Here is a 72089-nt window from a genome sequence, read left to right as displayed (position 1 = left end):
ACCAACAGACACATGAAAAGATGCTCAATGTCACTCCTCACCAGGAAAATGCAAATCAGATCCACACTGGGATACCACCTCACACTGGTCAGAGTGGCTAAAATGAACAAATCAGGAGACTATAGATGCTGGCGAGGATGTGGAGAAACGGGAACCCTCTTGCACTGTTGGTGGGAATGCAAACTGGGGCAGCCGCTCTGGAAAACAGTGTGGAGGTTCCTCAAAAAATTAAAAATAGATCTACCGTATGACCCAGCAATAGCACTGCTAGGAATTTACCCAAGGGATACAGGAGTGCTGATGCATAGGGGCACTTGTACCCCAATATTTATAGCAGCACTCTCAACAATAGCCAAATTATGGAAAGAGCCTAAATGTCCATCAACTGACAAAATGGGTAAAGAAGATGTGGTTTATACATACAATTGAATACTACCTGGCCACAAGAAAGAATGAAATCTGGCCATTTGCAGAACGGGGATGGAACTGGAAGCTATCATGCTAAGTGAAATAAGTCAGTCAGAGAAAGGTAACATATGTTGTCACCCATATGTGGATCTTGAGAAACCTAACAGAAGACCATGGGGGAGGGGAAGGGGAAAAAAAAGTTACAGGGAGGGAGGAAGGCAAACCATAAGAGACTCTTAAATACAGAGAAGAAACTGAGGGTTGATGGGGGTGGGAGGGAGGGGAAAGTGAGTTGTGGGCATTGAGGAGGGCACTTGCTGGGATGAGCACTGGGTGTTGTATGGAAGCCAGTTTGACAATAAATTATATTTTTAAAAAAGGAAAAAAAAATAAAGAAAAGAAAGATGCAAGAGAATGCCTCTGAACTCCACCACCCAATTGTTTCCCATCAGCTGGCCCAGCCTCACCCACCCAGCCCCCAGCCCAAAGGATGCCCTTTTCCTGCCAGTCCCCAAAACAAACAGGGTTCCACTCTGCTGTGCTGAGCTGTGTTTCCCCCAAAAAAGACACTGGAGTCCTAACCCCCAGTAACTGTGAAAGTGACCTTATTTAAAAATAAGGTCACTACAGAGGTAATCGAGTTAAAACGAGGTTATTACGGTGGGCCCGATGCATCCTTACGAAAATGGGGAAATTTGGACACAGAAACAGACATGCGCACAGGGAAGGCGGACGTGGGGGGATACATCTACCAGCCAAGGAATGGCAAACAAGGATTGCCAGCAACCTCAGGAGCTCCTGGAGGGGTGTGGATGAGATTCTCCCCCCTAGCTCACAGAAGGAACCAAGAGTGGTGGCCCTTTGGTCTCAGACTTCCGGCCTCCGGAGCTGCGGGACAATATACTTCTGTTGCGCTAGCCACCTAACTCGTACCTAGCTCGTACTTTGTTAAGGCAGTGCTAGCACACTCCTTCCCTCCTGTGGTTCACAGGCCGAGAGAGGCGGGACTGTTCTGTGCGTCTCTCTCCTCCCCCCCCCCCCCGCTCACTCACTGTGGGGGAAGCCCTGTGGGGGGAGCGGCCCCACGGAGAGGTCCTGCCAACAGCCCCGGGAGTGAGCTCGGAAGCCGAACCTCCAGCCCCAGTTGGCATGACCCGCATGACCACAGCCCTGGCCAACAACTTGACTGCCACCTTGGGTGCCTGACCCAGAAACCCCCAGCCAGGTCACGCCTGTGTGTGGTCTTAGAGTCATTTCTTACACAGCAATAATTAATATAGATGGCTTTTAGGATTCCAGAGACTGAGATGTTTTCACACATATTCCGCATCAACAGGCTTGGTGGGAAGGCAGCACAGGATTAAGCCATTTTTATCGGGAACACAGCTGTTGACTGTGTTAAAGTTAATGTGCCTGAGCACTGGTGAATGAACTTTTTAAAAAAAAATTTTTACATTTATTTATTTTTGAGAGACAGAGTGAGACAAAGTGAGAGTCGGGGAGGGGCAGAGAGAGAGGGAGACACAGGATCAGAAGCAGGCTCCAAGCTCTGAGCTGTCAGCACAGAGCCCCCCACACGGGACTCAAACCCACAGACCGTGAGATCATGACCTGGGCTGAAGTCGGACGCTCAACCAACTGAGCCACCCAGGTGCCCCTGAACTTATAACACAAAGATGATCACACAGGATGTGCCACTCCACGCAGAGGCCCCCTGCAGAACCACTGCATTCGGACCCCGATGCTGGGAGTGTGGGCCAAGGGCTCACAGCTGCACGTGTCGCTGGAACCGCCCTCAGCCACATGGAGCTGCCTTGCCCGAGGTCACGACCTGTCAGTGACTTGTTCATGCAGGTCCAAAGGGTGAGCCCCCTTACCTCAAACGGGGGGTAATCTGAAGATCTATCCTTGCCTCCCTCCCAGAATTTCAACTGTTAGTTCCCCTTGGCATCTATTTTGTACTTTTGTGCTTTCTTTTTTTTCCAGCCAAGTTAGCTAGTGCTTTGCGTATTTAGTAACTTTGCAAGACAGGAGGGCTTCAATTGATTTGGTATAGAGTTTTCTACATCATTAGTCTCTGCCTTTTTTTTTAATTTGTTTTTAATGTTTATTTATTTTTGAGACAGGGAGAGACAGAGCATGAGTCAGGGAGGGACAGAGAGAGAGGGAGACACAAAATCTGAAGCAGGCTCCAGGCTGAGCTGTCAGCACAGAGCCCGACGTGGGGCTCGAACTCGTCAACCTCAAGAGCATGATCTGAGCCGAAGTCGGATGCTCAACCGACTGAGCCATCCAAGTGCCCCATTAGTCTCTGCTTTTATCTTTACCATTCCCCTCCATGTGCTCACTTTTGGTTGACTCTACTATTTCCCCGGTTTTTCAAACTGACTCTGCTATTTTCCTGGTTGTACTTTCCCTCTTCCATTTTTATTGATAACGTTTAGAGCGACGGATTTCCTTCTGGTCACTGCTCGACATATACCATGCAGATTCTGATACGCAGTTTTTATCATCAGCGTTTACAAATTTCTGCAATGGTAATTTTCATTTTCTCTTTCACCCAAGAGTTAATAACATGGTTCCAGGAGGAAGGACCTTTATTCTTTTTGGATTTTGTTAACAATCTCTAGTTTTATTCTACCGTAGTCAAAGAAATTTGTAGTATCTCACTTTGGGGGACTCACAGGTGTTTCTTCACATTTACTGATATACAGGTAAGGTTGTAAGTGGGCCGCATCAGCTTGACACGAAGGCACATTCTCTATTATCAGAATGTCTCGTTCAATATGGACCGCAAGATTTCCCTTGTCCTACTGTTTTGGTGTTCTGTGTCCTTACTGATTTTGTCAGGGTGATCCTTCCTATGCTTGCGTGCTACCGTGTTTCTGTACAGATCTTACATGTCCCATAATTCTGCTGCACAACAGCGACGGGGTTGGGGGCTCATTGCTGCACACACATTCAGCACTGATACATCTCTATCACACACTGTGCTTTCACATTCTAAAATATCCTTGTCTGTCATACTTAATGTGCTCAGTAATCAGTTCTTCATAGCCAATGTTAGTATCAGATTGCAACCTTGTCTCTCTTACTGCCCCCACTGGCCTGGTATCCCTCCACCCATCTCTTTATTTTTATCCTTCTGAATCACTTTATTTTAGGTCATCTCTTGTTAGGTAATTGTTGTGTCCTGCCTCATGGAACAACCTACAAATCTTCATATTTTAATAGTTAATTCCATTCCTAATTATTGTGTGACTGATATGTCAAATATCAACTTGGTCATAACATCTTATAAATTATGTGTTTTATGTTATTTTGCTATGTTCCTTTTCAGTATCACAGGTATGCTTTCCTTCTTTTTTAATATTTATTTATTTTTAAGAGAGAGAGAGAGAGTGGGAGAGGGGCATAGAGAGAGAGGGGGGGGCACAGAGGATCTGCACTGTCAGCACAGAGCCCAACGTGGGGCTTAAACTCACAAACCATGAGATCATGACCTGAGCCAAAGTGGGATGCTCAATCGACTGAGCCACCCAGATGCCTTTATTTTTAAAATCTTCATTCCTTTGTATTTAGGAATATTTGCATTTTTGCTATAGTTTTTACCATTGTACCTGTGTCCTTTTTGGTATCCTTAGTTTTCTTTGTTTTGTGAATTCCTTACCATCTGATGTATCAATACTAATGACATATGTCCACTCCCACCTATTTCCCAACAGACAATATATTAGTTTACTTTTCTTTCCTTTTTCCTTCTACTTTTTCCTGTTGGTGTTCAGTCACATTATGTCTGTTCTTCATAAAGTATAACAATTGCGTACCAGTCTTTCCGCCTTGTCTCCACCCTCGTGTTAGCCTTTTATACACTCGGATAGGCTACCCTGCATATTATTGTCATTTTCTTGGAGTTTTTCTAGTCCAGATCTCTTGTCCAGAGGAAACTCACCCTCTCTGATTCCTCAAGAAAGGGCCATGGGCACACAACCCCCCAAGTTGTCGAGAGTCTATAGCCTTGATGCTTCACAGCTGGATTGAAAATCAAGTTTCTTTTCACTCTTTCTTTCATTGGGTTTTTTGAAATTCTGTCCCATTGTTGCTTTGCTTTTTATGTTGGTTTTGAGAATTCTAATTACAGATTCTTTTGCTCTTGTAAATTATTTAATCTTTTAAAATTTGAACACCTTGGAAGATTTTTATCTTTCAAGTCCAATAGTGTTATTAGGATACATCACAAAGTTGATATTCCCTCTTGTTTCCCCAGGTACTCAGTGGCCCCTTCAAACGTGTGAATTCAGGTCTTCCTTTATGTCCCTGAAATTTTCTTGGACCACAATTTACATATTAGTTCCCTTCCACTGTTTGATTTTCTACATCTGTGACTTCGATTATATGTATATTGTTTCCTCTTTGCTCATCTCCCCATTCAACCTCTTTCTCTTTGATCCTTTTGACTTATTCTTTTATCTTATTTTCATGTGTTGATTGCATTCTTGCATTTCTTCAATGCCCCCCCACAACTGCATTTCATTGGAGTCGTCCTCCCTTCTGAGAGGATTTTGTCTTTTTCCTTCATTTCTTTCCCAAGCTCAATCAACTCTTTCATTATTTTTTTTGGTTTTTCTATCCATTTTTGTTTTTAATTTCTGACTTCTGATTCAAGGTGGTTCTTATAAATGTCTATTTTTGACATATTTAATTCCCTTGGACCACACCTGCTGGTTTTCTTCTGCTTTTGCTTGGTGGTTATCTTAACAGGAGGGGTTTCAACAGCTGACGTGTGTCGATTCCCTTTTTTCTCATTGTTGCTATAACTTCCTATAGATTTGTTCAGTTTCACACTGTTCATTTTGCATACTTGTGGTGGTTTTAAGATTTCTACTCTAGGGTCACGGCGTCCTCCTTTTCTGTATAGCATTGTCCAGATTCTTTGGAGGGTGAGTCCTTCTTCATGCATGGAGTGGCTGTGAACCCTCTTTTGTCTTTCAAGACCTTAACTTTTCCTTTTTCTTCCTTTTTTTTTTAAACTAACCAGTCACCAAAAGTGCCTGTCCCTTATTTTTTTGTCTTTTTCTCCCAACAAGCTATTTTTTTCTTTGAAGACTTCCACCTGCAATCACATATTTTTTAAGTCTGTTTCCTAAAATCAGTGCTGCAGTGGACTAACACAATTTCTTCAATATTTTCACAATTAGGAGAACTCTATCCTTCTAGCGGTGACTTTAGAATGTTTGTACCTGCTGCCCCCTTCCCTCTGTGCAGGATTTGGGGTTTATAAATCAGACTGCCTTTGCCCACAACAAAGCTTTGCCAAAGAAAAGGCTGAGCGGTGTGGTTGAATAAGATTTCTTTTTCTTTTTAAATTTAAAAGCAACTTGAAGTTTGCACATTAACTGTGTTCTAATTATGCCAGCATCCTGGATTTATGTTGTTTTATGGGTTGTTTTGTAGTGTCTTTTGTATGTGGTGATATGTGGATTTAGACAGCTGCCATTCTCCCCAGCTACCTGGAAGAAAATGACACGTAGTTCTTGAGAGATGTCTATCGTCTTGACTTAAGCTCTGAATGTGCAACATAAATGAAGATGGCATATTTGGTATAAAGCAGTGAATTTAAAAAGACAGTAAGGAACCAAATTCCCAAACTAGCCTGATCAAACCTTCACAGGGATTTGGTAAGGATTTTTTGTGAGACAAGGGACAGCATAGCGGTTAAGAGGGAAGGCTCTGAAGTCAGACGGAAGCGAATCTGAGTCATAGACCTGCTACATACCAGCTGTGTGGCCTCGGGTGAGGATTCTGTGCTAATTTTACAGATCAGGAAGCCGAGGTCTAGAAGAACTGATCATATACCCGTCCTCAGAGGACACTAACAGCTGAGTGAAATAACGCACGACAACAGCTTTAGCCAGAGTTTATGGTGCGTAACAAAGGTTCATGAAGTGTTAGCCATTGTTATTAACAGAATAATGGCAGAAATTAAGCAAGATTTCATAGATGATAAGTACTTAATTTGTACACTAAACTGTAAGCAACAATGGTGGAGAGAGGTTCCTGGGAGAATTATAACGTGAGCAAAGATAGGAACGATCCTTCGGCCTGATACACTGAGGCATGGTAGCAGGTGGAGCTCCAGAAAAACGAGACAGCCCTCCCTTCCCATCTGAAGACATGTGTGGGAAGGCAGCAGTGGACAGGATGGGATGGATTCGTGGGCCTGATCCTGGAGGTTCACCTAATCCAAGGTTTCCGGAGAGTCCCATCCCGATAGTATCAGTAACCTGCCCTGATCAAAACATGTTCTGTGTCTGTGTACATTTGGAAATATCAGATTGACTAAAGCTAAGGTCGTTTCTTTACATCAGAAACACGCTCTGGACTTTAATATACTGGCTGGCGTTACGGATCTTCAACATGGGGATACAGTATTCAACAAGCTCTCTCAGATTTGAGAACTGTTTGTGACCCTTTCAGTGTAAAAGTCAAACGAAACACTCAGAGCCCAGTTTGAGGAAGGCAGAAACAGAACTCAGGCCAGCCTGAAATCTGGGCCCGCTAAAGGATGCTGCTGGGAAGCGGGCCATTGCTGCTTCCCCCCCGAAGAGAATGGAAACACTCAGAGGATGCGAGGCCTCGTTGCAAAGGCTGAGGTGTTAGGGGCCTCTGTCACAGAAGGGGCGCTAGCTGTCCCTCTGCAGAGTGCTTTGCAGAGCCCCCTGTGGTTTGGCTTTGCGTTTCCGTGATGAGGTTGAGCACCTTTTCAAGTATTTAATAGCCACTGGTGTGTTTTCTTTGGAGAAATATCAATTCTTGTCCTTTGCCCATTTTAAAATTAGGTTATTTATGTTTTGCTGCTGAGTTGTAGAAGTTCTGTATATATTTTGGATACTAACTCCTCATCAGATCTGCTTCCAATTTTTATTTGGGCAGAAAAGGAAGAAAATACTTTAAAAAAAATAACTGGGGCACCTGGGTGGCTCAATCGGTTAAGCATCTGACTTCAGCTCAGGTTATGATGTCATAGGTCGTGAGTTCTAGCCCCATGTCAGGCTCTGTGCTGACAGCTCAGAGCCTGGAGCCTGCTTTGGATTCTGTGTCTCCCTGTCTCTCTGTCCCTCCCCCAGTTGTGCTCTGTATGTCTGTCTGTCTCTCTCTCTCAAAAATAAAAGAAACATTAAAAAATTTGTTTAAATAACTAACACCATATCACTCACTTCCATAAGCCCCCCGTGATCTTTCGCCAGCACAGAATATCCCAGCTCTGTCTAAGACGAACCAAGCTGTTCTGATCTTCTGTAATTAGCAGCTGAAAATTTACAAGGAAGGCCTACACTTGCTCACTAAACTCCACAAGCTAAGCTTCTAAGCAATGTTTATACCTAGTAGCTAATTACATTTACACTAGCAAGGAAGCTTTTGGCTAAAACCTGGCAAGGCTGGTTTAAAAAATTTTTTAAGACACAGCACAGCTTTGAAGCAAAGATGTAAGGTAGAGTCTTCCCATTAAATATAACACCTGAACACAGATAACCTCACACCTAACATCTTGTAGTAGTTGTGTAAGTCGGAAAGAAGAGTGTGGCTAAAAGAGTAACAGTCTCTTCTTTAACATGCTTGGATTTATAGTTCTGCTGTGTTTCCAGCAAAACTCTGAGCAGAAGATGTTTATCGCAGGGGAAGGAAGACTTGGAAGGGTTTACCTTGCTTGTTGTCTACCTGAGTTAGGAACAGCATAAGTTCCCATTACGTGTGACTCTCTCAGCTACAGCCTAGAAGTGAATTTAGCACTTTGGGAAATCATATTTACTTTTGCAAGCAACTAAGGCACTATTTAGTCTATCGCTAACCCAAAGCAATAATAAAGATACCTCGCGATAGTTTTCAAAATTCATTAGAACGGCAAAATTCTACCCAAGCTGAAATTTGCTTTCATGCATCTCACATTTCTTACGGCAAATATCTCTTCACTCCCATCACCATGCGATGGTTCCTATTTCTAGACTAAGAGAGAAACAATTCTCAGCATCTAACATCCACATTCCCAGTGCTTAACACAGAGCCTGGTATGTAAGTAGGTGCTCAATAAATAAAGTCTTAAATGAATTAGTGCAAGATACTGTCCTAGAGACAAAGGCAGGTGGTTGGAGGCAAAGGTGGAGATGTTGAAGGTATGGGGCATAAAATCGGGTCCCCGCTCTCAAGGGCTGGGGCTATGATTGATGAAATAAGGCAGCATATACACGACGATTGATGAGTGTCCTATTTCCTCTAGAATTCTCTAGGCCCAGGGAAGAAGAACCTAGCATATTTAAGAACCACGGAGCCTAGCTGCAACACTAGCCCAGCTAGTGCAGAATTTGAGAGTCTGAGATAGGCAGGTGATGGAGGTCGTGGGGGGCGTGGGAAAGAGCTTTATTTTGTTCTAACAGGAAGCCTCAGCATGCTTTAGAAGGTGAACGCTGTATTGCCAGACGTGTTTATGAAAAGTCACTGTGGTTGCTGGCAGAAGCGTGGTTGGGAGGTGGGAGAGGAAGTGGGAGGCCCATGAGACAACTGTCTCCGTCGCTCCAGGTGACAGGTGCGGGTGAAAGGCGCCCTACGGGAGCACACGGAGAGCACTGATGGAACAGTGATCTATTTTGGAGGTGGAAGTCTGGTTGGGTTTTCAGACAGCCTGGGTGGTCAAGAAAAGGGGAAAGAGAAAAACAATTAAGGGTGTTTCGTAAATGTTTAATTTGCTAACTAGTCGCCTCCCCCTTTGAGCCCCAGGAAAACGGCATCTTACTGCAGTCATGAACTTCATCTGGGCATGTTGATTTCAAGATGCTTCTCTACCCAAGCAGGGATTTCAAGTAGGTGCTTGGACATCTGCATCAGAGCTCAGAGTAGCGGTCAGGACTGGAGACATCAAGCATCGCGAATTTTAAGGCAATGGGACTGGATGAAACTATGTAGAGAAATAACACAGGCAGATGAACTGGATGTTGGGATGGGGCTGTAGGACACCCCAACACTTATGATGCCAACAGAAGAGAAGGAACCAGCATGGGAGACTGAGCACAAGAGGCCAGAGAAGTCGCAGAAAACCTGACAGAAGTCACAAACGAAATAAATTTCGAGGAAAGAGCAACCAGCTAGGTTGGATGCTGCCAAACTCTCATGAGAGACGAAGAATGAAAGTGTCGTCAACTTTGGAAAGATCGAGGTTGTTGGTAAACTTGACAGGCCTGCTTTCTACGCAGTGATAGGAACAGAAGCCACATGGAGATGTTTGCAGTAAAGGAGACCCCAGACATCGGCTACTTCAGCCACCTCCAAAGAGAGCTATGGCACAGAGGGGACGGGGCCCCTCGTCCGAGCACACGAACTTGAACTCCCATTGGCCGTGAGTGCACAGCCTTTGCCCCTCTTCGGTTTATGTGGGCCGAATGCCCCAAAAGCCAAGCATGGCATGGGACTGCATCACAGGGCAAATCCCTTGTGCATAAAGTGCCTTCCAGTTCTCCCAGCATGCATCAGGTGTGCGTACTCTATATCAGGGCCTGTTGGTCTGGGGCCGTGGACCCATGGGCTTAAAGGAGACTGTACACAGAATTATGTGCAAATATGTTTTCTAGTGAAAGGGTCCACAGCCTTGATCAAATTCTCAATGGGTCCACATTCATTCCTCAAAAAAGAACAATTAAGAACTCTGTTCTACACAAATGCAACTGTACAGCTCACCAGCCCAAGAGAAACCTTCTCTGTGACCAAGCTCCTAGGAGAGCATCATTTATCACCGTCCAGGGTACCAGGCAGCACCCGCACAGTCAAGGAAACTCCAAATGGCCCAGTAGCCCAATGAATCACCCACCTATCACATCACGTGCCCCCCAAGCTTCTAAAGGCTTCGATTCCTGGGAAATGTCACTTCTGGGCATGGCGCTTCGGAGGTTGATAAATGCCGACTGATACATCAGCTTGTATGTGGACAGTGCAGAGCTCTGGCGGGAGGGCCACACGGAGCCCTGCCAGAGACCCAGAGCCCAGAGCCCAGGGCGCGTCTGGCAAGGGCCCTCCTCACACAGCTTGAGACCTTGGCTCCCATCAGGAGGATGTGGAAACTGGCTCAGAAGGGGCACTTGGCACTCTGAGGGGTCAAAGCCATCTCAAGGGCTTTACCCCACTTTGAACACTCGGGTGTCGGCTGCGAGAATGTTCAGCAGTGATGTTGACCCTTCTTCTTCCAAGAATATAAGGGGGTTTTAGGACATCTGTGCCCTTGATAAGTGCCAGAGGTAGAGTAGAAATTGGCTGTCTCTGCACTCAGAGCTGGAACACTCCTGGCAGGATGGCAGGAGTCGGCAGCTGCGAAACCCGAGCCTCATGTAAAATGCAGGCTTCAGTCCTCAGCTGCCACAACCATCCCCGGTCACTTCAGAGCCAGATCGGAAGTCCAAATGAGAATCTGACGTTTAACCACTAGCGGGAACACGGCAGTCTATGTACACTCTGAAACCCCTTCCGTGAGAGCGTTCAGGTCTGTACCCAAAGCACAAAGCTGTCTAACTAATCTCCAGGGCCTGGGGGCGCTTCAGGGCTCCAGGCGGGAAGGATGTCCCTCACACGCAGCTTTCAATCACTGGATTTTAAGACAACAGGTATTTATTCTGTTACTTCTCTTTTTAGTTTTAAATCCCTGGCATCCAGCACTGTGCCTGGCATGTGGAAAGAGCACATATTTTCTTAATCAATAAATGAATTGTTGAGAAGCTACTTGGACACGTTGCATCCTTTGGGGTCCGGTCAGAAAATAGAAGCCAGGGTAGAATTTCAAACAAAGGCAATTTAAATTTTTTAAGTTTATTTTTGAGAGAGAGAGAGAGAGAGAGAGAGAGAGAGAGAGAGAGATTGAGAGAGAAATGAATCCCAAGCAGGCTCCATGCTATCAGCACAGAGCCCGATGCTGGGCTCAAACTCATGAACCACGAGATCATGACCTGAGCCAAAACCAAGTAGTTGATGCTCAACCAACTGAGCCACACGGGCGCCCCAAACAAAGAGAATTTAACACAGAAAATGTACACAGGTATTGGAAGAACGAAGATACCCAAAGGGGGTGACAAGGCAGCTGGGATATCAGACCAGCAGACGCCATTCCCACTTACGGGGGTAAGGCGGGCATCCCAGGGCCAGCAGCGGGGGGGCACCATGGGCTGGGGGTGGGGGCTGGAGTCGGGATTCCCAGGGGCTGCTCCATAAGAGCAGGAGCACCGAGGAGACCTGCCTGAGGCAGAAAGTGGGTGTGGACACCCCACTTCCTCTCCTTCCTCCCTCCCATCCTGCACCAGGGCCCCCGTGGCAGGGAGAAAGGAGCAGAGAAAGGTAACTCCCCGCATCCAGGGCAGAGAAGAGCAGGGCGCTGGGTCGTCAACTGACGCACACGAGGGCCCTAAAGACTCAGCAGCTCGGTGGCCAGCGCCCCACCTCTAGGCACCCATGGGCTGCGGCCTTTGAAAGGATGCCGTGTCTCTACAAGCGCCAAAGGACACAGGGACAAGGAGATTCTCAAGTGACTCAGAAGGGGCACCTGGGATGCTCACTGCTGCATCCTAGTCCATAGGGGGCGCTCGTCCGAAGTACGGTGGACTGCACTGCCAGTGTGGACAAGACCGGTCTGCACGGATGCCCACACAGGACACGGAACGAGTTTTTGCCTTTGAAGGACGACAAGGATTACGTGGAAGAGGAAGATACAGGAATCCTGGAATGGCTGCCATGGGAACGCAGATGCTAAACACGAACAGCAGAGGTGAAGCCGCCCCGGAGCACGAGCACAGCTCTCCACCCAACACTGGCGCCTGGACACCAATGATGCTGGCGTCTCCGATCAAGACTGTCAAATCTCTGCAGGTAGAAATCTCCTACTTGACTGTCTTCTCCCGAGCCCCCCGGTTGCAATACTGTCGATCCTGGGTTGGTTTTGTGTCCCATCTCTCCCCGACATCTCCCTCGGGTTCCATGTCTCACCGTCACCTTTTCAGTCCAAGAGGGGGGACTCTACGTGTTTCTATCTCCTCCTTTCCACATCCCTTCGAAATCAAAGTGCTATGAAATGAGAACCAGAGGTCACCGGGGAGCCGGAATAGCGCCAGCACGGAAGAATGTCTTTGAGAAACTTCTGGATGGTGCAGACGATGAGTGGGTATGGGACACAAGGGCAGAGTACCCCAGCCCAAATGATGTCAGCTGGAGGGGTGTGTAAAGGAGGGTGAGTGTCCCCCCTGCTCTGTGCGTCAGCCCACACAGAAGGGATTTCCGTTTTCCCCAGGCCCGCCAATGAGAGCTCACTTCGGTCTTCCTTTCACTCTCCCGGGCAGGACGATGCAGCACCACTGTGGGCCAGGACCTCATGCTCCTGTTTTATCGGGTCTCAGAAGCAGGGCCAGGCCAGGCACTTCCCGCCACCTGCGTTCGCAGCAGATGCCCCTGCAACCGTCCCTCCGTGCGCCCTGCCCTGCCCACCTGCACCAACCGGTGGGATGCGTCCTCTCCCACTTCCAGCTTGCTGTTTGGTGGGCCCGCCAGCGTGGGGCTTCAGTTTCAGGGAGGGCTTCCCTACGTTTGGGACCAAGCCTCACTCTTCAATCCGGTCTCTTCCTAACTTTTTAACAGAAGTGTTATTATTCAAAAAAGTACTCATCTTGAAACCATTTTAACCAGAGAGCCTTGCCTTTGGGGGCTTAGGGGACACTGTCATCACTTTAGACGAAGTGGGTATCTGTTCACGTTGCTCTAGCAGCTTTGTCTGTCTGTGTGTGTGTGTGTGTGTGTGTGTGTGCTGCACAGCTAAGAGCCGGGAGGGGTGGTGGGGAGCCGGAGACCCTGGAGCCCTCAGCGGGAGGACAGACAGCCCTTCCCAGACAGGTCCTTAAAGGGAGGGCTTCCTACTGGTGCACCTTCCCCGCCAGGGTGAGGTTTACTACAGGGAGACAAAGCACTGCCTGGCACGGTTCCTGAGATCATTCACACCAGCTTAATCCAGATACGGACTAGAAAAGTTAATAGGCAGCAAAGAATCTCCAGATATCAGCATAAAACAAACAGCCATAAACCGAGGACCGATTTCAAAATGTGCTCTGTCACCAAGACACTTTCCTGACATCTAGAAAACCGGCATAAACGCGTAAGTCTATTAACCCAGAGCGTTGAGTGCCACAGCCTCGCCACTGCGGCCCTACAAGCAACCCCTCAGCAGTACGGGCGGCTTTGCGATCACAGGCTGAGCCAGCAAGTACCCAGTTAAGTGACTGTCGTCACTGCCTTTAATGCAGGATTCAAGAGCGGACTTCCAAATTACCTTAATAGAAGAAAAAACTCATCAGTAGCTGAAATCGGAAATTCCGAGGGGCTCCTAAAAAACCTTTACAGGGCAGCTGGGGAGAACACATACTGAAGGTCCTAGGAAGGTAGCTGTGGGTTTGGTTTAATGTGTGGCCTTCCTCGTTGAGTTCTGTCTCTCTCTATGCTTCCGGGCTCGGTGGAAATCCTTCTCTTTCTCTCCTCTGGTAATTTAGAAGTTTCACATCTTATTTCCATTGACTGGTGGCTGTCCAAAATGTAAACGGAAGACCAAAAAATTTGCTCCCTGGGATAACTCAGGACATGTCAGTAATTTAATTTACCAGGTTCCATTCCCCCATTTAAAGGCATCGTCTGACAGGTTCAGGGCATGCTGTTGACAGGAGACTCAATCCAAACCCAATGACACAGGAAACACCAGCAAATAAAGGAAGGGAGAGGCAGTAGGTATAGCAAGACCCGTATGAGAGCTCTAGGCAAAAAATCTTTTTTTTTTAATGTTTACTCATTTATTTTGAGAGAGCACGTGGGTGAGGGGAGAGAGAATCCCAAGCAGGCTCCACACAGTCAGCACAGAGCCCAACGTGGGGCTCGATCTCATGAATCATGAGATCATAACCTGAGCCGAAATCAAGAGTTGGACACTTAGCCCACTGAGCCACCCAGGCGCCCCAGGGCAAACATTCTTAAATGGAGCAAATGAGTGATTTCATACCGGTTAAAAAGAATTCACAAAGAAAATACAATAGTCACATATCCTCAGCCACATCATAGAGCATCAACATGCTCATCAAACAGAATAGCAAAAGATACGTAAATTCAAGGAGAAACTGTGAAAACAAGAAACGCGTTTCTCAGAAATGGATTAAATAGAAAAAATGAGGTTTAAAAATTTGAGTAACACAAGTAACAACCTTAGTATAATATTTAAGAACTATGTCTAAAATTTTTACACCCCAAACCAGAATATACATTTTCAGAGCACTAAGGGAATATTTAATAACAATTTTATTAGTTCATACACATTATCTGTGTATGTTTTGCCTAAGACAGAGATCATGTGGAACATACTTTCTCTCTTTTTTTTTTAAGTTTATTTACTTATTTTTGACAGAGAGCTCACATGAAAGCAGGGGAGGGGCAGAGAGAGAGAGAGAGGGAGAGGGAGAGAGATAATCCCAAGCAGGCTCCACGCTGTCAGCACAGAGCCTGACTCGGGACTCAAACCCACGAACGGTGAGATCATGACCTGAGCCAAAACCGAGAGTCACATGCTTAAGCGGCTGAAGATACTTTCTGACCCTTGCTCAATAAAACCAGGTAAGCACAACAAGAAGAGAGTCAAGAAATCCAACCACTTGGAAAGCATAGAACTGTGGGGGCCAAGGAAGAGTAAAACCTGGGAACCGCGGTTTAAAACAATACGGCCGGAAACAAGAAACAGGAACCTCACGGACCACGCCCAGGGCAGCAGCTCCACGCCGGCCACCTGTGTTTGCTGGTCTGGGACTTGTCTGCAGCCACACCTGCAGACCCCTTCCTCTGGGTCCTCCTCACCTGTTGGCAGGAGCTGCTGTGAAGCAGGGAAGGCAGACTCTCATGGCACACCCGGTGTGCTTGGTGGTGCGTCCCTCCTGTTCTGACTTGCTCTGCGCAGCCCTGGCACACGGAGGCTCCACGTTTTTCTGTGGGCATGACTGCCCACCCTTCCTTCATGCGTTCGTGCTTCTAGTCTCACTCAAGCACGTACGCCTCCTCACTCCGAGCTGTAACGCTGCTATCCCCAAACTTCGCATTTAGGATTATTTGTATTTATGTCTTCGACACTCTGAAATTCACTTCTGAGCATGACTGGTGTTGGGGCGGGAGGTCCGTTTCCTCCGATAAAAGGCCAGTTGTGTAAGACTGATCCCGAGTGGGGTTCTTTCCCCACTCGGTCTGAATGGCAGCCTTCATCACACATCACGCTTGGTAGTTCCATTGCCCGCTGGCTCCCTCTTCCACTTTTAAGGGTCCTTGTGACGACGTGGGGTCCACCTGGATAATCGGGACCCTCTCTCTATTTTGAGACCAGCTGATCGGCAACCTTAATTCGCCTGTGTAGCCTAACGTAATCATGTGTTCCCTGGACGAGGACATCAACAACATCTTCCCCACCGTGGAGGCTCAGGTAGATCTCGCCCCCCTCTCTGAAGCCAGAAGTTAGAGCCGGTGTGGCTCTGACTGCTGATGGCATGAGATCATGGGAGGACCCCACCTGGGCCCATGAGCTGGGGGCCATGGACGCGAAAAGAGCTGTGACTGGCAGAGGGCTCTGACCAGGTAACCGTGGCTCAGCAGGGGCCAGCACTTCGTCACATTCATCCCTCCTCCTCGTGTGGGCAGGGGAGAGGGAAACAGTGGGTGGTCCCCCTCCCCAAGGACGAAGTGTGTACCTACCACCGGCCCCTCGCTCTCAGCCCCCTTGCTTTCACTTCCCCCACTTGCTCTGCATTTCAGGGTGCTCAGGCTCTCAGCCAACTCTCTGGAGATTTGGCTAACAAGAGGCACCCATGGAAGGTGAAGGAAGGCACCAGGCCTCTCTGCCTCAGGCCCCATCCCCAGCAGCTCCTTCCTGACTGTCGTGCTCCCTGGATGCATCTCGAGCCTGCCACCCAGCCCAGCTTCTGCTTCTGGCAACACTCCTTCCTCCGAGTGTCCCCCAGACGAGGTGGGATGCAACAGTGTTGCTGTCCTGTTGTCAATCTTCCCCTGCTCCCGACTGCTCAATGGCCCACCATCCCCATGGCATCTTCTGGTCTTCGGCCATCTGTGTAACCAATCCCCTGCGCTGAACTCCCTCTGTCCAAAGGCCTAGCATGGTTTCTGTTTTCTCACTGCGTTTGGACTGATGCACAGCAGTAAATCCCCTCATGAAAACATGAGCGTAAGGGAATGAGACCCTAAGAGCCCAAATTGTTGCCAGCAGTCAAAAGTCATGGGAAATCAACAGAGAACTTAGATAGCTCTGACTAGGAGTCATTATTAATGCAAAAAAGCATCAAGACACGTGGAGGTCTGAATTCTCAGGTTCGAAAATACTGCTCCCACTCTCTCACTAATTTCCAACGGACTGATCCACTTGGGCAATGCAGTTTTTGTTCATGAGCAGAATTCACACGTGTCCAGAAACATCTATGCTATAAATGTAGTAACCTAACCTTGGTGGTTACACGAACAGCCTAGGGAGGCAGTTAAAAAATCAATGTGTCCCAGTTCCAAAACTCTAAAAGCTCTCCAAGTCTGCACTTTGGAACCCCGAGTGATTCTGACACAGGTAGTTCATGGCCTCTGTGCTGAGAAACTCTGGATACAATCGATGACCTCCAGAAAAGTACTTTCACACTTGTGGCCTCAGTTTCCTCACCTGCCATAATGGTAACACAACCTCACAGAGATGCCGGAAAGATTAAATGAGGCACTCTAGAGCATCTGGCCCACGCAGGACAAGGCTGGCAAAGAGAAAAGGGTTTGAATGTCAGTTAATTTTTGCTGAGCGCATGTTTAGGACAAACCCGTTTTTTTGATTTTTTAGTTTCGCCGCATATTTTTAAGTTTTGAGGTGTCAATATTAGTGACTCGGATCCAGACTCAGTGTGTGTCCCAAATTCCTTTAGTTGATGTGGAAAAGGAAGTTAATCCAAGATTAACACCGATTGAAGCCGGGAAGTGTCTATTTCAAATAGAATTTTAAAAGCTCTCTGAATGATAAGAGATACTCGTTTAATTTTTTAACAACGTTTCTCAACTTGGCAATTTGGTACAATAAACCAAAAGAAAAGGAAGTGACCAAAACCTCAGTTAGAATATTTAATTAAGACATGTTGAATTATTTATGTCAAGGGAGTCCGTCCACTCAGAAGAATGTTTTAGAAGCAACTTCTCGTAAACTTAGTTATAAAATGTTAAAAGGTCTGTGACAACTCTTCAAAATCTCAGCTTCTTCAACTCCTGCCTTCACGCCCCATCCTCAGAGATGAGCCAATTAAGAACAAGCCAATGTACACAAAAACAGAGACCTCTTGATAATGCAGTATCCAATTGTTACTTAATCATCATTAAAATGGTTTTTTAAAAAGTTAACATGCTAATAGCACCGATGTTAACAAGCTCCACTTATTTTTCGCATTGTGTGAATAATCGGTGGGTAGAACTCTGTCTGAGGCTGGGCTTTATTGTCTCCGTGGGTAAATATCCCGCAAATCCAGTCCCCAGATTTGTCACACCGCTCTGCAGAGGACTGGGGAGCTGGGGCGGCCAGGTGCTGGGGTACAGTTCTGCCAATGAGCATGGAGACAGAGATATAAGGAGGGAAGAGAATTCGGAAGGAGATCGGAGAAGAACAAACCAGAAGTCAAGAGGCTTTCGTTGGAATCCATGAATCTGAGTATCTTTTACACCCAGGAAATGTTTCTAGCGGCAAAGAAAGAAATTTAATAGATGAGTGATCTTGGGATGGCCAGCCCGCCACAAGTTTGGAAATAGAGAATTTAACAGCTGTGGGGAGGTACAGATATCATGAGCTAGGGAGAGGGGTTTCAGTGATCACGCATCCAGGGGTGTTCCGGGCCCCGTAGAGCTCTCCACCATGCCCACCAGGAATTCGGAGCCCCATACGGAGCAGATCGCGTCCACGCCGGCTTCCTCGCAGGGCTCTGTGAGCTCCCTCCCCCTTACCCTTGGGCTGCAAAACTGCTCATTCTGAAACCACAGGTCTAGAATTCCAAAGCTAAAACCAAAAGAGAGAATGTTGTTGGTCCAAATAAGAAATGTAAGCGAAAAAAAAAAAAAAGAAAAGAAATGTAAGCGAAACTGCTACAACTAGACCAGGCGAGTCAAGGAAGCCAGGAAATTAAATGTCACAGAAACATCCATTCCACTGGCCCACTGTCTGCCTGAATAGCCAGAAAGGCAGAGTCAGTGCAAACCGAGTCAGGATCTACCAAAATGTAAGTCCTTCTCAAGATCTCATGAAAAACTTAAAGAGAACGGATGTCAGGCCCCTGGGTGGCTGTCTTCCAGAACCTCTCCAACAATGGGCTAACGTTCAACACAGTAGCCAGCGAATGTCTGACATGAATAACCACCATGCAGCCAAAATACCCAGCCCGTTCTTCAAACATTATTATCAAGATAGTCCCAGAGGATGTGGTAAAGTTATTGAAGGCTATCACTCAACTAAGAGTCTTCCGAAAATTCCTTTCTTGCATAAACTGTGCGTATAACAATAAATTCTGTAGCAATAGCCACTTAGTGGCCTAGACGAATCTCTGGCAATGATGGATGGCAGAAAACAGACACCAGAGATAGGAAGTTGTAAATTCCCTTTAGTCAAACTACTGATATGGTAAAGTGCTAAGTAGGAAGCACTCTGCATCCTATATCCAAATGTACACACACATACAGACACACAAACAGCCTTGCCAAGACACTTTAAGAGCAAAATTAAACTGGAGAATCTTCCAAATGATCTCTCAAATGCCAGAATCTGAAAACATGGCCAGCTTCTCTGGAAAGACAATTGTTAGTTTCTATTCTGTATGCATAAGTTTAAATTAATATCATGATTATAACTTCTATTATGGGAAGAACTAACATGTATTGAGCACGGTAATGCTGTAGGCAGTATGAAATGTTCTTTATAAAATATCTCATTGAATCTTCACAATAAGCTTTTGAAATAGAACAATTGTTATAACCCCTCCTGTATCCATAGGCAATCAAAACTCACAGATCTAAAGTGCATTACCCAAGCTCCCCCAGCCAGCGAAGACAAAACAGGACTTGAACAGGCTTCCTTAGGTCTGGTCTGGCCCAGTGTTCTTGCCGTAAGTTTTTTTTCCATAAAATTTTTCTTGGTAAACAATTTTGGTCTCCACTGGATGGATATATACATATATATCTGTTTTGAATAGTTGAAGATTCAGAGGAAGATATGGACAGGGAGGCCCCACGTACCCTTCACCCCATCGCCCCCAGTGTTAAAACCCTGTGTAGCTATTCTTCAAAATCACAGCCAGGAAACTGGTATTGGTACAATCCCCCGAGCTCATTCAGATTTCTCCAGTTACCCGTGCACTCACCTAGGTGTGCCTGTGTGGCTCTAGGACATTTATCGCGTGTGTGGCTTTGCATGTGCATCACCAGCATCGGTATTTTTTAATGTTGATTTACTTACTTTTGAGAGAGAGAGTATGTGCAAGCAGGGGAGGGGCCGAATCATCCAAGGCTCCCTCATGATGCCCTCTATGGCCACACCTGCTCTCTCCCCCTCACCCCAACCCCTCTCCGCTCCCCCCCCCCCACACACACCCAGAACAACCTAGTTTGCATTTCTGAAATCACATCGTCCCAATAGTTTGGGGCTGTTACAAACAGCGGTGCTGTGAACACGTGCGTGCAAACGTCTGGGTGGGAATAAGTTCTCATTTCTCTGGGAATAACGCCCAAGACTGTGACTGCCAGGGTCTATGGCAAGTCTACTGCTCCTTTCGAGGGAAGCTGCCAAATTATTTTCCAGAGGAGTGGTGCTCGTGGGCCTCCCCGCCAGCAGCCTATCAGAGATCCAGTTTCTGATAGTTGCCAGCCTATCAGAGATCCAGTTATCCAGAAACTGGATAACCCCTAACTGGACTGTGGTGTTATCCCAATCCTTTGTCTGACCCATTTCACCAGCTCCGTAGCAGTCTCTCATCGCGGTTGGAATGACATTCCTCTCTGGCTAACCAAGTCCAGTAGCTCGTCACACCCACAGCCACCACCACACGTATCTATCCTTGTTGACGAAACGTCAGCTCGTGCTTCTGTCCCTTTTATAACAGGGTATGAGTTTTGACAGTTCCTACATTCTACATGCCAGTCCGCTGTTGGACATGTGATTAGTCCATAAACAAACATCCTCTAATATTTTGAGTTGAGGAGGGCTTAAAAACAAAATCCAGGGGCGCCTGGGTGGCTCAGTCGGTTACGCATCCGACTTCGGCTCAGGTCATGATCTCGGGGTCCGTGAGTTCAAGCCCTGCGTCGGGCTCTGTGCTGACCGCTTAGAGCCTGGAGCCTGTTTCAGATTCTGTGTCTCCCTCTCTCTCTAACCCTCCCCCGTTCGTGCTCTGTCTCTGTCTCAAAAATAAATAAACGTCAAAAAAAAAAAACAACCCAAAATCCAGTGCACGCTGGAGTTGGAAGCATTAAGTGGATTTTCAAGAATTCCAACCGTTGCCGTGAGCTTTATTAGAGCAGCAGCAGGGAGCCTGGGCTCTGCTTCCACAGAAGAAAAAACTAGAGACGGGTGCAAGACCAGGAATACGGGAGTACAGAACTGTGACACGGGGACAGGGCGCGCGGGAAGGGTCTGCCGGAGGGAGGTCCTCCGCACAGGCTCCTGACAGTTCTTCCAGGGCCCGTCCATCATCCCTGCGGCTCACGCGCCACCTTGTGGGCTCTGCAATCTCGGCAGGGTCCCGGAAGTACAAGTTCACGTTCCCAAAACTTAGATAGTCACCCCCCACCCCACCGCCCCCCCCCCCCCCGGTGTCTCGAGAGGAATTAGCGGCGCATGATGTTTATTCCCACACACTGTGACATCCGTCACAGGTGGCCGCTTGCAGGAGGACAGCCAGTCTGGGTGGCACTCACTGTCTTATCCTTTGGGGGCTGGGAAACCGCCAGAGGGACCAGGGATGGTTGAGGCACCACCCGCGCTAACATTTCACCAGCGAGCAGCCGGGTTTCCTGGCGGGCTGCCGGGCTCCCCCAGGGGGTGCCGTGTCACCGGCGGATGTTACCTGCCTGAGAAGGTGCTGGAGCAGCCTTTCCTGGGCTCCCCTTACAAGGACGGAGCCGAGATAGGCATTTCCCTGGGTGCCGTCCCTGCCATGTGCTGCCCAAGCACGGGCCCCGGAAGGTAGCTTTCAGCCCTGTCCCGTTTTAGACACTCAAGAACCTCAGAACCAAGAGAAGACTAAGGAAAAGGGGACTGCATCTTTTTCTTATTCTGAATGAAAAATGAAGACGTTATGTGACACGACCACCGGACATGAGGACTGTTACCACATTCAGATCATCTAGCCCAGGATCCTTTCTCTCTTTGCAGCCCAAATACACAAGCAACACAAATGTGGAGGGAAGCGGGTGTGGGGGGAGGGGACAGCACGAGCCCATCCCCGCAAGGCCCCCACGGCAGCTCTGAGGACCCCCGAGACCTCTCCAGTCACAAGTCAAAGCACATTGAGACCGCTCACCTGATGCTAACGTAACATTGCATGTCAATTCTGCTGCCACAGTCCAAGTTTAGAAACACTGAGACTTCCCTCTGTTCAAAGGCTGAACAATATGTGATTGTACGCAAACACCACATTATCACAAAAAGACACGTGTGGCATGGCTCCGCTTACAGGAGGCATCTAAAATCGCCACACTCAGAGAAACAGGAGTAGAAGGCAGTTGCCAGGGCTGCGGGAGGGGAGCGGGAAGCCATTGCTCAGGGGTCCCGAGTGGCAGTTCTGCAGAGGAGAATGAGGTCCGGACGTCAGCTGCACCTTGTGACTGTAGCTCACACGACCATGCTGTGCCCATGGAGTCTGTTACTAGGGGGCCTCATGCTAATTGTCGTTACACAATTAAAAGAGTAAAATTTAAAAAGTGAAACACAAAGGGGGGCCCGGGTGGCTCTGTCGGTCAAGCATCTGACTTCAGCTCAGGTCATGATGTTGTGGTTTGTGGGTTCAAGCCCCACGTCAGGGTCTGCGCTAAAGGCTCAGAGCCTGGAGCCTGCTTCTGATTCTGTGTCTCTGTCTCTCTCTGCCCCTCCCTGGCTCACAATCTCTCTCTCTCTCTCTCTCTCTCTCTCTCTCTCTCTCTCTCAAATAAATAAATAAATAAATAAATAAATAAATAAATAAAACAAGCAAACTAAACGAATCAGTTGGATGTATTCTTAAAGTACAGCTAAGTCACTGGGAAGACAATGTGACATGCCACCTAAGAGTTGAATCACCAGAGAGACAAAGCTCATTTACCTGATTTGAAAAAATAAATTACATTAAAAAAAATTTTTTAACATTTATTTTTTGAGGGACAGAGTATGAGTGGTAGAGGGGCAGAGAGAGAGGGGGTCACAGATTTGGAAGCGGGCTCCAGGCTCTGAGCCGTCAGCACAGAGCCGGACGTGGGGCTCGAACTCACGAACGCGAGATCACGACCTGAGCCGAAGTTGGATGCTTAACCGAATGAGCCACCCAGGCGCCCCAAAAATAAATTACATTTTAAATCTCGCAGTGGAGAGGAAGCACTGAGAAACCCACCACCATGTTGTACGGGAGGAAAGAAGTCCGGAGACCAGGGACCGGCCAGAAGACACGCAACTAGTTAGCGCAGAACCAGGGTTAGAATCTAAGTTACTCGCCTGGTTCCTCAGGAGACCCACCTGTTCTAAATACTGGGGAAGTCTCGATACCGTGTTTCCATGAGCCCTTCATGCCAGAGCTCAAGGGTTCTTTACGGGGAAGGAAACCAGCACTGTCACCTTCCCCAGCCTTGGCAAGTCAAAAGCTGGAATCATAAAAGGAGAAACCGCAGCAGATAGGAAAGCACCCGCATGTCTTTATTTAAGGTCCTCCAAAACCCAACCTGGCCAGCGACTCCCCAGCTCCCCCAGGGACAGAAAGAGAAAGCATTAGGGTATTCCCTGTTTGGTCTTCCCTTCCCTGAGCCCATGGAGGAAAGCCCGAGTGCCCCTGATGTGGCACCTTTGCCTGCTTCCCACCATTGCTAGAGGCTGACACGGCTGAGGGCACAGGAGGGCTCTGAACGGCCCGGAGAGGGATCCTGTGGAAGAAGGAGAGCATGGTGTACCCAGAGAGTGGAGGGTGCGAGATGAGGCGCTTAGAAAGGAGGCAGCTTCAACTGGGGGCCAGGGGACCAGCCGGGATGTGGGAGAGCAATGAGGAAGGGAAGAGCACGCAGAGTGACAGCTGGGAGCCGGTCCTTCCCACTTGCTGACGGCCGGGCCTGGGGAACAAGCTGTATCTCAGGGAGGAAATCAGATCCCCACCCGCTGGCGATTTGCCCGTGGCCCAGACAAGCAGTATCGGGCAGCCTCAGTTTAGAGTTTTGCAAACTCTGCCCCACTGACAGGCACGGATTTCATTTCTTCGGGAGTGCCCCCTTTTAACCCAATCAAGGCAAGATGCTGGGCCCCAGAAGAGCCTGAGCCACACCCTCTGATCCTCAGGCACGTACATCTCCCAGTGCCAGGAGGGCTTTGGACCCTCGTCATCACGATGCTTGTGCCCGACCGGACACCCCCATCAGGGAAGACAACAGCTGCGGAACCAGGTGGTCACAGCACCCCACTGGTTTAACTCAGTAACACCTTCTCAGGTTAAGTCCCAAACGAACGTGGCTGGCCACTGAGTGCCACCTGTCCCAGCAGTGATGTAGGAACAGGCACTCCTTCTGCTGTGCGTCACTCCCGCTTTCCACCAGGGGTTCCGAGCTCACCTGGGAAGGCAGAGTCTGGAGGGTTCCGTGGGTGTTTCTGGTCGCCAGTTGGCGAAGTGGTGCCCAGAAATTCCACTCGCATGCCATTGGCTAGAAAGGATCACATGACCAGATCCAATGGCAGAGGATGCTGGGAACTGTAGTCAAATTTCCCAGGAAGCAGGAAAAGCACACAGGGCTGTCAGCATCAGCTTTGACAAAATTTTCCCTAATAAGAACTTTTTATGAAACCGATATAGATCTCTTGGCCTCGCCTGCAGGAAAATGGATGGAAGTACTTCCATGAAGCTCTTCTGAGGTCTGCTCATGATGCTCTACGAAATGCTTAATTTTTTAAATCATTTTTTGTTTTTGTTTTTGTTTTTTTTTCAACATTTATTTATTTTTGGGACAGAGAGAGACAGAGCATGAACGGGGGAGGGGCAGAGAGAGAGGGAGACACAGAATCGGAAACAGGCTCCAGGCTCCGAGCCATCAGCCCAGAGCCCGACGCGGGGCTCGAACTCACGGACCGCGAGATCAGTGACCTGGCTGAAGTTGGACACTTAACTGACTGAACCACCCAGGCACCGCTTCCCTAAAACATTATTAAAGAGTTAAATAAAAGTTATAATAGGCTATCTCATTTCTGATTTTATTTTTTTTTTTTAATTTTTTTTTCAACGTTTATTCACTCTTGGGACAGAGAGAGACAGAGCATGAACGGGGGAGGGGCAGAGAGAGAGGGAGACACAGAATCGGAAACAGGCTCCAGGCTCTGAGCCATCAGCACAGAGCCTGATGCGGGGCTTGAACTCACGGACCGCGAGATCGTGACCTGGCTGAAGTTGGACGCTTAACCGACTGCGCCACCCAGGCGCCCCAAAACATTTTTTAAATGTATCTGGGATTTATTTTTTTTAATGTTTATTTCTTTATATTGAGAGAGAGTGGGTGGGGGCTGGGGCGGGGAGCAGACAGAGAGGGAGAGAGAAAGAATAAGCAGCCTCCGCACCGTCACTACACAGTCCGACACAGGACTTGAGCTCACAGATTGTGAGATCATGACCTGAGCCAAGATCAAGAGTTGGACGCTTACCCAACTGAGCTGCCCAGGCACCCCTACCTAGCATTTGTTTTAGCCAGGTGTGGTAAGGGGCACCCGGGTGGCTCAGTTGGTTGAGTGTTCAACTTTGTCTCTGGTCATGATCTCGTGGTTCGTGAGTTCAAGGCCCACCCTGAGCGCACTGTTTGTCAGGGCAGAGCCCGCTTTGGATCTCTCTGCCCCTCCCCCACTTGTGCTCTCTCAAAAGTAAAGAAACATTACAGAAACAATCAAGGTGTGGGAAGATGACAGGCAGGGAAACGAGTACCCCAAAAGGAGAATTTATCACTCACGGCTCCCAAGAGGGCGTGCCATGCCGGGCAAGGCCCCATGGGGAAGCCCTGGGCTCAGGCAGGAGGCAGGAGCATCCAGGAGAGAGCACGGCGGGAAGCTTCAGTGTGGGTTTCACAGGAAGGAATGGGCAAGGTGGGGTCAAGCTGAACAAGTTTAGGGCTGAATGGTGTGAATAATTCTGGGGGTGGGGGGTCTCTGTGCTAGAGGGGTCCCCAGTCATCCAGTACTTGGCCCTGGGGGTGTGGGACAGCGGGAATGTGGGCTTGGTCCATGACAGACAAGGAAGCGGTTGGAGGTACGGGCCAGGTTTGTGCTCACAAGCAACTTGCTTACCTCCTCCAGGAAGTTAGCTAGCCCTGAGAGGGGTGGTCTCTCCAGGATCAGCAAGGCCCCGAGACGCCAAAGCATCAGAAAATACAGAAAATAAGAAATGTGGTTGATACAAAGCAGCCGTGGGGACAGACACTTGGAATGGAGGGCCAATCAAAGTCCTTCCTGTCGATACCGCGGAGGAGATCAGAATCGCAAGAAGGTGCCAGGCAGCCACAAAGATGGGGAGGGGACGCGCACCAGGCAGAGGCAGGAACAAGGCCCCACCCCACACCTCCGGGTGTGCCCGGAGCAGCAGGGGAAGAGGCCAGGCAGGCAGGCCTCTGGAGGCCACGGCCGCTGCGTTTCATTCTAACTGCAACCAGAAGGCATTAGAGGCTTGCACGGGGAGCCAGGTGGTCTGATTTGCATTTTCAAAAGGTCACCCTGACTGGGGGGGAAGAATGGATGGAACGTGGGCACTTGTGGGAAGCAGCGAGATAGGGCAGGAGGCGGTGCGCTCCAGCATCCCCGGGGACGTACGTAAGACCAAGAGACGTTCCCTGCTTTGTTTGTCTCATCCTGACACCTGTCGCACCCACACTTCACGTGACTTAGCTCAGATACGGCCTCCGGCAAGGACATTATTCATTTCCCGCTTTTTTCCATAGGTCAAAACATTTCCAGTTCTCAAAGTGACCCTCCCACACTTTTCTTGCCTGCCTGCTACTGCTAACAGAAAGGACCCCGGAAAATACAGTCACTTGGCCAAAAGCTATCTGTGCGTGGTCCATTGTATGCGCCCAAGTTTGGTAAAGATGGAAGGTGTAAGTAAAGACTGGGCCAGACCAGTCTTGGGAGCTCATCGAGTCGCCATCCGGGGCTCTCTGCTTGGGAACACTGCCGTCATCCTCCCTGATTCGTTCTGCGGGCTGTCAGTCGGGGCCCTCCGGTGCACGAGGAAGGAAGGTCTATGGGATGGCCTGTCATTTGCCCAGGAGAACCAAAGGTCAGGGTTTTTTTGGCCAGTCTGGAGAAGCAAGTTTCCTGCCGGCAAACCCCACTGTCGGTGCGGTGTGGGGGGTGTGGGGGAAGCAGGGGGCAGAGGGAGAGCATCCTGGTCTGACCTCACCGTCTGCGGACGACCCTCACAGGTGCTCTGGTCCAGCCAGCCGTGCTCAGAACCCAGGCGCACGCTGGACTTCCCGGCCGGGCCACTCGGAAGCCTGGGCTCTCAGACTAACAGTTTGCAGACTGAACCTCCTCAGCTGTCCGTCTCCTCGGGCCTAGGAAATGTCTATTGGTTCAGAATAAAACATGTGGACGGTTCCCAGACAAAGCCTCCGATCCAAATCAATGAGATGGTGGTGGTCAGAAAAGACCAGAGCACTGGGGGGTGTGCAGTCTAACAGCTGGAGTAAACCAATAGTGTTTGAGCCCCCAGTGTCTCCGGGTCAGGACACCAGTCGCAGGGACTGTTTGTGAAGGAGACCGTAGGCATCCCTGACTGAATGGCGCTGGGGGGTGGCGTCTTTTTACCACGGGCTTTGCGTTCTTCACTCGTGCCTTGCTGATCGTCCCCCCGAGGCCTTGAGAGAATGGCCCACATACAGTGGTCGTGGTCCCTAAGATCACGTGGTCCCTAAGGAAACCCTCCTTAACAGCTCCATTGCTATATGGACATGCACTGGGGATGTCCTCTGCCTAAAAGACACTGAGTAGGATCCTGCTGGCAAGAAGGTGGAGCCACCATGCCCCCCGCTCGGTGTCTGTCTGTCTGTCTGCACTTGTGTGCATTCCACTCTCTCTTGACCTGCTCCAAACCACGCCCGGCACCAGCATCATGCGTGCTAACTCAGGGGAAGCAGGGACTCAGGGGAAGCAGATACCAAGTCTTAGAGAGGTCGCCTCAGGAGGGCCAGGGATGCAAAGGACCTTGGCAAGTATTCGTTGCCAAGCTAGTCGTTCTCTGCCTCTCTGCTTCTTGGAGGTTTCACAGAGCTGTTGGATGGAACTTTTGCCCAGCTTGCACTCTGCATTTGCACGTGTCTCGCAAACCAGCAAAAATTACTATTCATTGAGAGACCATTACGTGTTAGGCATCATTTCTAGTCTTTCTACCCTTCTTAAAAATTTTTTTCTTTTTTTTTAAATTTATTTATTTCTGAGAAAGAGAGAGTGCACATGAGTGGGGGAGATGCAGAGACAGAGAAGGAGAGAGAGGATCCCAAGCACCCTCCATGCCACCAGCACAGAGCCCGAAGCTCAGTGCCACCAACTGTGAGATCATGACCTTAGCCAAGATCAATGGTCAGACGCTTAACTGACTGAGCCACCCAGGCACCTCTGGTCTTTCTCCACTTTTATGTGATCCCTCAAACAACCCCGTGATGCAGGTACTATTTCTATTTCCCGTGGAAACACACACACATAAGTTTAAGTACGTAACTGAAGGCCCACAGCTAGTGTGGTGGGGCAAGACCCCCCTCAGACCTGTCTCTAACCCTCACATTCCATTCTTGGTGTTATATTCGCCTAACTACCCCCAACCCACTGTCGACCTTGGTCCTCCCCTGCATGTCCTAAATTTGGCTCAGAGTCTTGATTCACCCATTGCTTCCGGGGTCCTCTCCCCTAAGTCTACAGCACGCTTTTGCTTTTGGCCTAATTACGAGAGAAATGTTAGATAAGTTTTTGGTTAACCCTGAAGTTCTTTTGTGAAAGCTGGGACCTCTTGCATGCTGTGGTGACATTTCACAGCTGGGAGCCCATAGAGCCAGAGAAAGCCAGTGGTCACAAAAAGCAATGAACGCCTTTTGGCAGATCCCTGGGCTCCCTGGGATGTGATACGGTCCAAGAGTAGAGTCTTCCCTTCAGCCCACCAATCTCATGGGCGAGGATGTTCCTGGACAGCATCCATGAGGACAGAGGCAGATTGTAGCCCTTGGAAGTAGGGGTTTTATTTATTTTCAGAAAATCTGTGGAAATTCAATGATGTACAATATTAGCAGTTCCAGATTCCAGCACATAAAACCAGAGGACTGACTTACTTCTGTTCCTTTAAACCTGCAGTAAACCAGTATGTTTGAGTGGCCATTTCACTGCTTTCTCGATTATTCAGGACTAATGCCTACATTCAAAACTTGGCTAATACCTGCATCAAGAAAATTCAGGAGTTTGAGCCCTGGTGACACCTGTATTATCAGAGTAACTATTTCATTTAAATATTTTACTTTCTTGTCTGTAGAGTCAGAGTTAGATTACGTTCTTAAAGATCCTCTAACCCAAATCCCTCATTTTTAGAGATGAGGAAATACAACTACCGACAATCCACAAAGTGAAATAAAAGTCACAGTCAGGTATTATTTACAGCCCGTGAGGACATTCTTCTGTCTTGAAAAACAGAAGAATGGTATTCCACACCTGTCTTCCTGCAGCCTTCGAAGCCATCCTGAAGGAGAACAGAGGAAGTTGTGTGTGTCGTAAGGTTTAGTATATCCTGAATTTTCATCCAGTTTGAAAGGAAAATTGAAGCTTGGATTTATTAATTGGTTGATTGAGACAGAGAGAGAGAGAGAGAGAGAGAGAGAGAGAGAGCACGAGTGGGGGAGGGACAGAGAGAAAGGGAGACACAGAATCTGAACCAGGCTCCAAGCTCTGAGCTGTCAGCACAGAGCCCGATGCGGGGCCAGAACCCACGAAATTCGAGTTCATGACCTGAGCCGAAGTTGGACACTCAACCGACTGAGCCGCCCAGGCACCCTGAAGTTTGCATTTTCAAGAGCTTTGTAAATCAATAAGCAGAAAGAATCAAAAATACCTCAGTAGCAACACGGCCCTGTATACCTACTATAAAAATTATCTTTGAATGATTAACTTTTTTTAATTACTACACTTAGATGAAACACTATGTAGTTTGTTCATTTTATTTACAAGCTTTTCTAATTTAAAAAGAAAATATTTTAAGTAGCCAATGGCACATTTCTTATTTTTGATTCTTATTTGTCTAGATCACACAAAGTAGTTCTTTCCTAGTTTCTAGAAGAGTCAGCTCACGTTCATCATCCTTAAAAATACGGCCAGATGATTATCTCAGAGGAGGAGATTTCCACAAACTTCTCAGAGTTTTGCTGTATTGGAGCTTACGGTCTTATGTGTTCATTGTGAATCAGCATCTCTTCTCTACTTGTCTTCGTATGTCCTCAAGGCCAGGGACCATCCTGGGGCGCCTGGGTGACTCAGTTGGCTAAGCGTCCAACTTCGGCTCAGGTCATGTCATGATCTCATAGTTCGTGGGTTCGAGCCTTGTGTCGGGCTCTGTGCTGACAGCTCGGAGCCTGGAGCCTGCTTGGGATTCTGTGTCTCCCTCTCTCTGCTCCTCCCCCATTCATGCTCTGTCTCTCTCTCTCTCTCCTTCAAAAATAAATAAAAACGTTAAAAAAAAAAAAAGGCCAGGGGCCATCCTTACATCTTTCGGCATCTCTGGTGCCCAGCGTGCTGTCGGTGCCACATAGGTGCTCCAATCTGTCCAGTGCATGGAAGCCATCCGCCTGTCTGGAACCCAGTACCTGAGCAGATCTACAACATCCCAGTAAGAGATGGGGGGGGGGGGGTAGGGAATCTAAATCTCTAGAGATTTCCAAAAGGATTCATTTCCTGCCTCTTCTGTCTAGAAACTAAATTCTGGTTCAGAGTGACAAGCTGGACAGAATGAAGACCAAAATGCGTGATTGGGCCATTGCTAAGCAGACTGTTACCATGGCTGCTCGGTGGAATCCCCTAAGCTCCCTGATGAACAGTTTCCAATGTAATGTTGTTATAATGCTGCAAAATCTTTTAATGACAATAGTTAATACACTCTGCCAAATGAAGCCATGTTGGGGTCGCATCAGACTCCAGGCAGAACTTTCTGCTGCGTAAATGGCCATTACCCATCTTATATTACACACTTTGCTTCCAGATGCTATATTTGGGGTGGGGAGGGGGGAATGTTCCCTTTTTAAGAAATTATTTCTCCTTGGGGCGACTGGGTGGCTTAGTTAAGCATCTGATTTCGGCTGAAGTCATGATCTCATGGTTCATGAGTTCGAGCCCCGCGTCAGGCTCTGTGCTGACAGCTCAGAGCCTGGAGCCTGCTTCGGATTCTGTGTCTCCCTCTCTCTCTGCCCCTCCCCTGCTCATGCTCTGTCTGTCTCTCTCTCAAAAATAAATAAACATTAAAAAAAATTAAGTAATTCTTTCTCCTTAAAATAAGACTCAAAAATCTGTTTATCGCTAATTTTTCTTTGTTTTAATGTTGACTTATTTATTCTGAGAGAGAGAGAGAGAGAGAGAGAGAGAGAGAGAGAGAGAGTACAGCAGGGGTGGGGCAGAGAGAGAGGAAGAGAGAGAGAATCCCAAGTAGACTTTGCACTGCCAGCACAGAGCCCGATGTGGGGCTCAAACTCATTAACCCGTGAGATCATGACGTGAGCTGAAATTAAGAGTCGGGTAATCAACTGGAGCCACCAGGTGCCCCAATCACTAATTTTTCTTAGCAAACACAGAAATCCTTCATCTTATACTTCCTCCCTACGGTCCCTTCCTTGACGCAAGACCAGGGCAAAAGTGGGGAGAAGAGCCATCTCTGCATTACATTTTCCACAGAAGCCCCCCAACCCTTGCACAAACAACCGGTGATCTGTGAGGCAGGTGTATTGACACCTGTCTTGGGGACTGCCTCTTGTCCCATCCCCAACTCCGAACTGTAGAAAGACTTGAGCTGGCTGCTCAGGGATTTGAGGGTGTGCTGACCTTGGATTAATGGAAGAGTGGGTACATGATGGACTTTCTCCCCTGGGTGCCCTTTCCTGAAAATAGACCGCTTTTGGCTTCAATCTTCCTTATCCTGGGAGCAACACATAAGCTTGCACTGGACCCTTCAGAGTGGTCTACGGTTTTTAACCACAGAGGATATTTCCCAATGTAAGTATACTCTAATCCCCTATACACACGGTATTTGTTGCCAATGGTAGCAACGAGCCCAATGATAGCTTAGTAGAGACATTGTGTAATGACCTTAAGAACAAATCCCTCCCGAGGGAACACCCTCACTCCCCAGGCAGGTATAGTCACATCTCTTGCTTTAATTCTGACCTCTCATTCTTCTGACAGCTTAACCTGAATTCTTGAACTTTCATCAGTCAGTCTGCTAGCTAGCACGGTGGTCCGACCTCCCACATTCTCAAACCACTGATCCTGGATCCACAGAGCCTGATTTTATCACCCTGCCTTAGCAGAAACTCTTTGAACTTGATCTGCGGACAATTCGGCACATCTACCAGCCCAACCTCGTGCCATCCTTCAGTGCCACCCAGATCCCTGTCCTGGAGCCCCAGGATTCCCTGCAGGACACAGACAAGACTTAATGAAGTCAGCTTCCTCCCATAGATAGGTAAAAAGCAGGTGGAAGGAAGCAAGACTCCGAAGAAGAGAAGGTAAAACGGTGTGTGACATGGGATTTCCACACTTCACATCAAGCTGGATGAACATATCATGGTTGCTAAGGTACCAACTCACATATTTATTCAGAGCTGGCCACAGAAATAATTTTCAGTTTCAAAGCAATGGAGAGAGTCGAGATGAATAATACATTTTTGTCTATGCCAATATTTTAAAACAAAACAGCAGTATCTTATTTGTTCAAATCTGCCTGTGTTTTACGTTACGTTCAAGCATGAGTGTTTTAGCAGAAATTTCATTTGAAATGTGAAATTGTTTACGCTGCCGATGAAGATTCAGAACAACCTGCCATCTATGGATTTGCCATTGTAATGGATTTTTAAACACACTTATTATCACAGAATCACTGCAGAGAAGAGAGACCACAAATGTAGTTAGCACAAGCACGTTTCCCTTTGTGGCATTTCCTGAGGAGACTTCTCTTGCAGAGACTGAAGGTCTATGAGCAGCTCGGATCCCCTGAAGAGACCAGGTTTAGATAGAGAAAAGACAGACTGTAGGCCAAAGCCAAACAGTACTTTGCTCCAACTCTGTTTGCTTCAAAGGTCTCCAGGACAACAGTTCAAATAAAAAGGAAATATACCGGTAGCACGAACACACAAAAAAATCTAGAATTCTAAGCTATTAATTCCAGTAGTGTGTCCAAACCACCATCCAGAACCATAAGACATAAAATGTCATGGGTTCCATGTTGTGTCCAGGTATCTCAGAAAGCTCTATTCTTGCCTGATATTGGGAGAAAAGTCCTGTGGACATTCAGGCTCTTGTCTTGCCACACTAGTGAAGTTCTGTGCGTTCGACGGTCTGGTGCAAATCAAAATGTACCCTCCTCTGTAAAGGACAGGTCATTGTGCCTTGTATCACTTGTCACAAATACAAGGCACAGTGCTCATTACACCTCTTCTCCAGCCTTCTAATTCAACTGATATTTGGGTGCAGCCATGTTTTGAAGTCTGACATACGCCGTTTCCAAAATCCAGCTTCAAGCGTGTTCCAGAGCAGAAGAGATTTCTGCAACCAAGCCAGTTGCTCTCCCCCACTGAGCCACTTGCCCAGCACATTCAAGGTGCTGGGATCTGGCTTGATCCAAGGGTCAAGAGCAGATAAATCTCTGGCCAACCTAGGAGTCTTGATGCAGACTCCTAGAGATCCAGAGGAAGACGATGCCTTGTACTGCGTAACGTTTCTTGATTTGCAAAGCAATGCCTGGCTTTTAGCAGAGATTATGTGCTTGACCGCTAGTGGGGTGGCTCTGGAGAGAGGATTGCCCATCATAGGAGCCCATATTGGGCCAAAGAGACTGAGTCTTTGCAGCCTGCCTCATTCAGCATGATGTGGGTCACCCCCGGAAAGATGACTTTGAGTGAGGCAGTTCTCTGCCACTGAAACAGGCCCTAAAGGGGCTGACGGAGAGTCTGCTCACTGACCACACTCCCACAACTGGGCAAAAGGTTCTTTTTTGAAGGAGGATCCAGGCGAGAATCTCCATGTCTAGGATTTTCCCCCTGATGAGCTGATTCCTTTATCACCAGGAAATATTTTTCTCTTTGATAATATTCCGGGTCTCAAAGTCTAATTTGTCTGACATTAGTGTGGCCATTACAGTGTTAGTCTGCTCGAGCTGACGTGACAAAATACCATAAGACCAGGTGCCTTCGACAACAGAAACCTATTTCCGCATAACCTGGAGGCTGGAAGGCCAGCATCAATATGCCAGCAAGAATGGTTTCTGGTGAGGATTCTCTCTTCGGCTTCCAGATGGCCACCATCTTGTTGTATCCTTACGTGGCCTTTCCTCTGTGCACATGCGGAAGGAGAGAGAGTCCTGGTGTCTCTCCCTCTTTTTTAAAAAATATTCTTTTTATTTTTTATTTTATTTGAGGGAGACAGAGACAGTGTGAGTGGTGGAGGGGCAGAGAGAGAGGGAGACAGATTCCCAAGCAGGCTCCATGCTGCCAGTGCAGAGCCTGATGTGGGGCTCAAACTCATGAAACTGTAAGATCATGACCTGAGCTGAAGCCAAGAGTTGGATGCTCAACCGACTGAGCCACCTAGCGCCCCTCTCTTGCTCTTTTTGTAAGGACACCAGTCCTAGAGGATTAGAGTCCCATCCTTATGACCTTATTCAACCTTAAGTACCCCCTTAAAAGCCTGCCCTCCAAATGCAATCACTTTGGGGTTAGGGCTTCAACACATGAATTTGAAGGGAACACAACTCAGTTCATAATACCAGCTTTTGTACGATTAACATTTACATTATATAGACTTCTTTGTCGTGTTACTTTTAACCTCTTTTTTTCATGTTTAAAATGGATCTCTCATAAATGACATTTATATGGTCTTTCTGTTCTTCTTAGTGTATAAGCTGCCTTTTAACTGGAGCGTTTAGTGTATTTCTATTTCATGCAATTGTATATATGGTTGGCATAAGTCCATCGTATTGCTGTGTGTTTTCTATTGGCCTCATCTGTTGTTTCCTTTCTCCCATGTTCCTTCCTTCTGTTATATTTATTAGCTGGGTTTTTTTCTTTTAGTACTCCTAAATCATGCTATTATCTTTATTAGGTTTTTTTTTTTTCAGTTCTTCAGAGATTTCCCAATTTGACACAAGGGGTCCGGGCCTTATCAATTAGTCACTGGCTACAGGCCACCCCAGAGAGAGGGCGTCACCCATGGCCAGGTGACTCCACAGCTGAGGCATGCCATGGGGCTGCCAGAATGACCCGGAGACCGTCCTCACCCCTATCAGCTGATCTGGGCAGCATGCATACTTTGTATGCTGACCATCACGGGTGCGATCCTGGTTACCGTACATTTGCTGCCTGTTGAGAACATTGAGGTTTGTTTCACCAGGAAATTAATTTACTTGCAAATCACCCTGGTCTTTTGAAGCTCATTTTTAAATTTTGTTATGAAGGGTCTATAGCAGCGGGGACAACTAGGGGCTGCTGGTTAGTGGGTAGGGCCCATGGATGCTGCTGGCCGTGTATGAAGCACAGGGTGGCCCCTCTCCCCAACAAAGAATAAGCAGTCCCAAAATGTCCGTAGAGCCAAGGTTGGGAAAGTCGGATCAGCAGTGGGCTTTACACTATGGCTAATTAAGTCCTTCTCCCAAACCATGGCCTTCCTTGGTGTGTCCACAGGGCATGCAAAGTGTTCAGCATGGCCTTTCCACTCTGATTGGTCAGATCTTCAGTGTCCTCCAGTCCCGTGCAAAGGCTGGAGCCCTGGGGAGCTGGTTTCGCTCAGCTATGCGGACTCCGACTCCATGAAAATGCAGCCTGTGTTCATTCAGACGAGTGACCCTTCGCAGACTTCCGGAACTCTCCTTCTACATAGTGTCTCCTGGGGTGCCTGGGTGGCTCAGTCAGTTAAGCATCCGACCTAAGCTCAGGTCAGGCTCTGTGCTGACAGCTCAGAGCCTGGAGCCTGCCTTGGATTCTCTGTCTCCCTCTCTCTCTGCCCCTCCCCCCTCACATTCTGTCTCTGTCTCTCAAAAATAAACACGAAAAAATGTAAATAGGTATCTCCTCACCAGCACCTCACCTGGCCAAACCCACCGCCAACAGCCCAATCTGTGTCAGTTCATAAGACTAATGTGCTCTCTGCCTTCCCAGCCCTACGTCGTGTTCCAGAAACCCTCCAGCCAGAAAGCGAGCTTTGCAAAGCTCAGCGTGGCTTTGCCTTATCCCTTGGATCACAGGCTGTGCTGCCTACTGTCACATTTGAAAACAGTTCCTTAATACGCTGTGTCCAGCTTCACCACAAATAGAAAAGTTGAGTCTGGTCCCCGAAACTTCATCATGACCACAAGCAAAGTGTCACAAGTCACTCTGGGTGAATTGCCTTCTTCTTTCCTTCCCTTGCTTCCCCCACGCTCACTTCCCCTTCACCTGGCTACGTGTTTATGCGTGTGCATGTGTTTTCTACAGACATACCTCAGTAAAGCTCTCGTGAACACTGACAGTCTGCTCTCATCACTAAATACAATTCACCGGTCCCAGATTCATACATAACACTCTGACAAATAGACTGAAGAAAACTAGCTGGAAATGTCTCAATCTTTCCCCCTTCATGTTTTGGAGTTGGTTTAAAAAGTAGGTCCACAGGGGCACCTGGGTGGCTCGGTCACTTAAGTGTCCAACTTCAGCTCAGGTCATGATCTCACGGTTTGTGAGTTTGAGCCCCACGTAGGGGTCTGTGCTGATGGCTCAGAGCCTGGAGCCTGCTTCGGATTCTGTGTCTCCCTCTCTCTCTCTGCCCCTCTCCTACCCATTCTCTCTCTCTCTCTCTTTCTCTCTCTCTCTCAAAAATAAATAAACATTAAAAAAATATTTACAAAAAAGTAGGTCCACAGTCACAGAGCCTGCTTTGCTGCCCAAAACTGGACAAGCCCATGGCCCTGGTGACTCCAAACTCTTGCTTGTCATGGCTTTTTTTTTAAATATCAGGTTTGGTTTATACTCAACACACGTCAGTCCCAGGTGCCCCCAGCAACCTCTTCCGCTGCAGAGGAAACACATCCACACGCGTGGCTAGTGTCCCTGCTCCCGTGCACCTGCTCTAAAAACCTTTGGTTGAATATCTCTCACCCCCTGTAGCCTCCCAGGACTATTTGCACAAACTCCTGGGATTCTAGCAATCGCTCATATTTCATGTGACAGTGACTTGATTTTGCACACATCCCCGAACCTCACATTAGCCACCTTCTTCGGCTTTAATCCAAGTTCCTTTATGCTTGAACACTTGTGCACTGCCTAGGATGTAGCAATTCCACAGACTGCTTCTTCTTGTCCATATGCAGAATGTACGGCCACCTCAGTCACACCACAACCTGAAGTCCTTAGTGAATCTGGCATTCTGTGCTTCTGAAGTTTTGGTTAAATTGTCTAACCATCATTACAGTTTTCAGACCACTTCATTCTCTTATTTCCATCATGCCCAGCAGTGGATGTTCTTGGAGGAACCCCGTCTTACAAAGAAATGATCACTGTGAGCCCATCAATGAGTATCTGGAAAGGATACACCCACAAACTGTTCTGAGATGTGGACGTGGCCATGGGAATGTGTAGACGCCAACAGCCGGCCAGCCGCCCCTCTGGTGAAGCGCCTCCTTCCTGTGGTGTAGACCCGGAGCCTGCCGGAGTCAAAAACACTCACACTAAGATTGTAGCAGGTGCTGGACCCTCAGGGTTACTCCTAAAGGGGGAGGCCAAGAAAGCTAAATACTGAAACTCCACCATAGTACATCCTGTTTATCACCTCATGTTTTATTGTGAGCGTTTCCCTAAGTCAATAGGGTCATTAAATGTCTGCCGGGCAACTTCGTTAACAGCTTTAAAATATCCCATGACATAGGCCCGCCATGCGTACACCGTGTGCTAACCATTCCCCTGCTCCTAGGACATTGCGGTTGCTTAATGCCTTCTAGTCGTTATCCTCGCCTGCAAAACCGGGGAGGCTGCAGGGAAATGTTCTACCTCTGCTACCTCAGAGACGTGAGGTGGGGACAACCCAAGGTGGGCTTTAAAGAAAGATCAGCGTTAGGGAGAGAGAGCTCTCAGGTTTCGAACTCACCCTGTATGCACGATCCCGTCTGCAAAGTGAACAGGTACACCTGTTTAAATGCTGTAATTTGGGTTCCTATTTAGATCAACCCATTGAGGAAAAAACGAAGCAGGCAGTGGGTAAGAAGCAAGAACAGAGGTGTGGGAGAGCTAAGATCAGAGGAGCACGACGGGGTATGTGCCCCTGGCCCCAGAAGGCTGCAGCAGCGACAGGCACCCCTCCGCAGGCCCCGTACGTACAGAAGGACCAGAGCACCTGTGCAGCCTTGTGCGAGGGCCGTGAATGCTGCGCTGTGAAGCCCGGTTGTCCAGGCTGATGCAGCATAGCGAAGGGTCTCTCTTTGCTCAGTAAGAGGCTGGGCTCTCCCATCCCCTTTCTGCCTCTGCCCATCCCCAGAGCTGGCTCACCCCTGCTACTGTCTCCCTGCCAATCACACACTGCCTCCTAGCAGATGAGCTGAAAAATAATTAAAAGCAGTGGGATGGCTTCAATTGAGATACGGAAATCCAAGGTTCAAAGCCATGCACTTTCTTGGACAAAGACAATATTCACTTCTGGCTGAATCTATATAATAGGAAAACAGGAGAACAAAATAGCTTCATTACCACAATGGTCTTCTCTATTCGTGGTAGACTCCTATTTACAGCTGCTACTTACTTAAATTATACCGTCCACAGTTCCAAGGGGAAGTGAAATCCTGTCTCTTAATGGGTGAGGGCAGCCTTAACGAGGCAGCCGAGGGGCCACAGGTGGATGTTGCCCTCCTCAGGTGTCACTTCCATGCTGATGATCACATCAGAAGGGAAGGGGACTGTCGGGGTTCCTCGTCTGTGGGGTGGCTCAGCCCAAACTCCTGCATATTTGTTTCTCTAAACTCAATTATTCTACAGGCTCCTATTCTATTGAATTACACATCTCACAATATTCGAAATGGCTCATTTGTTCTGGGAATTACATGCCTCTAATTGTATCACAAAAATGCTGACAACCAGCAGAATGGTAATGAAACACAACACACCACACAGCGGTCTCTAGAATGCAAAGCAAGATGGCATATTTAAACATTGCTACAGTGCCAGTCAAGTGCAAAATGTATGGGAGCAAATGCTATTAGGTGTAATAATGATTTGTATTTACGCCACTCACTTCTCCACAGAGTTTTACTGTAAACCTTACAACCTTTGGGTACAGCTTATAGGACTCGCTCGGTTGTCCTTTCAAAGGCACCTTACCACTTCCAAATAACCATTTTTGCCACTGACGGGAGATTACTTATGAAACAGCAGTGACTTCCCGCAATGGACGTCACCGTGTGCCACCCGGATTCCCCCTCAGGGCAGCGGGATGGTTCCCCCTGCTGCTGACTGGCATCCCTTAGCTGTCACCTGCCCCTCAAACTGCCTACAAGTGAAGGCAGCTCCTTCACCCCAGGTCACAGCACTGGAGGCAGGGAAGCCCATACCTACTGACCAACCAGTACAGAAGGAACCGGCCAGGCACCCGGGCGCTGTGGGACCACCTGCAAGTGCCCAGGGCTTCAGAGCCCCTCACAGCACAGCCAGCAGACACGCTGTGGAGCCTGCCAATGGCAGCTTCCCCCTCCCCGGTCTTCTTTCCATGGCTGTTGGTCTGGAATATTCTCCCTGTAAACTTCCTGCACCCAGTCTCCGTCTCCGAGCGTGCTTGGCTCCTCTGTCCCTTCTCTGTCGAGTTCAGAGCCCCAGCCTGGCTGCCGAGCCCCCTGAAATCAAGCCCAACCCTCTCCAAATGTCAATGATTAGAAAGGCCAGACTTCTCATGAAAGCCTCCCCCGTTCATGCCCTTTTCATTTCTGCTTCTATGTCTTTTCATTCTTTTCCAATGTGGGGGATTTTGTACCCTAAATATTCATTGCTAGGTATAAGACTGACAAACTCAGTAAAGACAGACAGCTAAGAGGCCCCTTGGAAATTGATATAAATGAGTATGGAACAAGTAAGATGGCAGCCGGTTTTGATGGAAGAAGAAAAACAATCTATCACTGTGGCCACTGCCAGGATAGCAGTTCAGGTGCCACAGGCGTATCACAGCGATGATCTGTGATCCGAGTCCTGAGCACCACACATCCAAAGAAAACAAAACTGGTGGGAAAAGTAAAGATGAGGAAAAGAGAGAAGCCAGGAACACACCAGAGGAGAGGAAAAAGCAACTCCACATGGGCCATGACACTCACCCCAAAATGCCCAGGCCAGCCCCCATCCCATCAAAGGCCAGCTCTTGAGAAAAACCAGGTGTCCACATGCTGGCGAGATTTCCCACTTCTGATGTCTGGTAATAAGCTCACTCTGCGTGGGGCGGGAAGGCGGCGTAGTTGAGGGTAGGGATTAAGAGATACTCTTGCAACCCGCTCAGCTTTCAGGTCCACGCCGGACTCAGAGGCCAGCGGCTTGGCCAAGATCACAGAGTTAATGCCGGCAAATCGGATCCCCACGGCCGTGGCCTTTCCTCTGCATCGCGGCGCCTCCAGAAGATCATCGGGCTGAAACCTACCAGCACTCTCACCGTGACGGGCTCCCCAGAAACCAGAATTTAAATTAAGGCTTAAATCTGTAATGGTGGCATTTTGGGCAACTGGAGAGTTTTAGCTCACATTAAACAAATGCAAATCCTTCCTAATCCTTTTTCAAAAATACTTAAAACTGATTTTTACTCGAACAAAAGCCAAGTTTCCCAAATCAATGAATGTAATTCAAAACTCTCATCTTAATTACATTTTCTTGAGTAAACTCATTCCCTCAGATCGTTTTTCCTGGGACCTGGAAGCCTTTAGCACAGGGTTGAGCTAAGCACAGGAGAGGCGTTTGGGGCTCTACTGATCTAACAGGAATCCTACGCGAAATCGTCACGGAACGGTGTGACAGAATATCAAAGTTTCAGCCAACAGAACAAAGGCTGCGCACACACTAAGATATCAAAATAGCTAGTCTATTGTGGAATGGACAAATAGGATTGCCAGACAGAATTAATCATTTCCATTGTGAGCTCCTGTGTGCTCCATGAAGTCATACAGCCCACTGTCATTTACAACAAAGGGAAGCAGTCCAGGAAGAAGAACTCATCAACAGACTCGCCGATTTCCGTCAGAAGCGTTCTGAGGATGTGGCTGCTCGAAAATCACTCTAAGAGAGCACGTGAGGGTTATCGACATCACTGTACAACCGGATTTTCTGAGGAGCTTGTAAACAACAGGGTGTCTGCGCCCACCGCATGCACACCTCGTAGACTCATCGGGGGCCAAGCACTTTCTGCTTTTAAACAGCTTCTGCAGAGGAACCTGCTGCGGATCCGAACTTGACAGGCCCAATCACAAAAGCATAGGCCTAGGCTTGGGAAGCGTTCCTTCTCCTAGCTCAGTAAGCTTTTCCCTGCCCTAAGAACTCTGGGAATTCCTCCTCCATGCCAATCCTGGTAAAGAACCAAACCCTAAGATACATCCCGACATGCGTCCACTCACCCAAACTCTCTACAAGTCAAAGTACTGAAGGCAATTTTGCCAGCAAGAGGGCGTCAGCTTGAATGCAATCCTCTGTGCAGGTGGGTTCTTGCATTCCTAGGGGGCTAGGCAGAGTTAAACACGGCTCAGTGCAATATTGGAGCTCACAACAACTTCAACTGCCATTTGCTTTTGTAAAAGTGAAAAAAAAAATTACTCGGTAATTAAATCATCATCTGGTTTGTAAATCAAATTTACAAAACAAAACTCTTAGAGCGACTGTTAACCATCCTAATTTTTATAACACCCAGGAGAGCACATCATTTACGGGGAAGCAGCGGTGACCCTCCAGTTCTTGGCAGAGAGATTTGAGCTGCCCTTCTTGTTGAATTAAACCACGCATCTTTGCCACTCCTAACCGCTGATAATTTGCCTTTTAAAATTCTATACACAAAGAAGTGTTTTCATGACATTAGGCTCAATTTACATATTTAGTCTGCTCTCCTCAACAACATGAGAGCCAAGTAAGCATCTTTTAACTATTTCAAAAGGTACAGAAACAAGAGATAAAAACTCTACTAACTATTACAAGGTCATAAAGTTCGCTGGCTCTCTTGAAACTTTGCTGCTAATTGTGTAGAAATCCTCAACAGGAACTCAAACAGAATCAGTGCTCTCTCTCTCTCTCTCTCTCTCTCTCTCTCTCTCTCTCTCCTCTCTGGTAGAAAGGCACAGGAGCAAGGGAGAAAATCTTGGACCTGAGACACAGTGACACCCTCTGGCCATGGCCTCCCAAGAAATGGTAAACCAAAGAGGAAGTCCCGTCCATGAGTGTGCCACCATTATGGCCAGAAAACCACCAGCCAGAACTAAGGAGAGACCCACACACATGCAACCAGAGATGTCCCCGATGCCATGTTTTCCCCTCACCCCTGCCAGGAGGCTTTGCTCCTGACCCTAATAGGTATTCATGTCCTTTGCTTCCCCCCTCTACTCTCCTTAAGTTAACAGGAAGACACCATTCAAAGGGTCCATAAAAGACCCTGGTATGCCACAGCTTCCCCACTCCAACCACAGTTCTTCCTAATTCTGCATTCACCTCAAACTCAGGAAACTTAGACATTGCAGTGGAGCCTGTTGATGGTGTAGATGACTGTCCTCCTCATGCAGGCCCTTGTTTGATGCTTAAGTTGCATACTTGGACTCAGAGTTTCTGATGCCAGGTCCCCCATTCGAATCCTACTGGGTCTCTGTGCCAGGGCTCGCTCCTCCCCATGTCCCAAGTCCACGTGCCCCTGGAGCTGTCTTGGCCAAGATCACTGACGATAATCACTGTCTGATCTGTGGTTTCTCATAACTACTGCAATCCGTTGTCCGTTCTCTCCCAGAGATACCCGTAGTTCAAACCTGAACATGAAACTCCCATCAGGGGTTTACAGTTTTACATCTTGTCCAACATGGAAGGGGCCAGTCTCATCTCTCGCAGATACACAGGATACAGGAGCGGGCAGAGGGTCTGCTTGGTAAAGGAGTAGGGCGGGCCTCCAGCTTCAACCTAGCGGTTCATAAGCACAAGTGGCCCCATAGTCCCTAAAATAGTCTGTCTTCTCCCTGACTTGGCAGAACGCTACAGAAAAGGCCAGGTCCTTTCCTTAAAAGTCAGATATTCAGGATTTCAGCTTGCACATGCAGTACCTTCGTAAGAACTAGTCAAAGATGCACCAGTTACACAGAAAAGTTATAGAGGGCATCCACATTTTCTGGAATGGTCCACAAGGTCCCAGGCCCTGCAAAGCAGAATGTGGTTTGAATTCAGTACCACTGCTCCCTTAGCCAAAGGGCCCTAGTGCAAGGCACGGCCTGCACACCAGAGTGTTGGCCCCACAAATTCCCTCAGAAGTCAGAGGCACTGACTCAGACCCAGGCCCTTTTAAAGCAGGGCTTGAAAGCATGCAAGGAAGAGCCACATAAAAGGGCAGATGCTGTCTGAGAGAAGGGAACAAGGGAGAGTCAAAAAGACAAACACAAACTTTCACCTGCTGAATAATTCCACAGCTGGAGCTTAGCCTGACTGGGACAAGTGGGGTTTCCTGCAGGAGACTCAGGCAAATACTTCTCTGTATCCCTGAGATACCCCTGGGAATATGACCTGTAGTAAGTCTTCCATAAGTTTTTGGTTGATAAGGGTAAGAGAAGGGTGACTGGCCAGTTTCCATTTACTTAAAGGCTTAATTAGAACCATATCTGCTTAAACTTAATGATCCACATGAATACGTCCCCAACAGTCCCAACCTACTTGGCAAACGTTAAATTTAACTGGTCATCTGTACGTGCCAATGATTTGAATATTAGATGGGAAAAATGCATACGCATACAGTGTCACACACTTGATACATGAAGGACACAAACAGATCCTCATACGTAATCTTTAAATGGCTAAGGGGAAAAAAATGCCTCCCTGCCTCACACAGTTTCATCAAAGACCAGAGAATACAGCAGAGCAGAAAGGTAGTGTGGCTACTTGCTTTCGTTTCTTTGGCATATCGGTTCTTCCAGTCCATCTTTACCCAGGAGGGCAAAGGACAATAGAAGAATTCTCTAGCAACGCCAATGTCTTCAACTATTTGAACACAATAGACCCATGACTAAACATTCCAAGGAGCCATAGGGCATTGTTGTCTTGTCATAAAACTCCATATAAACTCTAGCGAGAGGAAATCTCTCCCTAGGGCACAAATAACAAAAGACAAAACAATAAATTTGTCTCTAAGGTGAGGATTTAAATCTGTAATAGGACTACCGGTCCAAAGGCATTTGTTCATAAAAATTCACAAATATTCATGAAGCAAAGACAGCAGGTCTCACGGTGCATTTTCTCCTCTGGATCAAGAAGGTGTAACAAGAATTCAGCAATCCAAATATTTAATAGGTAATATCAGGGGATTCGGTGTCATATGTTGTGAATAAAGATACTCACGCTAAACCTTTCTGTGAAATAAAAATGGTAATTTGCAGCCCACACCCAGTGCAGGCCATAGAAAAGAAGAAGAGTTTTATTCTACGTAGTTCAGAGTTGCCTTTAGAGGCAGATTTTGGGCATGACTGTGAGGAGCCCAGTCACCATTCTCCCTGAAAAATCCACCACTTAGCTAGTGAAAGTTATTTTTTAAAATAATCACCTGAAGTCTCTGGAAATTGTCCTAAGGGCATGTAGGAAATACAGAAACATGTTTGAGAAAATCAAATAAGTAGTAAGAACCCTTACTCTTACCCTGTGTAACTCTATTACACAGAGCTAGGTGCTCTGACTCAGGCAGGTACAGCCACCTAGGTCCCAGGCCAGGACAGTTTCACTTAGGGAGCGGTAGGTTGCTGGCCGGGATCATATCCCCAGAATCCCCAGAAAGCATGGCTGAAAGTATGAGGCTCCATTCCCCCTGCCAGCCCTACCTTGGAGGGCAGAATGTCTGTAGGAGGCTGACAATACTGAGACCTCGACTGACTCCACCCCAGCTAATTCATAGAACGAGGTTCCACACCAGGAATACAAGCCCAGAACACCAGGGGCTACCAGTCCAGCCCAGCACCTGTTCATACAGCAGGCGTAGCACTCAGGAGAAACAGACCAGAATGTGAGTGGATTAAGCAATCCTATCAAAAGCTTGTCAGACTGGATCTAAAAAAAAAAGTGAGACCCAATGATATGCTGCCTACAGAAAACACACCTGAGATTCAGAAATGTACAAGGGTTGAAAATGAAAGGATGGGAAAACATATGGAAACAGCATCCGTGAGAGAGGTGAAGTGACTGCATTCATATCAGACTACATGCACTTTAAAACAAAAGATTTTGCTAGAATTAAAGAGGGACATTTATAATAAAAAGGTCTATCCATCAGGAAATTATAACCGTTACAAACACGTACGCACCTAACAAAAAGGTTCAAAAATACCTGAAGCAAAAACTGACAGAACTGAAAGGAGAAACAGAAAATCCAACAGTAGGAAGTCCTACCCTCAGCAATCAGACAACACAAAGGAATAAAAGGCACCCAACTTGGCAAGAAAAGAAGTCAAACTTTCACTCTTCACAGACAACACGATACTCTATGTGGAAAACCCAAAAGACTCCACCAAAAATCTGCTAGAACAAATACATGAATTCAGCAAAGTCATAGATATAAAATCAATTCACAGAAATCGGCTGCATTTCTATACGCCAATAATGAAGCAGCAGAAAAAGAAATCAAAGAATCCATCCCGTTTACAATTGCACCAAAACCCATAAAACACCTAGGAATAAACCTAACCAAAGAGGTGACAAATCTATACACTGAAAACTATAGAAAACTTATGAAAGAAATTGAAGAAGACACACACAAAAAAATGAAAAAACATTCCATGCTCATGGATTGGAACAACAGATATCATTAAAATGTCTACACTACCCAAGGCAATTTACACGTTCAATGCAATCCCTATCAATATAACACCAGCATTCTTCACAGAGCTAGAACAAACAATCCCAAAATTTGTATGGAACCAGAAAAGACCCCGAATAGCCAAAGCAATCCTGAAAAAGAAAAACAAAGCTAGAGGCATCACAATTTCAGACTTCAAGCTGTATTCCAAAGCTGTAATCATGAAGACAGTATGGTACTGGCACAAAAACAGACATTCAGATCTGTGGAACAGAATAGAGAACCCAGAAATGGACCCACAAATGTATGGCCAACTAGTCTTTGACAAAGCAGGAAAGAGTATCCAATGGAAAAAAGACAGTCTCTTCAGCAAATGTTGGGAAAACTGGACAATGAAGTAGAAGAATAAACCTGGACCGCGTTCTTACATCATACACAAAAATAAACTCAAAATGGATGAAAGACCTAAATGTACGACGGGAAGCCATCAGAATCCTCGAGGAGAAAGCAGGCAAAAACCTCTCTGATGTTGGCCACGGCAACTTCTTACTCGACACGTCTCCAGAGGCAAGGGAAACAAAAGTCAAAATGAATCATTGGGACCTCATCAAGATAAAAAAAAACAAAAAAAAAAAAAACACTTCTATATGGCGAAGGAAACAATCAGCAAAACTAAAAGGCAACCAACAGAGTGGGAAAAGATATTTATTTGCAAATGACATATGAGATAAAGGGTTAGTATCCAAAATCTATAAAGCACTTAGCAAAGTCAACACCCAAAAAACAAATAATTCAGTGAAGAAATGGGCAAAAGACATGAATAGATACTTTTCCAAAGAAGACATCCAGATGGCCAACAGACACGTGAAAAGATGCTCAACATCACTCATCATCAGGGAAACACAAATCAAACCCACAATAAGACACCACCTCACACCAGTCACAATGGCTAAAATGAACAACTCAGGCAACAACAGATGTTGGTGAGGATGCGGAGAAAGAGGAACCCTTTTGTGCTGCTGGTGGGAATGCAAACTGGTGCAGCCTCTCTAGAAAACAGTATGAAGTTTCCTCAAAAAATTAAAAACAGAACTACCCTATGACTCAGCAGTTGCAATACTAGGTATTTATCCAAAGGATAGAGGTGTGCAGTTTCGAAGGGGCACATTGGCACCCCCATGTTTATAGCAATGCTATCAACAATAGTCAAAGTATGGAAACAGCCAAAATGTCCATCGACTGATGAATGGATAGAGAAGATGTGGTTTATATACACGATGGAATATTACTCAGCAATCAAAAAGAATGAAATCTTGCCATTTGCAACAATGTGGATGGAACTAAAGTGCATTATGATAAGCGAAGTAAGTCAGAGGAAGACAAATCACATGATTTTACTCACATATGGAATTTAAGATACAAAACAGATGAACATAAGGGAAGGGAAGCAAAAATAATATAAACATATAGAAAGAGACAAACCATAAGAGACTCTTAAATACAGAGAACAAACTGAGGGTTGCTGGTGGAGTGATGGGCTAAATGGGAGATGGGCTAAAAGGAGGTCACTTGTTGGGATGAGCACTGGGTGTTATATGTAGGTGATGACTCACTAAATTCTATTCCTAAAATTGCTATTACACTGTATGTTAATTAATTTGGATTTAAATTTAAAATAAAGAAAGAGACAAAGAGAAAGAGAGAGAGAGAAGGAAGGAAGGAGAATCCAACATTAATAGTTGGAGACTTCAATACCCCCATTATAATAATGGGTAGAACATCTATGCTTTTTGCTAGGTTCATTCCAGACTCACTGTGTGTGTGGTTTAGGACGTGGTGAGAACTTCCTTAGCATCCTCCGAAGAACAGTGAAGATAAAGAAGACACAGAAAGAGGCAAATGGGAGAGGGGGGAGGGGGCTGTAGAGCCCAGGTAGATGGGTAAGTTACTTTAATATAACAAGTGTTTTTCATAAACTCACATAATAAATAGCAAACATGCATGCCACACAGCTCCTTGGCATCATCAACTCTATATGCAACAATACAATTTCTCTGAGTGTAGGGTTGCCAAACAAACTACAGGAGGTCCAGTTAAACTTGAATTCTTGATAAACAATGAATAGCATAGCATACGCATATCAAAAACACATGAAAATGCGTTGGCTGTTTAACTGAAATTCACATTTAACTAAGAGCCCTGTCATACTTTTATTTGCTCAGACTCACAACCCTGTCTTCGAGTCTACACCGTCCGTGAGCTAGCTCTTGCCCTCAGCACAGGGGCCAGGAAAGCGGGGACGCAGCTGAGTGTAACAAGCAATACTGGTCCGACCGTGATGGTGGATAGGGTGCCAGGGGAAATACCGAGGAGCTGAGGGGGCTGTGGGTGGTGGTTAGCATCCTGGCCTCATGAAATAAGTGTCAGTCCCAGGCAAAGAGCAGGTTATTGGCTCTTTGGGGTGGGGGTGGGGGGGAATGATCGCCAGAATTCTGGCCAAAGGAAGAGCTTACTGGGCCGTGCCTTCCATCGCATGATTATTGTAAGCACCATGGGATGCAGGGTGGGGGCGGGGAGCAGGGGAGGCAGGTATGTCCCAACTGAGAAACTGAGCCTGAAGACGGGAACAGAAAGACATACAGATGTGAGATATGGGCAGTGCACAGCATCGTATTCGAGTGAGTGCCTGCATAAAGTGAAGGAAGGCTTCCCAGAGGAGGAAGAGCCAATGCCAAACGTCAGAGATGAAAGGGGAAGAATTGAACACCCGTGAGCAGCGAGAGGCAGCATGGTAGCACCATCACCCACCCACCCGGTACTTTTAACTTTTAGCAGCTCTTTCCCAGAAGGCAAAGCCTGTTCCCACGCTGTTCCGTAGGTTCCGGTTGGCAGGACCGCTGGGGACAGTCGCACTGATTGTATGCAGCACGGAACTAAAGTCACCATTCGCATCACGGTCCCCTGTCTGCGGCCACATGCTGCAGATTGGAAAACCAGGGCTCAGAGGGCCCATGTGGAGGCTGAAGGTAGGGTTAGTGACCAAAAAAAAAAAAGATGGCAAGGAGAGTATAAACCGGTAAAAGCTCTCCAGAAGAAAAGTTAGCAATAGGTAAACAAGAGCTTTAAATCTTTTGAGCCGGCAAATTCCTCCCCCTCTTGGAACTGGGCTTTATAGAAGAATCATGAAGGTGCACAGGGGTTTAGACACAAGTGTGGTCACAGCTCAGTGCCTCCATGTCCAAAAATGGGGGATTAATTAAAACCAGCCTAAACCGCTTACACAGAGAACATTTACTACAAGAAATTGGCTTCCAGCAATTCCTTCTCTTAGGTAATTGAGCAGGGAATTAGTGATTGATGAGGGTGAATCAGGCCCACCTCCTCACCCCATTTCAGGACAACTCTGAAGGGCCATCCCAGAACCAGAGCACTCTTTTAGATGCAGCAAAGCCAACCAGCACTGAGCAGAGCACGGAGAACGAGCATGGGACTGTCCCAAGGGTGCTGGATCCAGGGGACAGAACGTAATTATCAAGATGGTGCTGGTTTCATGAAAGAGGACCCAACACTCTGCCGGGGCCCCAGGAGATATCGCTGACATACTGCTGGGGCAGTGCTTCCCGTGGGCCATTGTTGGTGAAGTCTATCATGGTCTATCATAGACCACAAAGTGCAAGTTGGCCTAGAGGTTAGGAATTTCTGATATAAATATGGCGGGTGAGCCAGGTTCACTCCATTGGGCTTTACAGATCCACTCTCCACTCCACCCTCTGCCCCAGAAGTCTGACCTACACGAATTTCATCACTGAGCTCCCTCGCGCTCTGACTCGGTTGAGTTCAGCCGAAGGGGTGCCTTAGCAAGCGTTCAGAGAGAAAAAGGCAAGTGAGGACAGGATATTAGCCCCCTGGATCCACTCCCACAAGTCTGCTTCAATTTGAATATATCCTCCACCCAATGGTTCCTGATTTCTTTCTTTTTTTTTTTTTAATGTTTATTTATTTTTGAGAGAGAGAGACAGAGCATGAGCGGGGAAGGGTCAGAGAGACGGAGACACAGAATCCTAAGCAGGCTCCAGGCTCTGACCTGTCAGCACAGAGCCCGATGCGGGGCTCAAACCCACAAGCCATGAGATCATGATTTAAACCGAAGTCGGATGCCTAACCAACTGATCAACTCAGGTGCCCCCCCCCCCGATTTTCTGAAAGCAGCCTTTGTCCAAGTATCTATTATTCCAGGCTCCAGGTTCTAGGAAATGTGCCCTTCCTGTGTCCCTAAGGGCAGTAGAGGTCTTTCTGTTGTGGCTCCCTTTACCCGGCCCAACTCTTATAGTCCTGTTATTAGATTAACCTCAAACTACGCCAGCGTGAGAGTGGCCCTCCTTGTTGGAACCAGCAACCCAGACCATCCTCATCAAGGAGCGTCACGTTGGTGGGCAAAGGCTGAGCCTTGTGCACTCACTGCCTCCCTTCCTCACTTATCCTGAAGTCCTAGTCGTCTTTTGTCATTCTGCAGGAACAGCATGCCCTAAAGTCTCAAAGATTGCAAAGGAAAGTCCTTTTGTAGCAGGATTGATTGGAAGTCATTAATCCAGTTTTATATAAGAGAATACCAATAACACAATATAAAGCATTACTTTTAATTAACAAAAGCAATTAGCACTAATTAAAAAGCCCTCACATTTGTCAAAGAGCCATTTCACCTTAATTGCTAGGTGTGCTAAACAGGCAATTAAAAACAAATTAAAATGAAGACCACAGATAAAGGGGAGGCAGGCAAATACGTCTGTGACAGCACGCAGGCAGGAACACTCCTCTGCTTCCAAACAAGCAAAAGTGCTTTTCCCCCCTCATTAGGCCAACTCTTGCCCAGTCTGCTTAATCAAGACGGCATCATAAATAAACACTGGGAGGTGGGCTAACCCTAGAAAGTAAGCAAAGTTGAATCTTGACATGGGAAGATAAAATTCTTTCCGGAATTTTGTATAATCCACAAATGAGTGCTTACTCAGGGTCTCCTTTGCCACATTTGGCAGGGACCATGGAAGCCATCCTGCCCTCCAGTCGCTAGAGGTATGCTGTCTCGTAAGACGCTGCTTTCAACGCTGAAGCGGATGGCAGAGATGTGAAGGGTAGTAAATACACTCAGTAAAAAAAAGCTCATTAAAGGATGTCATACCAGACAGGGTTTAACAGAACAGGTAGAGTTTATGTCACACCTGCGTGTAGGGAATGTTTTCAGTAGGAAGCAAGAAGCAAGGGCATTCTGGGCCAACGGGATGGTATAAACAAAGGCTCAGAAACTAGAACTGAAATGGTTGGTTTCACATGCATCGCATGTATTTAGTTATATCGCAAAATATGTTGATTTGAAGTATGTCTGTTGACCGAGTTGCCCCCATAAGGGAGTAATTAAAACGGGGGAAGGTTTACAGCATTCCTGGTATACTACTGCACTAGGCCCAGTGATCAATGGCTCTTTTCCGAGCAGCAACAAGGAACGAATTCTCCAATCCTCCAAGAATCAACCAGCTTCCAGAGAACAAGCCTACCCACATTACTGTAAGTGTGTGAGCTTCTCTAAGGTATTTCATCTCCGAAGCCTATGTCCAGGGGGAGTTGGGACAGTGACAGCAAATTACCAAATTAATGGAAGATGGAGTATGAGCATATAAAGTTCTTTACATGCCTTACATAAATAAATCATCCAGTCAGTATTATTGAGCTGCTGTAACCTCGCTGACGGAAGGGCAAAGTTTGGAGGCATTAAATTCTGTTTCAGTGGTTGATTTTAATGAAAGTGAGCAAATTCAAGACTTCATTATTCTGAAAGCACTAATATTACAAAAGGTCTTGAGTTGATGTTGTCATCCCAAATGAAAAATTTCTACCCTCGGGGATCTCTGAATCTTTCAGGAGCATTGCAATTAAAAGCAAGTGGGAGGCAGATGTTTGGGTGGGGGAAAATCACAAATAAATAATAAAATGACAGGTATCTTGAGACTTAAAGTCCAGGATTCAACAACTGCTAACTCCGAATGATGGGATGGGTCAATGCATTTCCGTATCACGTACAATCCTAAGGCAAATCCAGTGACCCCGGAAAAATTGAAAAGTAAAACGAAGGTACAGGGAGGAGGGGGTCACACACATCTCTCAAAGAGCTGCCAGACTCTGCTCCTGAGAAGATATATCCATCATTTGCCAAGCCCACGGGAATTTTTTAGTGATTGACAAAAGGCAGTGCGTGGAAGATGGTGCCTACACCACGGGAACATGTGGAAATATTAGGGGAGGGCTACTGTTTGGAACAAAATTGTGGAGCAAACTCGATATTAGTGTGAGGGAACCAGGGATGTTAGACCTTTTGAAATATGCAGACTAGACTGATCCAGTAAGAGCCATCATGCCCAAAACACCAATAGCATCCCATCAAGAAACACCATTAGAACAGCACCAACTCAATTCAGCCAAGTCATCTTGTAACCATATACTCTTCCTGTTTGCTTCAGCCTCAATGACGTCAAAAACTTTATCCCACAAGAGCAAGAATAGAGGAAACCACCTGGTAAGGATACTATTTTGCTCACATCACTAATTGTGATATTCTTCTATTAGTAGAGATTCAAGGAACAGATTAATAAGATTTTACACACCTCGGGTGGCTCAGTCGGTTAAGCGTCCAACTTCAGCTCAGGTCATGATCTCACAGTTCGTGGGTTCAAGCCTCGTGTCGGGCTCTGTCCTGACGGCTCGGAGCCTGGAGCCTGCTTTGGATCCTCTGTCCCCTTCTCTCTCTGCCCTCTTCCCTCTCATCCTCTCTCTCTCTCTCTCAAAAATAAAATAAACATTAAAAATTTAAAAAAAAAAGATTTAAACACCTCTTCCAATCTAAGCCCACTCATCAAATGGAATTCAGATCCAAGTTGGACCAAATCAGTTTTTCCTAAACTTCACAGATAGTGGAGCTAATGGGTGTGGGGCTTCTTCCTGAGATGAGGAAGACATTCTAAAATCGAGCACAGCGGTACTTGCACATATTTGCGAATATCCTCAAAACCGTTGAAATAAGTCGAATAAGTGAACTGTGTAGCCTGTGAATTAATCTCAATAAAGCTGTTTTTCAAACAGAAGAGAAATTAAAATATTACCCAGAAAACAGAAACTGAAAGTGTTTATTACTATCAGAATGGCTCGGCAGGAAATATTAAAGAGAATCTTTCAGACTGAAACAAAGGACACTTACAGTAACTCAAATCCGCATCAAGAAATAAAAGGCACCAGTAATGATAAATAACTATATGGGTAAATATAAACAAGAGTATAAATATGTTTTTTTGTTTCCATATCCTTTTTTCTATTTGTTTTAAAATGGAACTGCGTAATGCAATAATTGTAAACCAAATTGATTGGCACATAAGATATAAAGGTGTAATTTGTGAAAGTAACAACACAAAGGGGTTAGAGTTATACAGAAGCAAAGTTTTGTGTACTATTAAAGCTAAATTTGTATACTTCTGCACTGTATCTTACAAATCAAGAGGTTAAAGGAAATTACTAAGAAAATAATTTTTAAAAATATACATATATACATATATATTAAAATATATATAATATATATACACAAAATACATATATTATGTAAAATAAAATATATATAAATATATATTTATATATAATATATATGTATATTTAGTAAAGGAGATAAGAGAATTACAACTCTATACAAGAAAAAAAAAGCTATACATATTTTACACAGAACAAAGCAACAATGGAGGAACTGAGGGCACCAAGAGACATAAGACACACAGAAAACAAATATGAAGGTAGGTGGTTCAAATCCTACCTGATCAGTAAATTACATTAAATGTAAATGGATTGAAATCTCAACTTAAAAAGGCAGAATTCGACCGGCAGAACAGTTAATCTAACATGATCCAAGTATATGCTGTAAGGACACAAAGGGTTAGGGTTAGTGAGGTGGTGAACATCTCCGCCTTCCTATGGCAGAGGAGATGCTTCACAGTGCCTCAGCAAGGGGTATCAGTTTCCCATGGCATCCACTACCAGTCAAAAACAAAAACAAGGGGCGCCTGGGTGGCGCAGTCGGTTAAGCGTCCGACTTCAGCCAGGTCACGATCTCGCGGTCGGGAGTTCGAGCCCCGCGTCAGGCTCTGGGCTAATGGCTCAGAGCCTGGAGCCTGTTTCCGATTCTGTGTCTCCCTCTCTCTCTGCCCCTGCCCCGTTCATGCTCTGTCTCTCTCTGTCCCAAAAGTAAATAAACGTTGAAAAAAAAATTAAAAAAAAACAAAAAACAAAAAAAAACAAAAAATCATACACCAATTACCTGTTTGACATTCCCTTGAGATACTAACAAATTGCTAAGTAAACATAGAAGAAATTAGAAAACAAAGTCATTTATAAATATAGATATTTTCTGAATGAAAAGATAGCCAACTGAATTCAGCAATACATGATCTTAGATAGGTCATACCCAATTAAGTTTTATGACAGGAGGTCTTAAAAAGTAAATCTTGATATAATTCACTACTTAACAGATAAAAGGGAAAGGTGTATGATCATCAATAGATGGAAGAAAAATATTTTATAAAATCAAATGCCCATTAACTATTTTTTAATGCTTATTTATTTACTTTGAGAAAGAGAGAGATAGAAAGCCAAGTGGGAGAGGGGCAGGAGAGAGGGAGAGAGAGAGAGAGTGCATGAGCAATCTGGAGCACAGGAGGGGCAGAGAGAGAAGGAAAGAGAGAGAATCCCAAACAGACTCCACACTGTTAGTGCAGAGCCCTACGCAGGACTTGAACTCATGAGCTGTGAGATCACGACCTGAGCTGAAATCAAGAGTCGGTTACTTAACAGCCTGAGCTATCCAGGTGTCCCCCCCCCATTAACAATTTTTTAAAATAAAAATAATCTAGGGGCGCCTGGGTGGCTCAGTCGGTTGAGCGTCCGACTTCAGCTCAGGTCACGATCTCGCGGTCCGTGAGTTCGAGCCCCGCGTCAGGCTCTGGGCTGATGGCCCAGAGCCTGGAGCCTGCTTCTGATTCTGTGTCTCCCTCTCTCTCTGCCCCTCCCCTGTTCATGCTCTGTCTCTCTCTGTCTCAAAAATAAATAAATGTTAAAAAAAATTTTTTTTAAATAAAATAAAATAAAAATAATCTTAGGAATCTAGTGACAGCAGAGGAAATTACTCAAAGTGTGTGTACATGTTTGATGGAGGGAGTGTCCCTTTTAAATCAAATAATATTTCTGGTCACCACTTCTATTTAACATTACCTCAGAGATGATAGTGAGGGCAATAAAAAGAGAAAAAGAAATAAAAGTTATCAACACCAAAGAGGAAGAGGCAAAATGTTCCTCACTGCAGATGATATAACTGTCTTTACTGTTTGGAAAAATCTGTCAAAAGATTATCGTGGATTTTTTAATGTAAATATTCCAAATTTTCAAACACAAGTAATAGTACTCCATATCTTGATATCCAACAAGATAGAATTCAGGCCTAGGAGCACTAAATGGGAAAAGAAACAGAACATATTGTAATGTTAAATGCTTAATAATGTAACTGATGGCTATGAACCAAAAAACACAGCAACAACATCCAAATCCAGAAATGGCAAGAGATAATGGCAAAATTCGTGGAAATAATATGACACTTAGGACCCAAACAGGCCGACCAGACTCAAAATTAGGTATACAAAATACCCAAGCAAATAATCTGAATAATCTTAACGTTATGTATCATACTTTTAGGAGAAACCAAGTTCACAAGATTTCTAGAAAAATACAATGAAAACGCTGCGTAACAGAATCTGTGAGATCTAGCTAAAGGAAAGCCCAGAAGAAAACTATAGACCTAAGCATTGATAATGACATTCATGTATACCCTTCAAGGTCCCAGCTGAATACAGAAGACACATTCAAGGAGTGTGATTGACTATTTGTGATTCAGCAGAGTTGAAAGTTGTGTTCGGGAGCGTGTGGTTACTGACCCTAGAGAGAGACACCCATAGCTGCCACTGTAAGACAGCACTCATGAGGACTATGACCAGCCTTCCAGGGCCTTTTAAGTAAATTAAAAGAACAAAAAAAACAAAAAAAAAAACAAAAAAAAAAAAACTCCTAGAAGAAAACATGGTGAACATCATGAGTAAGCTCTTTGACATTGATCTTGGAAATGACTTTTTTGGATTTGACACCAAAAGCACAAACAACCAAAGTAAAAATTAAAGAGGACGGGGCACCTGGGTGGCTAAGTCGGTTAAGTGTCTGACTTCGGCTCAGGTCATGATCTCATGGTTCGTGGGTTCAAGCCCCACATTGGGCTCTGTGCTGGCAGCTCAGAGCCTGGAGCCTGCTTTGGATTCTGTGTCTCCCCCTCTCTCTGCTCCTGAAGGAAACTGTCAACAAAACAAAAAGGCAGCCTAGCCAATGGGAGAAAATATTTGCTAATCACATACCTGACAGGAGGGTTTTCCCAAAATATATTAAGAATTCATATAACTTAATAGCAAAAATACCATCTGATTTAAAAACAGGCACAGGAACTGAATAAATATTACTCCAAAGGAGACATACAAATGTACAAATGGTACATGGAAAGGTGCTCAACAACACTAGTCATCAGAGAAATGCAAATCAAAGCCACAGTGAGCTATCAGCTTGTACCTGTTAGGATGACCTACCACCAAGAAGACAGGAGATAAAGATATTGCCAAGGATGTGGGAAAAAGTGGAACCCTCGTGCAGTTTTAGGGAACGCAAAATGGTGCATCTGCTGGGGAAAACAGTATGAAAGTTCCTCAAAAAATTAAAAATAAAGCTGCCATCTGATCCAACACCCTCACTTCTGGGTATTTATCCAGAAGACTTGAAATCGGGATCTCTAAGACACATCTATCTACACACTTATGTTCACTACAGCGTTATTCACAATAACTGAGATACAGAAACAACCTCAATGTCCACTGGTGGATGAATGGATAAACAAGATGTCATTTATACACACAATGGAATACTATTCAGCCCTAAAAAAGAATGAAATGCGGCCATTTGAGACAACCTGGATGAACTCGGAGGACATTGTGCTGAATGAAATAAGTCAGGCAGAGAAGGATATATGCTGCATGATTCCACTTATATGGGACATCTAAAATAGTCAAATTCCCGGAAACAGGAGAATGATGGTCATCCATCCTCTCTTTTTCCTTTAAACATTCCTAATCTAACCCGCAAGGACTCTGGAGGCTGAGGGCAGTTCAGCCTGCTAGCCTTGCTGCTCACCAGGCATGAAGTTCAGACCTGAGGGCCATATTTAGCCCAGGGCTTCAAGCTTAAGACTCTGCATCTTTAAAACAAATGAGGGGTGCAGACTGGCCGATGACAGCTGCCTCAGAGAATACATTTGCCTTGACTCAACGTACCAAGATGCTATTTTTGGCAATCCAGCGGGTGGGTGAGAAACCTGTTTAATAAAGGGTACATTTCTGGCCAAAGTTTTCGTAAATCATGTGAGCAGTCACCAGCCCTGATTATGCCCACAGTCAGATGTAGACCGCAATGGACCTTCAGCCCATTTTCTATCAAATGAAAGTGCTAAGAAAACATTTTCCCACCTCAAGTTACTTAAAAATACAGGCATCGGGCTCTCGATGCTGAGACAGCTAGAGCTTACCGCTGAGATTCATGGCCTCGTTCTCAACAAAGCCCTCAAAATCCTCTGCACTGCAGCTAGTGTTGTGTTAGTCCGTGCCGAAGCATCTGCAGAATTCTGGATGCCAAGAGCAGCTGTGGGATGTACAAGGGTATATGCAATCCAGACTCGTTGGGAGTCCAATCTCTAACGGTGCTAGAAACTAATTTCCTACAAGAAGCCTGGACCATCAAACTCTAACAATGTAACAATGGCCAATGTTGTGAATGAAACACAGCTTGCACTTAAACACCTGCTTCAACACTATTGTATATGCCCATCCTGCACTCCGGTGGGGCTCCAGAGTTTCCCTGGTGAGTTTCCTTGAGTTTCTGGGAAGTCCCACTGCCGCCTGTGACAGATAGGCGTGATAGGAAATGTCAGCACCAAGTGAGAGATGGAAAAGCTGGCAGCTTACATCCCTTCCAGGATTCTTAAGTCACAGCAGAAATCCTGTTCTGCCAGGGCTTTCCCTAAGCCGGGGAGGACGGGATGTGGACCACGATGCTGCTTCAGCAAACCTGCAGGTGAGCTGCGGAGACGGACAGGTCGATGTATGTATCACAGAGCCCACCAGAGCCCTGTCTCCTGTCCGTCTGCACATGCCATACAATAAAGGGCTCACATTCCATTGTTCCCGATACTCCGGAAAATTCCCACTGCTCATGCACTCACTGAGCACACGCACTGCTCTAGACACCGAGGACGGGGCGGAAAAGGGTCAAACACCTCTGCCCCAGGAGCTTTTGCTTCAGTGGGGAAGACAAAACAAGAAACAGCAAAGATTTTTCCATTGTGAGCATCGTGTGTACAGATTGTAATCAATGCGATAAAAGAAAAATCCAGGGATCTGTACAATGAGGAACGCCAAAGGCTTTCTCTCATCAGACTGGTCTGGCTCCTCCTGTCCCCTTTTCAACTAGAACTTGCCCTTTGGCCCCATCTTTGCTGGGCCAACAGAGGCCCGTTTTAGCAAGAATCCTGCTAAGTTCATTGAAAGGGAATCCCTCACCTTTGACATCTGGTCACCCTGGCCTGCCTGCAGCAAGGATCCTGTCAGGTCAGTGTAGCTGGGGCCCCCCAACCCTTGACGTCTCCTCTTATTCTCCATCCACCGACCCCCCAAAACTGCTGCTTGCCCATAAATCCCCACTTGTTCTTGTGTTTGGAGATGAGCCCAACTGCTCTCCCAGTCATGAGCCCTGACACCCATCACGTGGGTCCTCAATAAAATTTCCTTGCTGTTTTAACAAATGTTGGCATACATTTTTCCTTAACAGTAACCAAAGGAAGAGGCATATTATTTTTGATAATCAAAATGATGACGTGATGTGGGGGCCCGATGTGATGGGACCAGCATGATGGGGCCTAGAAAGGTACAAGCTGTGGAGGGGGTGGGCAGGGCCACATCTCGCATGTAGGCCTTGCAGGAATATTCATGCATCATTGAAAGGGATAGCCCCCGGGGGGTTTTATGTAGGGGCGTGTCATGTCCCAAGTGTGGTAGTTAACTTTGGGTTTTATGTGCATTATCCATCTGAGGCCGGGCAGACACCCTGTGCTGGCCCATAGCAAATTCACGGTTTGTGTAAAACTGTTGGCTCAAGACTCAGGAAGAGCTAAATAGCATTGAAGTTTCCCACGAGGAGACGGAAACGGATGCAGAATAAAGCTACAGCCTGAATTCGGAAGTTCCCTTTATTGAGGCAATATCGTGGGCAGCTCAAGGGACCCAGACTTCATTACACGGCGCAGCTGTACCCGCTCCGTCCTCAGCCTACTGCTCCTTGGAAGGATGCCAGGTCCCCAAAGAGTCAGAGAAAATAGTGCACGGGCTTTAGAAAAGCCAAGATGTCCTGCCAGTGCAGAATAATGTTTTCAAAAGCAGCCTGTCCGGGAAGAGCAAAGCAGGACAGAGTAGAGGGAAGTATCAGGACCTGGTTCTTTTATTTCCCGACCACCCACCTGCCCCTTACCCTGCAACTACTCATGGGTCACTGGGGGAAGAGCACAGTGTGGGGGCTTTGTGGGGTTTCTAAGATCCTAGGAACGCTTCCCAAAATGGTGAAAACTCTGCATCCAGAGGATATACGAACGGCCACCAGCACGTGAAAAGCCGCTCAAGGCCATTCACTGGAGAAATGCAAATCAGAACCACGATGAGATACCGCTTCACCCCTGCTACGATGGCTATAATGACTTTTAAGAACGGGAAATAATAAGTGCTGGGGAGGGTGTGGACAAATGGAAAGCCTCATGCACTGCTAGTGGGGATCATACACGGGGCAACCGCTGTGGAAAACAGCTTGGAGGCTCCTTAGGGAATTAACCGTAGAATTACCGTACGATCCAGAAATCCCTCTCTCAAGTGTGTAATACCCAAAAGAAGTGAAAACGGGGACTCAAACACATGCACAGCCATGATCACAGCACCGCCATTCACAGTAGCCAAGGGGAGAGAAGACCCAAGTGAGCGTCATTTGGAGAGACGGGTAAACAAAATGGGAGATGTCCATGGCACGCCATGTTTCTCAGCCATAAGAAGGAGTGAAGTCCTTATGGATGCCACAACATAGACGGGCCTCCAGAACATGACGCCGGGTGAAAGAAACCAGTCGTGAAACACCACTCATCCTACGATCCCCGCTTACAGGAAATATCCAAACTAGGTAAACCACAGAGACAAAGAGCAGACCGGTGCGATGATACTGGTTTGGAACTGAAAAGGGGTGGCGGTCACACAATGTCATGAACATGCTAAACGCCAGGGAAGTATACACTCAGAGTAGTTAATGTCATGTTATGAGATTTTATGTCCTTTTTTTTTTAAGCTCACATTCAGCCAACACTTTCTGAAACAAAGCCACTCTGGCTCAGCCCCCTGTGCCTCACTGTTTTCAACACCCTTGGTCAAAGGAGCTCTATCTTTCTGCAGAGGCTGACCTCCTCTGTCCTTGGCCCAAGGTCACCCTCAAGCACAGCCACCCCAGGGGGGGTCAGCGGGGAGGCAGGCGTGGGGGACAGTAATACATCGTGGGTTTCTCTTCTACCTTTGAGGAAGTAGGTGTAGGGACAGTGTCCACATCAGGGTTCTTTGAGGTCCAAACACTGAAAGCAGAAGTACTGTGATCTCAGGCACTGAATAAACTTGAATTTGGGCCAATTAATGTCTCTGAATCTAAGGAAAAATACCACCCCCCTCTTACCTTAGAGAGCTGTTTGAGGCCCATGTGCAATGCTACAGGTGACTCGGTTCTGGATGAGTCAAGCACCGTAAAGAGGTTTTTGAAGTGGGGCGCCTGGGTGGCTCAGTCGGTTAAGCATCCAACTTTGACTCAGGTCATGATCTCACGGTTCGTGGGTTCAAGCCCCCCGTCGGGCTCTGTGCTGACAGCTCCGAGCCTGGAGCCTGCTTCGGATTCTGTGTCTCCCTCTCTCTCTGCCCCTCCCCCACTCGTGCTCTTTCTCTGTCTCTCAAAAATAAATAAATGTAAAAAAAAATTTTTTTTAAGGTTTTTGAAGTTATTATAATTCTATGGGCAGTGTCTCGTTTTCCCATTTAGGATGTATGAGCAGGAAAACATCACTGGCAATCAAATATTCTGATTTATATGAAATTGCCATACATGTGAATTACAAATGCACCAGGAAAAGACAAACATCTTCTTCCCCACTCATAAATGACTGGAGAGTGATGAAATTCATCTTTGAATATCAAGAAGGCACTTTGTGGTCAGTATTCACATCACCAACCATCCAGCAGAAGATATGGGTGAAATCAATAGGGATTTGGAATTGACAGGATGCCAAATATTGACATACTTAGAGACAGTTTGGTTTATAAGAAAAGACAAAAGCAGAATGAATGGCTATATTTAACAGAAAGTTAACTCCTGGCATAAGTGTGTGCATTTTCAAGGACTCGGGTTAAGATCCCCAGCCATTCACTACCTGTTCCTCTGGCTCTGAACTTCATTCTTCTCCTTTCTTATCAACAAGAGAAAGGTGATGATACCCACCTGGAGAAGACCCCAGGAGAGATTTCTTCAAGAAGACAAAAGTGATACACTGTCAAACGCACATGAACATATTGAGAGGAGATTTACACAATATGGAGAGAATTTGGGGTTGAATTAGTGATAAGTACCTACAGCAGTAAGGAAAGAACAAGAAGGAGGAAGGAAGAGAAAGATGACGAGGAAAGAGGAAGGAAGAAAGGGAGGGAGGGAGGGAGGGAGGAAGGCAGGCAGGCAGGCTATATCAGAAAGAATAGAAACCGTACTATGCCACAAAGCCCAGTTCTACATAGGATTTACATAGTCATAGTAACATCACCACCAGCATGTGAGTCAAGCCCAACACAGGTAGCCACTGAGCACCTTGCTATTCACAGAATAAAAGAATGAAAAGTAATGGAGATATAGCAAAACTCCATTAAGGTGGAACTTGCCCCTAATTGCTTCAAGTTATTGATCAAATACTCAGCAAGAAATATAACTTTAAAAGCTCCCTACCACATGCAATAACTCAAGCCACTAACAATGTGTTGCCAAGCGGAAAGCTTCTGAGCACCTGCTTTAATGAAAATAATTATAATTAGCAAGCTGATTAGAGTCAAAAGCTGCTGCTTGAAAGCAGTTTTTCTGAAATAAGATGAGCATTCCCCAGGGAATTATGATCATTATTAATTTGCTTAGGCTTAAAGATATAGCCTTCCCAACACAGCTGATGCGTCTGCCTGCCTGGGATTCATTCTCTCTTTCTCTGATAAATGGCGAGTTGACTTCTTGGGCACCACGTTTCTCCAGGTCTGTGTCCCTCGATGTGGCTGCTCCAGGGGCAAACATGTGCCCAGGCCTAGACAAACCACTCAGTTCCCTAGGCAGGATGCTGCAGGACCCAATCCAGTTCCAATTCAGGGACATGATGGTGGAGTTTGGGGCAACAAAATCCTCCTCCTGCTGGATTTGTTGACAGTGACAGAGCTAGCGATAGTCTAGACCTGCCACATTTTGCGAGAGCCAAAATCTACAAAAATAGTCTTCAAAGTAAACGGAGACAGGAGGGAAATGGGAAGGGAGACACTCTGAATGGATTTGTTAAGTGAACTCCTGGATCCAGCCATGCCTGAATCTATCCCTGGTGGCTTTGGTTAAGTCACCCAACCGATTATCTTTGTTTAATTAAGGCACTTAAAGTTGAGGTCACTTGTGAAAAAGAGTTCTAGCCAATACCATGTCTTTGCTTTCCCCAGAAAGCCAACTTTGACGATAGTACAAACGTAATTTCCAGTACAGCTATATGCAAACTGGAACTGGCTCCACATAAATAGGGACTCAACTGAATGTTGATTACACCTCCTCCTAGGAAATGAAGAGACCTTGTATCTTGCAGAGGTTTCAACCAAGACCAGCAAGACGCCTGCAGAGACTTCCTGTCCGGGGTCATACAGCCGGTTTACCTCTAAGTCAGCAAAGAGAAGTGCCCAGCTCACCATCGAGAGCAGTGTTTCGTGGAAAAGACACAAAGGAACAGAATATTGTCTCTTCCTTAGCTGTACAGTCACTTTGAAACTTGGGACATGCCTCCTACCTCAAGGAGACCTGGGGATACAGATGAGCAGCATAAGCTAGTGGGATATACCTTATATTTGTTTCCAGAATCATAGTCTTTATCAGCAAGTGTCTGATTGGGTCCAACATAAAGCACTCCCACTGGACAGAGGTCCGTCCAAGCTGCCCCTCGGGCTGCCACACCCCCTTGGGTCTAGCCCATGCATGGTAGTCATTGGTCTGGGGACGGATCCGATTATTTGACTCAAAGGCATGACAGTAAAGGGCAACTTTACGCCAATTCACCCTTGGGGAGCTGCTTCTCCAATAGAAGGTGTCACCTTGCTGCTAGGGCCCTATGGCACAGCCTTTCTACCACGCTTGTGAGGCTCACAGAGCTTCCTAATCTGGTATGACCACCCCTTCCCACCACCAGACCTGCCAGGCTCGGTGGCTCAAGTGGCAAGACAGCTTGCCCCCCGATCTGGACTCTCTGCCGAGCCCTCTCACTCTGCTTCTGTTGAAACCAATAGCCTTCCCATCCACCCAATTTGTGGGGCAGGAATATTCTTCAGAGTAGTATGTGCTGCTTCTAAAACCTGAAGATGCATGCCAAGCGCAGTGCCTCTTTCTCAGCAATATGTTTGTCAAGATTCAAAATTTCTCATTTACCTTACAGGAGGAATCCCGGCATGTCCCAGGCGTCGGACCCCCATAAACTGCACTGACATGGCAGACCCCGCCCCCAAATGTTGACAGGGTTTTGTCTCTCACCTTCTGGATCCCAGGGGAACTATTGGGCCATTTAGGGAAATTGCTACTTTCTGTTCATCAGACCCAATTAGCACGCTGTCATCAATATTATGGACCAGGGTGGTATCGTGCGGGACACTGAGATGTTCAAGGTCTCCATGAACCATATTACAAGCAACTGAAGAGTCCACATAGCTCTGGGGCAAAACAGAGAATGAGAACCACCACCCCAGTTTCTGAAGATAAGCTAATTTTTAAATTCCTTACTGATGACTCAAAAGAAAGTATTTGGTCTCACTCCTAGGTGTGTACCCAAGAGAAATGAAAACACATCTCTGCAAAAACCTGTACAAAAATGTTCATGATAACGTGCTGTTTATAATAGCAAGGGTGGAAACGACCCAAGTGTCCAACCACTGATGAACAGCTAACCAAGGGTGGCACATCCAGGCAATGGAAGGCTATCCAAGCAGTAAAAAAGGATGAAGCACAGACACACGCTGCAGCATAGATGAACCACGAACCTCGAAAACATGCTGAGTGCAAGGAAGCTGTCACACAGGAACACCCTGCATGGCTCCGTTCCTGTGCAAAATCCAGAACAGAGAACTCCACAGAGACAGAAAGCAGAATAGTGGATTCTTAGGGCTTGAGGGGGCCTAGGGAGATGGGAGGCTAAAGGGTACAGGGCATCTTTTTGAGATGATGAAAATGTTCCAAAAGTGACTGGGGTGACGGTCGCACACATCTGTGAGTTTATGACGTGGGGCTCGAACGCACGAACCGTAAAATCGTGACCTGAGCTGAAGTTGGACGCTTAACCAACTGAGCCACCCAGGTGCCCCCGAATTAAACACTTTGAATGAGTAAATTGTACCATGTGTGAATTATACCTCGATAAATCTAGTCAAAATGGAGGGGGAGGGAAGAAAACATCTGTAGGTCAGCAACCACGTATCAAAAGCCAGACGCTGTGCTGCTCCCCTCCCGTGAAGGTCCCCTGACTGGCACGACCCCTGGGATGGGGTGACCACCGGGTTGAGCTAGTGGCTGCCTACCATCACCTGCCACGTCTCTTGCTCTCACAGGGACCGGAGAGGTGAATTCATCAGCATATGATTCGTCTTGGCATCCAGCATCCGTTATTTTGGGTGATGCTAATCAACGAAGTTACCCCAAAAGTGAGTGGGCTTCAAAATCTCCCTCCTCATCCCTTCCTGCCATAAAGATCACAGATCAGGGAACCAATCACAGGGCGCTCTCAGTCTACCCATCCCGAGTATGGAACCAGAAAGGATACAATGGAGCTGTCATGTTGTCACTGGAGTTCGGGCCGCATATCATCATTTCAGTGATTTCATTTTTGTGGTCTTCACAATATATTTTATTCTGCTCTGGGAGCTCAAACAACAGGGAGCTAAGGACAGTGTGTAGGATGGAGAAGGTCATGGTTGTTGGTCTCTCCACCCACAGTGAATAACCACAGGGCACTCCTGGCGCGCTCCGAAGTCAGTTCAGTTCCATTACCAGGTAGCGATCCAGGCAGCCAGCGCAAAGTAGCATGACGGTATTCAAATTTGTTTTCTTAAATCCCACCCATCTAAACAGTAACAATCACCAAGATGTCAGCACATCCTGTCTATCATACGGTTTATTTTATAGGTCTAGATTTTTGCCTCTGGATTAAACTTGCATTCACCCTAAGTATACGTTACTGGTAACAGAAGCACCAGACTTTATTCCCTCCAGGGATGTTTGTGTCCAAGGGAAGGAATTTCTTAACTGGGATGACTCCCCAAGGGATATGTTGACTGAATGAAGAACTTTAAGCAATGGGGAGGGTGTGTTTGAACTTTGCATTCATATCACACAGACTTCTCCCTCTGTCTTCAGTGGTCACAAACCTCAACTGAATAATCATTTGGTGTGGCATCTTTCTCTGTTGTGGGACAGAATCGCACGCCCAGAGAATCAAGAGAGAGGGAAAGAGGACAGAGCGAAGGGAGAGAGCCAGGGAGAGGGTTTGTGTGGTCAGTGGAGGACGCTGGGAAGGACATAAGGAACCACGTGTGTGCAGGTTGGCTCCTTCCCCAACCTCATCATGGCCACCTGACCCTGTCCTCCAGGAGCGCATGCCGAGGTAGAGTTAGGGTGCAAGAGGTTTATGGGGGTGCAGGGGGGGCAGGCTGCCCATGCAAGACAAAGGAGACAGGAAGAAAGACTAAGTATCCTCTCCAATTGTGAGGTAGACCTGATAAGTCTCTGCCGAGCTGATGGGGAGCTTCAGGGCAAACACTCTCCACCAGAAGCGTCGGGCAGAAATGCAAGGCTCTCCCTACGCTCACCCTCACCGTGCTCAGCAAAGCCTCTTACGCCCGGACACCACGAGCCAACTGTGGAACCATTCTCTCCAGAAGGAAGATTGTACCGGTGGGGCACCTCCACAGTGGCTGTGTCTACCCACTGCCCCTCCATCCGCGGTCAGGAAGCAGACCCTCCGAGGTGCCACCGGGCTTCTCCCGGGGGGGACTAAGAAGCGGAGGACAGTCCATGTCCTGTCACTGCAGTCGGCCTTGGGGTGCAAATGGTACACATCTTCCTCCTTCATGATCATTTACAAATTCCCCTCCCCCTCGGCCATCACCCCCGCTGCTCTCGGTGGCTCAGCCGGTGTTGTGGTTGGAAGTGTGCCCACCAGAAAGGTACGTTGAGGTCCTTACTCCAGGCACCTGTGAATGTGGACTTCTTTAGAAACAGGTCTCTGCAGAAGATCACACTGAGCCGGGCGTGCTCTAAGTCCAGTGTGACTGCGTTCTTACAAGAAGGGGACACACAGAGAAGGTCATGTGGAGACCGGGGCAGAGCTTGCACTGAGGTGTCTGCAAGTCAGTGGTTGCTGGGACCCCTAGAAGCTGCAAGAGGTGAAGACAGGTTCTCCCCTTGAGCACTCAGAGAAAACGTGGCCGTGAGGACACCTTGATTGAAACTCTGGCCCCGAGCACATTGAGAGGATGGACTTGTGCTGTTCCAAGCCCCCCACTTGGTGGTAAGTTGGAACCTAATACACCTGGTATGACTCCTATGTCCCTTCCCAAGGGGCCTGAGCCCCTGACAACCATTCGCATTTGAAGCCGGCGTTGCCATCCTTGCCCACTTGTGGCCCCGAGTGGGCAAGGCGGTACTGAGAAGTGCCCACACAGATCACCAGCTTCCACACGTGTTCTCCCCGCCTGGTCTGCTGAGACAGCCGTAGACCTGCCGGTCAGGGCCATTCGCCCTGGCGAAGGCAGTGACCCCCGCTTCTCTCCTGCTACCCTCCGGGCACGAGGAGTCCAAAGCCCAATGGGACCCTCGCCATGCCTCCCAGAAAGGGTCTACCCCTTTGGGGGCCAAGATCTCTACGTTTGCAAAGGCCAGGCTCGAGATGATGGGAAACAAAATTTCCCCCAGCCCAGGCCATTTGCTACCGGCCAGGAGGACATGTATGTATTTCGCCTCGGGCCACTTCTCCTTCCACACAAGTGGACGGGTCACCAGGTGGACTCAATACCGCCCATCGGCAAGGCTTTGCCTGGCAGCTGTCGCCCAGGTGTGGCTGCAATACAACTCCATCCACCTTGGGCTTGTGCCCAATATGAGCCAACCCATCTGAAAACCAGGGGCTGACCTTTCTCTTCCTTCAGCGAGTCATACGGGACCCCCGCGGATGGCCCCAGGTACTAGCTGCCGGAGGAGCTAGCACACCACGCTGGGTGGTCTGGGACACCTGCTCACGCCTCTGGCCCTGCTTGGGCTCGTCCCACACGTACCATCTCCAGACGACGGTGAGTCGTTGCTGGGCTCGTCTGCCCTCGGGACTCAGCAGGTCTCACTGAGCTCAGCTCATGCTGGGAAGCTCCGGGTACACAGCCACTTGGTACCCTATGGTCAAGCATCCCGCCTTTACCTCAGCCCAGGAGCACAGCAGGAACAGTCTGGGAAGGGTTCCTACGTCCCCGCTGCCATTGGCATGGCTTGCTCCCGAGCCCCGGCTGATGCTGTGACGGCAGAGAAGAAACCAGACAAACCCAGGTCTGTGAACTGTTGCCTCTGGGTCAATCTAGGGACACTGACTCTGGAGCCTGGGCCCTTCATTCCTGAATATCGGTGACCACACAGTCTGTTCAGGGACCAGAGGACTTTTCCAGCTGCCAGGGAAGAAGAGACAGCAGTTTAAGGAAGGTTCCTGCCGGGAAGCCTGAGGCTGTCCCCCACCCTGGGCTGCAGGAATAAGGGTGAAATGACGTTTAACTTAATTCTCCTCTCATCCCAGGACCTCAACAGGTTTGTGTGGGAGGGAAAAGAGGTCTGGCTCATCCTGTGCCCTGCACCCCTCCTTCCTCACCCGAGAGGCAGCTGGAAGAGAGTGAGCAAGGTTCAGGAGACCTCTTACCTCCCTGCAGGTGGCCACCCAGTGGCCCAGCCCCCCTTGTCTTGCAGGTGCACGTGGTCACATTCCAATCCCAGCAATGAACGCAGATGAGGCTCCACCTGGGACCATCGCTAAACCAGAAAACTGTCACATTCTCCAAAAATTGTATCTCGCTTGCTAAGCCTCGAAATGTGGATGCCTCTTCCCCATCAAACGTCTTGCCCCCTTTCTCTCTCGACAAAAACTGTGTTCCACCCGGTAAATACAACAGACGCTTTCTGGGGTCTTCTTTTTAAAAGCTTAACCTACTTTCTTTCATTCCGGCTGTGCTTCCTTTTAAAATAAGCACAGGGGCGCCTGGTGGCTCAGGCCACGAAGCGTCTGACTTTGGCTCAGGTCGTGATCTCATACTTCGCGAGCTTTCTGGACTAGGGGGCACCATGAGGTGGGTGAAATTTGGGACTCTGTGCTCAGTAGGCGAACAATACAGGCCTTGGCGAGACCAGAGGGAGAAGTCGTTGACTAGGAAGTTGATGCTCAAAGTCTTGTCTAGCGATTAACAGACAGGTCTACCTTCCCCTTCATTGGTGAAAACAGCCAGAAGGAACACAAGGTGGCTTAGTTCTGAAGGAATAAATCCAACAAGAAGCTTATTCCCATGGCGTATGTCTCTGGCCCAGTCTGAAATGTCCCTCCGTCCCCAGGGTCAGATGACTCCCAACAGATCCTAATCCCATCCCTCCCCACCTCCCACTCAGACACCTTGTTTTCGTTTCCTGTGTTACAAAGCAAAATCATTTGCATTCGTATTAAAAGCTAAACACAGGTTTCCATCTTCCAGGGAAGAGAAAGTATGGATCACCTGTTCCCAGCTGAAAGGGAGGTGCGGTGATCATCAGTGAGGTCTCCCAGTGCCTCTGGGTTTAATGTAAAATTCATTTTTTATCTGAGAGAGGAATGGGCTCAACCATACATCATCCGGATTACCCGTATCCTTGATGCAATATATGATCTGTCTCTCACTCTCGTTTCATTTACTGAGCAATCTATATATGTATATATATAAAATGGGATTGACGTAAAAGGCCACATTGCCCGGAGAGCTTTCTCACTTTGATTGAATTTTGGATTAAAACATCCCCCAGGGATTTAAGATTAAGCAGTCATGGCAAATTTAAAGAGTTTCTGATGTGGAACCGGAAATCAACTCCACCAGAATTGAGCATAGCTGTTCTTTGTATTGTATATGATAAGAAGTAAAACAAAAAGAAACCTTAGCGTGAGGCTCCTTTTAAATATGCTTTTGACAATGGTCGGCATGCGTGGAAAAGTTTCCAATTAGGATTCGCTCTGAGTCTGGAGCAGGAGGGAGAGAGGCGAGAGAGCCTTTCGTGGGGAACAGAAAGCAATCACGAGGGTGCGGCTTTCACGTTTTCACCTCCCCCGGTGGACGACTGGCCACAAGGGGTCTGCGCTGGGTCTGCCAATGGGGAGCCACCGCCCCAAACCCACAGGCTGTCTTAGCTTTGAGGACATGGGGCTTCCTTGAGGGCACGGACGGTCCCCTGCCCTTCCTCTTGTCTGTACTCACAGCAGGCATGTTCGCCTGCACAACTCCCTCACTGGCACACAAGCTCGTGGCTGAAACGTCCACGGGGACTGGCTCATCTCCTACGTGGGCACCGTTAGTGGGGCGTCGGAACTTGCAACAGCAACGAATTGCAGCACAGATTCCCGGCGGCGTTGTGGCTCCCCGCCACCCCCGCCGTGCTCGGCACCTGTCACTTAACATCCTCGCGGGCTGTTTCAGAAGCAGTAAAAAATAAATAAATAAAACTGCTTGCTGGCATTTTTCATGAGCAGTGCAGCCATCAGCTCCTGGAGTCCGTAATGGGAAAAAATGAAATACAATATGACGTCCCCGTTTTTAGGAACAGCAACGAGAAAATCTAATTTTATCTTTGCAAAGACACACCTGTGCTGCCACTTTGACCTGAATAATCTACCGCAGAAACAGTCCTCGTACCAGAAAGAATGGCTTTCATAGCTTTTAATCTGCTTTGTGTTCTACAAATGAGTATTTCAACTGAGAAGTCTCCAGGAAGGCAGAGCCATTTGTTTTTTTTTAATGAACCAGGAGATTAGCTAGTTTTCAAGTAATTGTTAGATATTCCCAACCTTTTATGGTTTACAAGCACCCTAATTTCAATTGCACTTCTTTGGGGGATGATACCTACATCTCTGTCTACCTCTCTGCCCCTCTATCTGCACAAACACACATACACATACCCTTAGTTTTCAGAACTAAACCTACTTTTCACTGAGAGGTTTTACTATTGCCTTAGAAATTACTGGTGGAATTGTAAAAGTCAGGGCTGCTGATATTTTAATCCTTTCTGTGTACGATTTCTAATAGCATCACGAAACCCACAATTCTTTCTCCTTTCTTCCAAATCCAGAGGATTTGCTCTTCAGACGGACACATAGTGAGTGGAGAGATCTTATACTTTCCCAACTGTTAAGATTACGTCTGATTCTATGCCAGGCTCTTGGAGTCGAATGGAGAACTCAAGCTGTCCTTTATTCTCCGACCTTACGTACGGCACAGAGAAGAAATGATTCGGAGTATTTTAGGCATGGGGCACAAAAAAACTACCAATCTATTCCAAGGGTGATGGACGTTAGAATAGTTCCGGCGGCAAATGGGATAAAATGGAATCCAAATGGAACCAACAATCGGGAAGTTACTTGGCTTGCCAATTCAGAGATGACAGGTGGGGCAGACATCCAAGGGCTCAGTTGCCCTCCGCTTCTCCCGCTGTTTACAGGAAGAGGCCAGTTCCCCTCCTGTGCGTGCAGCAGGAAAGGCTGCAGAATGTTCCCTCAGAATGGCTATGAAGAGACCTTGGTAGTTTCTAGCAGTTTTCCCACACGAGTGAGAAACTTCTGGAAACCGCCCCCCCCTCCCGCCTTGTGTCCCATTGGCCAGAATTATATCCTTCACTCAACCAATCACGGGGCGAGGAGAAGAACAATGAGGTGTGGGTTAATCAGGGCCCACCCCTCGCGTGGGGGTCCCCTTTCTCTGCAGAACTTGGATGATGAGATGAAGGGATAAAAACACTTGAACCAAATCTGACTTCCTTTTAGGAAAGAAAAGGGACATCTTGGCCAGGAATCAACCAGCAAATTCCACAACGGACGGTGAGGTGAAAGTAGTGTTATTACAGAGGGGACACTTTCAGAGCTATTTATAAACGAATGGCTAGACCAGGGTCCCGAGCCAAAGACTGTCACGGCCCTGGAGGGTGATGAATGAATGAATGAATGAATGAACGAATGAACTGAGGTACTATAATATTATGTAATCCCTAAGTAATGTCCTGAGACATTCCTATCCGAGTAAACGAAGACGTACCCCCACTGCCACCTTGACCTGAATTACCTGCTGGGGAAACAGTATTTGGACCAGAAAGAACAGCTCTGTGCAGCCTGTATACAGACCCATGCCTTCCCTTCGATGACCATGACCTATCACCTCCCCCTTCTCATCCCAACCCGCACTGCCCCTGCATGCCAAGCTCTCCCGAACCCTGTCCTTTCCGTCCCGTCTCTTCTGTGCTACCACACAGACACATACCCCACCCACAAGTTCAAGTCCCATCCGTCCACCATGTTGGTTTACCCAATAGACAGGCTATGCATGAGCACAGAAACTAAAAG

The sequence above is a fragment of the Prionailurus bengalensis genome, chromosome A2 (genome assembly GCF_016509475.1).
Source record: "Prionailurus bengalensis isolate Pbe53 chromosome A2, Fcat_Pben_1.1_paternal_pri, whole genome shotgun sequence".
In the NCBI taxonomy this organism is placed as follows: Eukaryota; Metazoa; Chordata; class Mammalia; order Carnivora; family Felidae; genus Prionailurus; species Prionailurus bengalensis.
The sequence above is the reverse complement of the archived record's forward strand: the minus strand, read 5'-3'. Positions refer to the sequence as shown.